This window comes from Eleutherodactylus coqui, chromosome 3, assembly GCF_035609145.1.
Source record: "Eleutherodactylus coqui strain aEleCoq1 chromosome 3, aEleCoq1.hap1, whole genome shotgun sequence".
Classification (NCBI taxonomy): Eukaryota; Metazoa; Chordata; class Amphibia; order Anura; family Eleutherodactylidae; genus Eleutherodactylus; species Eleutherodactylus coqui.
The window spans coordinates 152,023,993-152,096,081 of NC_089839.1; the positions used below are offsets into that span (position 1 = coordinate 152,023,993).

The following is a 72,089-nucleotide window of genomic DNA, read 5'->3' on the forward strand; positions in this document are numbered from 1 at the left end:
TATGGCCATACAGAAGTGTATAGACCCACTTGCTGCCGCGGGTCAACCACTTTAATACTAGACATGCAAATGTTCTGTATACATGAAGGGTGAACCGTCAGAATTAGAGATGAGCGAGCACCAAAATGCTCGGGTGCTCGTTACTCGGGACGAAAATTTCGCGATGCTCGAGGGTTCGTTTCGAACAATGAACCCCATTGAAGTCAATGGGTGACCCGAGCATTTTTGTATATCGCCAATGCTCGCTAAGGTTTCCATTTGTGAAAATCTGGGCAATTCAAGAAAGTGATGGGAACGACACAGCAACGGATAGGGCAGGCGAGGGGCTACATGTTGGGCTGCATCTCAAGTTCCCAGGTCCCACTATTAAGCCACAATAGCGGCAAGAGTGCCCCCCCCCTCCCAACAATTTTTACTTCTGAAAAGCCCTCATTAGCAAGGCATACCTTAGCTAAGCACCACACTACCTCCAACAAAGCACAATCACTTCCTGCATGACACTCCGCTGCCACTTCTCCTGGGTTACATGCTGCCCAACCCTCCCCCCCCCCCCCCGCACGACCCAGTGTCCACAGCCCACACCAAAGTGTCCCTGCGCAGCCTTCAGCTGCCCTCATGCCACGCCACCCTCATGTCTATTTATAAGTGCATCTGCCATGAGGAGGAACCGCAGGCACACACTGCAGAGGGTTGGCACGGCTAGGCAGCGACCCTCTTTAAAAGGTGCAGGACGATAGCCCACAATGCTGTACAGAAGCAATGAGAAATATAATCCTGTGCCACCGCCATCAGGAGCTGCACACGTGGGCATAGCAATGGGGAACCTATGTGCCACACACTATTCATTCTGTCAAGGTGTCTGCATGCCCCAGTCAGACCGGGGTTTTTTATAAATAGTCACAGGCAGGTACAACTCCGCAATGGGAATTCCGTGTGCACCCACAGCATGGGTGGCTCCCTGGAACCCACCGGCTGTACATAAATGTATCCCATTGCAGTGCCCTGGACAGCAGAGCTAACGTCAGATTAAATGCAGGTGGGCTTCGGCCCACACTGCATGCCCCAGTCAGACTGGGTTTTTTTATAAGTAGACACAGGCAGGTACAACTCCCTATTGTGAAGTCTGTGTGGACGAACAGCATGGGTGGCTCCCTGGAACCCACCGGCGGTACATAAATATATCCCATTGCATTGCCCATCACAGCTGAGGTAATGTCATGTTTAATGCAGGTGGGCTTGGGCCCACACTGCATGCCCCAGTCAGACTGGGGTTCTTTAGAAGTGGACACATGCAGTTACAACTCCGTGTGGACCGACAGCATGGGTGGGTGCCAGGAAGCCACCGGCGGTACATAAATATATCCCATTGCAGTGCCCAGCACAACTGAGGTAATGTCATGTTTAATGCAGGTGGGCTTGGGCCCACACTGCATGCCCCAGTCAGACTGGGGTTCTTTAGAAATGGACACATGCAGTTACAACTCCGTGTGGACCGACAGCATGGGTGGGTGCCAGGAAGCCACCGGCGGTACATAAATATATCCCATTGCATTGCCCATCACAGCTGAGGTAATGTCATGTTTAATGCAGGTGGGCTTGGGCCCACACTGCATGCCCCAGTCAGACTGGGGTTCTTTAGAAGTGGACACATGCAGTTACAACTCCGTGTGGACCGACAACATGGGTGGCTCCCTGGAACCCACCGGCGGTACATAAATATATCCCATTGCAGTGCCCAGCACAGCTGATGTAACGTCAGCTTTAATGCAGGTGGGCAAAAAATTAATTGGATTACACTGTAGGCGAGGGCCCAAAAAAATTGGTGTACCAACAGTACTAATGTACCTCAGAAAAATTGCCCATGCCCAACCAAGAGGGCAGGTGAAACCCATTAATCGCTTTGGTTAATGTGGCTTAATTTGTAACTAGGCCTGGAGGCAGCCCAGTTAAAATAAAAATTGGTTCAGGTGCAAGTTTCAACGCTTTAATGAGCATTGAAACGTATAAAAATTGTTTACAAAAATTATATGACTGAGCCTTGTGGGCCTAAGAAAAATTGCCCGTTCGGCGTGATTACGTCAGGTTTCAGGAGGAGGAGCAGGAGGAGGAGGATGAATAGAATACACAGATTGATGAAGCTAAAAGGTCCCCGTTTTTGATGGTGATAGAGAACGATGCTTCCATCTGCGGGTGCAGCCTACGTATTGCTTAGGTATCGCTGCTGTCCGCTGGTGGAGAAGAGAAGTCTGGGGAAATCCAGGCTTTGTTTATACGCTTATCCGTGATAATTCCCCCAGCCACACTAAACACCCTCTCTGACAAGACGCTAGCCGCAGGACAAGCAAGCACCTCCAGGGCATACAGCGCGAGTTCAGGCCACGTGTCCAGCATCGACACCCAGTAGTTGTAGGGGGCAGAGGCGTCACGGAGGACGGTCGTGCGATCGGCTACGTACTCCCTCACCATCCTTTTACAGTGCTCCCGCCGACTCAGCCTTGACTGGGGAGCGGTGACACAGTCTTGCTGGGGAGCCAGAAAGCTGTCAAAGGCCTTAGAGAGTGTTCCCCTGCCTGTGCTGTACATGCTGCCTGATCTCCGCGCCTCCCCTGCTACCTGGCCCTCGGAACTGCGCCTTCGGCCACTAGCGCTGTCGGATGGGAATTTTACCTTCAGCTTGTCCGCCAGGGTCCTGTGGTATAGCATCACTCTCGAACCCCTTTCCTCTTCGGGTATGAGAGTGCAAAGGTTCTCCTTATACTGTGGGTCGAGCAGTGTGTACACCCAGTAATCCGTAGTGGCCAGAATGCGTGTAACGCGAGGGTTACGAGAAAGGCATCCTAACATGAAGTCAGCCATGTGTGCCAGGGTACCAGTACGCAACACATGGCTGTCCTCACTAGGAAGATCACTTTCAGGATCCTCCTCCTCCTCCTCCTCCTCAGGCCATACATGCTGAAAGGATGACAGGCAAGCAGCATGGGTACCCTCAGCAGTGGGCCAAGCTGTCTCTTCCCCCTCCTCCTCATGCTCCTCCACCTCCTCCTCCTCCTCAACGCGCTGAGATATAGACAGGAGGGTGCTCTGACTATCCAGCAACATACTGTCTTCCCCTGCCTCCGTTTCCGAGCGCAAAGCGTCTGCCTTTATGCTTTGCAGGGAACTTCTCAAGAGGCATAGCAGAGGAATGGTGACGCTAATGATTGCAGCATCGCCGCTCACCATCTGGGTAGACTCCTCAAAGTTTCCAAGGACCTGGCAGATGTCTGCCAACTAGGCCCACTCTTCTGTAAAGAATTGAGGAGGCTGACTCCCACTGCGCCGCCCATGTTGGAGTTGGTATTCCACTATAGCTCTACGCTGCTCATAGAGCCTGGCCAACATGTGGAGCGTAGAGTTCCACTGTGTGGGCACGTCGCACAGCAGACGGTGCACTGGCAGATTAAACCGATGTTGCAGGGTCCGCAGGGTGGCAGCGTCCGTGTGGGACTTGCGGAAATGTGCGCAGAGCCGGCGCACCTTTCCGAGCAGGTCTGACAAGCATGGGTAGCTTTTCAGAAAGCGCTGAACCACCAAATTAAAGATGTGGGCCAGGCATGGCACGTGCGTGAGGCTGCCGAGCTGCAGAGCCGCCACCAGGTTACGGCCGTTGTCACACACGACCATGCCCGGTTGGAGGCTCAGCGGCGCAAGCCAGCGGTCGGTCTGCTCTGTCAGACCCTGCAGCAGTTCGTGGGCCGTGTGCCTCTTCTCTCCTAAGCTGAGTTGTTTCAGCACGGCCTGCTGACGCTTGCCCACCGCTGTGCTGCCACGCCGCACGATACCGACTGCTGGCGACGTGCTGCTGCTGACACATCTTGATTGCGAGACAAAGGTTGCGTAGGAGGAGGAGGAGGAGGGTGGTTTAGTGGAGGAAGCATACACCGCCGCAGATACCACCACCGAGCTGGGGCCCGCAATTCTGGGGGTGGGTAGGATGTGAGCGGTCCCAGGCTCTGACTCTGTCCCAGCCGCCACTAAATTCACCCAATGTGCCGTCAGGGAGATATAGTGGCCCTGCCCGCCTGTGCTTGTCCACGTGTCCGTTGTTAAGTGGACCTTGGCAGTAACCACGTTGGTGAGGGCACGTACAATGTTGCGTGAGACGTGGTCGTGCAGGGCTGGGACGGCACATCGGGAAAAGTAGTGGCGACTGGGAACTGAGTAGCGCGGGGCCGCCGCCCCCATCATACCTTTGAAAGCCTCCGTTTCAACAACCCTATACGGCAGCATCTCCAGGCTGATAAATTTGGCTATGTGCATGTTTAACGCTTGAGCGTGCGGGTGCGTGGCGGCGTACTTGCGCTTGCGCTCCAACACATGCGCTAGCGACGGCTGGACGGTGCGCTGAGAGACATTGGTGGATGGGGCCGAGGACAGCGGAGGTGAGGGTGTGGGTGCAGGCCAGGAGACGGTAGTGCCTGTGTCCTAAGAGGGGGGTTGGATCTCAGTGGCAGGTTGGGGCACAGGGGGAGAGGCAGCGGTGCAAACCGGAGGCGGTGAACGTCCTTCATCCCACCTTGTGGGGTGCTTGGCCATCATATGTCTGCGCATGCTGGTAGTGGTGAGGCTGGTGGTGGTGGCTCCCCGGCTGATCTTGGCGCGACAAAGGTTGCACACCACTGTTCGTCGGTCGTCTGCACTCTCAGTGAAAAACTGCCAGACCTTTGAGCACCTCGGCCTCTGCAGGGTGGCATGGCGCGAGGGGGCGCTTTGGGAAACAGTTGGTGGATTATTCAGTCTGGCCCTGCCTCTACCCCTGGCCACCGCACTGCCTCTTCCAACCTGCCCTGCTGCTGCACTTGCCTCCCCCTCTGAAGACCTGTCCTCAGTAGGCGTAGCAAACCAGGTGGGGTCAGTCACCTCATCGTCCTGCTGCTCTTCCTCCGAATCCTCTGTGCGCTCCTCCCTCGGACTTACTCCAATTACTACTACCTGAGTGATAGACAACTGTGTCTCATCGTCATCGTCCTCCTCACCCACTGAAAGCTCTTGAGACAGTTGCCAGAAGTCCCCAGCCTCATCCCCCGGACCCCGGGAACTTTCCAAAGGTTGGGCATCGGTCACGACAAACTCCTCCAGTGGGAGAGGATTCGGAACCATTGCTGCCCATTCTGGGCAGGGGCCCGAGAACAGTTCCTGGGAGTCTGCCTGCTCCTCAGAATGTGTCATTGTAATGGAGTGAGGAGGCTGGGAGGAAGGAGGAGCAGTAGCCAGAGGATTCAGAGTTGCAGCAGTGGACGGCGCAGAATTCTGGGTGGTCGATAGATTGCTGGATGCACTTTCTGCCATCCACGACAGGACCTGCTCACACTGCCCATTTTCTAATAAAGGTCTACCGCGTGGACCCATTATTTGTGAGATGAATGTGGGGACGCCAGAAACGTGCCTCTCTCCTAATCCCGCAGCAGTCGGCTGCGATACACCTGGATCAGGAGCTCGGCCTGTGCCCACACCCTGACTTGGGCCTCCGCGTCCTCGCCCGCGTCCACGTCCTCTAGGCCTACCCCTACCCCTCAGTATGGTGTAGTACCAGTAGTGCAGAAACAGAACGCTGTAATTAAATGTGCCGCTTATTGGCCTGACTTCGCTTACGGAACGCACAGCAGAGCCAGGAAAGAATTTTGCGCAAGCCTGCTGTAGCACTTAGCTGGCTGTGTATTAATTAGAACTACTACCCCCAGCAGAGACGCAGTACACTCAGGACGGTCACAGGCAGCCCAAATAGAATGTTATTTCCCAAATTTTTTGGGAAAAGCCCACTGCCTATATACACAGTATATCTCTTTCACTGTCCCTGGCTCACCAGTACTGGCCCTGGACTATGTAAAATTACTGCAGACTGTTTCCCTCTGGACAGGATGACAGCGGTGATGTGTAACGCACAGCAGAGCCAGGAAAGAATTTTGCGCAAGCCTGCTGTAACACTTAGCTGGCTGCGTATTAATTAGGACTACTACCCCCAGCAGAGACGCAGTACACTCAGGACGGTCACAGGCAGCCCAAATAGAATGTTTTTTCCCAAATTTTTTTGGAAAAGCCCACTGCCTATATACACAGTATATCTCTTTCACTGTCCCTGGCTCACCACTACTGGCCCTGGACTATGTAAAATTACTGCAGACTGTTTCCCTCTGGACAGGATGACAGCGGTGATGTGTAACGCACAGCAGAGCCAGGAAAGAATTTTGCGCAAGCCTGCTGTAACACTTAGCTGGCTGCGTATTAATTAGGACTACTACCCCCAGCAGAGACGCAGTACACTCAGGACGGTCATAGGCAGCCCAAATAGAATGTTTTTTCACAAACGTTTTTGGAAAAGCCCACTGTCTATATACACAGTATATCTCTTTCACTGTCCCTGCCTCACCACTACTGGCCCTGGACTATGTAAAATTACTGCAGACTGAGGACGCAATGCTCTGCACGGCCGATATACAAAAAAAAAAAAAAGTGCAACACTGCAAAAAGCAGCCTCAACAGTACTGCACACAGTCAGATGTGGCCCTAAGAAGGACCGTTGGGGTTCTTGAAGCCTAAAATCACTCCTAACACTCTCCCTATAGCAGCTCCACCATCAGCAGCACTTTCCCTGAGCTATGTCAGAATGCATCTGTGGCGAGCCGCGGGAGGGGCCGATTTATATACTCGGGTGACACCTGATCTCGCCAGCCACTCACTGCAGGGGGGTGGTATAGGGCTTGAACGTCGCAGGGGGAAGTTGTAATGCCTTCCCTGTCTTTCTATTGGCCAGAAAAGTGCGCTAACGTCTCAGAGATGAAAGTGAAAGTAACTCGAACATTGCGTGGTGCTCGCCTCTAGTAACAAGCATCTCGAACACGCTAATACTCGAACGAGTATCAAGCTCGGATGAGTACGTTCGCTCATCTCTAGTCAGAATCCTTTCCTCTAGTAAACGCAAAGAATCCCAGTCTGACGCTGGATGCAAGAGACAAAAGTGAGAAGATGAAATGTCAATTGCTTAATGGCATCAATTAAAAAAGACCTAAGAAAAGCTCATTTACATGCTAGAAACATGATTGTGGATTGTACTGTATAAGTGGTCTATGCCAAATACATTGGAGCACATGTAAAACAAATACAGCCATACAACTGAGACACAAAGATTAAATGAGACAGTCTGAATGTGACATGGGAAAAAGAAAAGAGGGGGAAAGAGACTGTGAAAGAGGGAGGGATAGAATGAATGTGAGAGGAGGAGGGAGCAGAAGAGAGCTCAATAGGGAAAGAGGGAGATGAAACAAGTACAGCAGCTTACACAGACGGTAAGGGAAAAATGTTTTATATACACATTATAGGCAATTCAACACTTGGTAGCCACAACAGATGTACACATGTCCATATGCCCACCAGAGAGTCATAAATTCTTCCACACTGGCTCATTTACATGTACATTGTGTCTGCATGCAGGTGCCTATGCACAAATCTAATTATCTAGGAGGGTACACATCTGTGCATGAGACGGAGGCATATTGTATTGATATACACATATATTAGCACTCAATCAGGAAGAGTGATACATTGACTAGGAGGTAAAAGAAAAATATGAATATATGATATTATTGTATATTTGTATGTTTCTCTTAAGTATTCATTCCTGTAATGTTATAGAGACTGCTCCTACAGGGAATGCATGTAAGCATATAAGTGACCTTTAAAAACAGTTCGTTTACTCTGATTACTTCTTTGTATAGCTGTAAAATCATGTGATAATCACTGTAGTTTATATGCTATGAAATGGTAACATTTACAGTGACATCTAGCATCCATTTATATAATAGGTTACACTAAGTAGTTGCCTTATTTATTTCTGCAGGATGGCACTTTGATAATATGACAAATTAAATTGTACACTTGTGTGTAAAAATAGTTACTTGTGTTATTGGAGAGAGTAATGCATTAATAAAGCTAAAGTAACCTTTCAACCTGTAGATAGCCATGCACAGTATGGAATTAGTAAGTGCAGCAGAGCTGAGTTTAACTTGATAGCACCATGTTTTATCTGTGGTCTTACTGTACAGAGGGATGTAGGTGAACCTAGAGAGTTATAAGCACAATGTATCATATATAGGAAACTGTTAGCTCTGCTACATCTGTGTGTGTTATAAAGTTGAATCTATGGTAACTGCTGGGATGACAGTGACTGCAGTCAAAGGGAAACAAAAATATATAAGGCTGCTTTCACACCTGCGTTAGGGTCAGTTCGGGGGTTTTGTCTCTCTGCTCTGTTTTTGGAGGAAAGAAACTGAAATAAAAAGCAAAAAGACTGATCCATTTATTTTCCCCATTGATTGCAATGGAGTTTCAAAGAACGGAGAGCAAATGGAGAGATTTCTGTTTGCTTTCATTCTGGCAGGTTTCTGGTTTTTGGGATGGAAAAATAATGCTGCAGACTGCAGTATTTTTCCATCCCAAAAAAACCCAAAAACCTAATAGAATGGAAGCAAACGCTGAAGGCTTTCGGTTTGCTTTCCGTTTTATTTCTCAATTGAGTAAAAAACAGATGAGGTTTTTTCAGATTTGTTTTCCCTTTGCTCTCCTCCTAAAATGAAACAAAATGAGGGGAACCTTTAACTGACCCTAATATCTTCATTTGTGGGCCTAAATATTTAGATTTCATGTTATTTAGTTTGTAGAATTGTTGTTTCACAAAAATGACACGTTTTGCAACAAGTGCTACATTTTATTCATAGTTGCTTAATGCATCAGGCTTGCCAACCTCTGCTCTTCGAAAGCATAACCAGGTGATATGTGTGAGTTTATGTGACACAGATGTCTTATCTCAGTAGGTTTTTCACAAAAATTAATTTCTATCCAGTGTATGATACATAGATAGATAATTTTATTTTTAAATGAGTGAATTAGGTAAATGACTAATACTCTATATTAGTTATTAAACTTTAATTTTTTTCATTCCTGTGTTCTCCATAGGGTGGTGAATGATTCAGAGCAATGTCTCAGGCATGGAATGGATCAGTCTCAACAGAACTGCCTCCTGGAGGAATCATTGTTCCCATAGTCTTTTCCTTGATATTCGCCCTGGGCACAGTAGGGAATGGTTTAGTTTTGGTTGTACTGCTGAGAAATGGCCAAACCAAGTACAACACCACAAACCTCTTCATTCTAAATCTGGGGGTTGCTGACTTATGCTTCATACTACTATGTGTCCCATTTCAAGCAACTATATATACCTTGGATGGATGGCTATTTGGGGCATTCCTCTGCAAAGCTGTTCACTTCTCCATATACTTGTCCATGTACGCCAGTAGTTTTACATTGGCTGCCGTCTCAGTTGACAGGTAAAGAAAAAGTCCAGTCTAATTATTGCCTAGAAAGTTTCTTTCAGCAACTCTAACTGATCAATCTCCAAACACCATCTCCTTTGTTCCTTTCATCTGTCTTACCGTATCCTTGCTCTCAGAACTTGCCCCTCTCTTCCACCTCTTGACCTTCCTTGGCCATTGCTTCCCCAGTTATGTCTATGTATAGTTGTCATGGTGTTTTCAGCAATCAATAGATTGTCCCTCTCAACTAAAAGAGCTCGGCAAGACCCTGTCTATTCCATACTCCCTGATTCACATATTCTTTTTTTTTGGTTACTCTGTTGTTTCATTTTCTTCCTTGTATTTCTTTTCCTCCTCCGCTTTTTCCCAGAAGTAATATATTACTAGAGAGTACATTTAGTGATGAAGTACCTTTGATTTCCTATAGAAAGTCTCTCTGGAATATATTGTGTCATAAACTCACTTTCCTAATCACATCCTTTAAATTTCCATAACCTTATTCTATTCCTGTTTTCTGTGTAAATTCACTGTCTATCAATGTCAGTAATTGAATCTTAGTAAAGGTCATGTTATTTTAAATTATACAGAAACATGAATAATTGCAGCACAAAAACATTAAATACTGTAATAAAATGCTTATAGCCATGTTATCATTATACTGTAGGAGCGAATGACTTTATTTCATAATTGATCTTCAGCCAAACAGACCAATACTTGTTCATTAGACTTAAAGAGGGAATCTGTCACATTGAACCTACAGTCCAATCTATGGGTAGCATTTTAAAGAGCAGGAGGCGCTGAGTAGATTAATAAATCAATTTGTTGGAAAAGATTTAATAGAACTTGTATTGAATTTATTTTTATCCCTGCACTTTTTATGCTTAGGAGTCCAGTGGCTGGCCTAAATAGTGTGTGATAGCCTTCCCCATATGACTGTGCATATAGAAATTGCTGTCAATTACTGATAGGTCCACCCACTGGACTCTTAAGCATAAGAAGTCCAAGGATAAAAATAAATGAAATACAAGTTATACTGAATCTTTTCCCACAAATCTATATATCAATCTACTCTGCGCCTCCTGCTCTATAACATGCTACCCACAGATTGGACTGTAATTTCAATGTGACAGGTTCCCTTTAAAGGTATTTGAAGTTTGAAGGGGGAATAATCACAGATGCATTTATTTTTTTTATTATGAATCCTGCTAAAAAACAATGTGTGTGAACTTTCACTAGTAATTTTGCTCTATCTGTGCAGGTCATGCATTATAGTTTACAGCATCAGCCACATGTGTAGACACAGGAATTTATCATGTCTGTGTCCCAGCATGCACAGTGTCAGACGCTTCCTTGGGTGCAATAGGTTGTGTGGGCACAGCTGTAAGATACAGGTGGGATGGTATGTGATGGCGTGGTGCAGGGGCGTAGCTAGAGGCTCATGGGCCCAGGTGCAAAAGTTTAGCTTGGGGGCCCCCTTCCAGAATTCTCCAACCCCCACTCCACTTTACGGCTACTCCTTGTACATCACTTTTAGCTACATTACTGTTTTTTTTTTAATGGATCATTAGTAGAGATGAGCGAGCACCCAAATGCTCGGGTCCTCGTTATTCGAGTTGAGCTTTTCGTAAAATTCGAGAGCTCTACTCGAGTAACGCACCCCATTGACTACAATGGGAGACTCGAGCATTTTTGTATGGGTTCGCCGGGTGCCAAGCTTTTTTTTTTTGGTGCGCGTCTGTTCTCTCTCCTTCTCCCTCCTTCTCCCTCTCGCTCCCAGCCAGCCAAAAAAATTGCCGTTGACGTGCGCAGCGTCGCAGCGGGGAGGGGCCAAAACTGACATCACAGTGGGGAGGGGCAAAAAACTGGGGCGGGGTCGAACACAGCGTGATGCTCGCTCAAGTAGTGAGCATCATCGAGTATACTAATACTCGAACGAGCATCAAGCTCGAAAGAGTACGTTCGCTCAACTCTAATCATTAGGGTTGAGCTAACCTCGTTCTCCTTCCCCCCCACACCCCATCACATAGGGTCCCCCTAGTTCTCTCCCTCCCATCACACAGGGTCCCCCTTGTTCTCCCCCCCATCACACAGGATCCCCCTTGTTCTCTCCCCCCATCACACAGGGTCCCCCTCGTTCTCCTCCCCCATCACACAGGGTCCCCCCTCATTCTCCTCCCCCATCACACAGGGTCCCCCTCGTTCTCCTCCCCCATCACACAGGGTCCCCCTCGTTCTCCTCCCCCATCACACAAGGTCCCCCTCATTCTCCTCCCCCATCACACAGGGTCCCCCTCATTCTCCTCCCCCATCACACAGGGTCCCCCTCCCCCCCATCACACAGGGTCCCCCTCGTTCTCCTCCCCGATCACACAGGGTCCCCTTCATTCTCCTCCCCCATCACACAGGGTCCCCCTCATTCTCCTCCCCCATCACACAGGGTCCCCCTCCTTTCCCCCCCATCACACAGGGTCCCCCTCTTCCCTCCCCCTCATCATACAGGGTCCCCCTCTTCCCTCCCCCTCATCATACAGGGTCCCCCTCTTCCCCCCCATCACACAGGGCCCCCCTCTTCCCCCCCATCACACAGGATCCCCCTCGTCCCCCCCATCACACAGGATCCCCCTCGTTCTCCCCCCTCCATCACACAGGATCCCCCCCTTCCCTCCCCCATCACACAGGGTCCCCCTCGTTCTCTCCCCCCTCCCCCCACCATCACACAGGGTCCCTCTCATTCTCTCCGCCCTCCCCCTCATCACACAGGTCCCGCTCACTGACCGCTGTTACTTTCACTAAGGTCTCTGCGCGGGCCGGCAGCTTCTCCTGCACCCTGGCCCTTTCTCCTGGACCTCCGCTCAGACTCCTCCCCTACCTGGTTCTGCACTGAGATCATCAGAGGGGAGGAGTCTGAGCGGAGGTCCGGAAGGAAGCGCCGGAGTGCAGAAGAAGCTGCCGGCCTGCGCAGAGACCTTAGTGAAAGTAATGCGGTCAGTGTGTGGAAAGGAGGCCTCCTGGGCCCCCGGGGGTTCAGGGGCCGGGTCGCAATCGCAACCCCAGCAACTCCTATATATATGTCTATGGCGTGGAGGTAACCAGCCAAAGGAAGTTTCTTACAGTAAAAAAAAACTTTTAATAAAACGAGATTAATAACATTTCATCACTCCACAGGAAAGCTCAGTTCTTAAACGTTGCATGACATTCTATGATAGAGTCTAATGTGGCTCTTCATAGAAGAGCACAATATTTAAATGTTACATTTCACTACTTGATTTTTAACACAGAACAAATGGTAAATTAAGCAAATTGTTCTTCTAGCAATAAATTCTACTTAACTGTATAACTGTAATTGTCCTTCAAGTAAATAACTTTTTCTCATCTATTTACCAGTACCCAGGGTACTGTTGGATGAACAGTCCAAAGTAGTGTCAACAACACAGCCTGTGGCCCTAAAGGATATATCTTTCATCAGTTTGATGACCAGAGCATTTCCAAGTCAACAGTCTTCATGACTTCTTCTCTTTTGGGTACTTTGCCCTTAATATCACAGTCATAGTTGCAGAGTCCTGCCATCACACTCTCTGCAGGCAAAGTCTCACAGTGTTTCTTTTGTTGGTTTATGACCAGAGTAATCTCAACTCAACAGTCTCTCCGTTGTTGGCCATTCTGTCTGTGTCTCAAGATGCCTTTTGACTGTTCAGCAGTGGGAATTCATGATTTTTCTCAATTTTTACAGTTGTCTCTCTGGTTCAACTCAGTCAACTTTCTTTTCCACTGCATTTCTTTTTTTTGCCTGTCAGATCTCCTTTGCTTGTACACACAGATGCTGACTTGCATCCAGTCTTCCATACAGGATCACTTATCATTTGAGTACTGGCTCTCCGCATTTGTCTTCAGTTTCACTTCACTTGACAGCAGCTTGTCTCTCGTTATCTCTCCTAGTGCCTACGTAGGCATGCACACACCAACTACCAGCTACAACAACCCTTTTTCTTGCATTAGAGAATTCGCCAACTTGCACCTGCTGGCCCACGGCAAATCTTTTCCTATCGTGCAAGATTTCTATCTTCTCTCTGCTCACTCTCAATCTACAATGCATGGGAACATGCAACGTCTGTTACTTCCTGTAACTCACTTCTCTTGTGGGTTTTCTGCATAGTGCCCACTGTCTCGTAGTGTCCAGGCATTGGTGGGAGGGAGTCTTTCTCTCCTCCCAATTGCACATGCTATCTTTTACCCTGGTCTGCTGGCCCACATCGTTGAAGTCTTGTGCTATATCACACAATGTCTTCATAAAATGGTGGCATCTGCTTATATAGTCCCCCTCTGTCTCACTCTGTGTGTCATAGTGGGCAAAGCTTATCCCACGTCACTATTTCCTAATGCAGGGATGAATTTTCAGGGCGGTGATGCACTAGCCATATCACAACCTGCGACATCAAGGACGTGGGGCTTCCATCAGGGACTCGATGCACATCTTCCTTACTGATGCATGCTTCCTCTTCCTCTACCATATCAGTGACAGAGAGTAGGGCTGGTTGCCTGAAGTGGTTTGATAGAGCAGCTTGTCCAATTAAACTTCAGCGGAAGAAGACAAAAAGGGGTTGTTCTGTTGAGAGAACCCGTTTAAGTGCATCTTAAACTTTGTTTTGCAGAACATATCATCAGTAAGGTCAGGACAGAGAAGCAGACTGAGGATGGAGTAGTCATATGTACAGTATGTCACATGGCTGCTTCCCTGCTCAGCTGTACATGCATGTATTTTCCCTTGAGAGAGGGGAATAAGTTGCTACCATTTGAGAATGAAGGAGCAGTGCTGTATGTACCCCCATACAAATTTTACTACAGCGATCTGGTCCCACAAATTTTGGCAGGACCAGATGACTCTTGAATGTGCATGGAGACCTATTGACCTTTCCCCTGAGAGATGATGGGGGAAAGAAGAATCGGTGCATTGAATTTCAATGCCTGATCTCTTTGTTCCGCCTGGAGAAAACATAGTAACATAGTATGTAAGGCCAAATAAAGACAATGTCCATCTAGTCCAGCCTGTTTATCCTCCTATGTTGTTGATCCAGAGGAAGGCAAAAAACCACAAGAGGCAGGAGCCAATTAGCTCATTGGGGGGGGGGGGGGGGGGGGAATTCCTTCCTGACCCCCTAATGGCAATCAGACTAATCCCTGGATCAACCTCTAATAGTTCCTACCTGCCTATATACCTGGATTAACAATTAACCTAAGATTTATATCCTGTAGTATCCTTTACCTCTAGAAAGACATCAAGTCCCCTTTTAAACTCCTCTATGGATTTTACCATCACCACATCCTCAGGCAGAGAGTTCCACAGTGTAACTGCTCTTACAGTAAAGAACTCTTTTCTGTGTTGGCGATGAAACCTGCTTTCTTCTAGACGTAGCTAGAACTTGTTGCGTCGGGGGGACTGAAACTAGAATTTTTCGCGAGGGAGGGCTGTCATTATAACTTGTCGTGTCAGGGGGTGGGGGACTGTCACGAGAACTTGTTGCATGGGGGGGCTGTCATTATAACTTGTCGTACGGGGATGTGGGATGGGTTGGATCTGTCACTATAATTTGTCGTGTAGGGGGGTTGTCACTATAACTTGTCGTATGTGGGGTGAGGGTGAGGGGCTGTCGCTTGGGGGTCTGTCACTATAACTTGTCGCAGGGTGAGGGTTGAGAGGGGCTGTCACTAGCACTTATCGTGCCAGGGGGGTGTAGGAGGGGGGCTGTCACTAGAACTTGACACGCTAAGGGGTGGGCTGTCACTAGAACTTGTCATGCCGGGAGGGGGGAGGGGGGCTGTCACTAAAACTTGTTGTGCTGGGGGTGGGGGGCTGTCACTAAAACTTGTTTGCTGGAGGGGATGGGGAAGAGGGGTCTGTCACTATAACTTGTCGCACAGGGGGGTGGGGGGCTGTCACTATAACTTGTCATACGGTGGTCGGGGGCTATCACTATAACTTGTCACACGGAGGGTGGGGTGAGGGGGGCTGTCACTAAAACTTGTTATGCCGGGGGCTTGGGGGAAGAGAGGTGGGCTGTCACTAGAACTTGTCGCGATGGGGGGAGGGGGGCTGTCACTAGAACTTGTCCCACTGGTGGTGGTGTGGAAGGAGGGCTGTCACTAGAACTTGTCGCTCCGGGTGGGTGGGAGTAGAGGTGGCTGTCACTAGAACTCATTGCATCGGGGGGTTGGATGGGGGGGCTATCACTAGAACTTTTCACACTGGGGGGTTGGGTAAAGGGGGGCTGTCACTATAATTTGTGGTGGTGGGGGTGGAGTGGGCTGTCACTATAACTTGTCGCATGGGGGGGCTGTTACTATAACTTGTGGTGGCAGGGGTGGGCTGTCACTATAACTTGTTGCACGGGAGGGAGTGGGGGGGGTTGTTACTAGAGATTGTCACACGGCGGGGGGGGGGGGGTTGGGGGAGGGGACTGTCACTAGAACTTGTCATGTTGGGGGAAGGGTTGTCACTATAACTTGTCGGGACGGGGGCTGTCACTAGAACTTATCGCACCAGGGGTAAAGGTTATGGGGGGGCTGTCACTATAACTTGTCGCAGCGGGGATGGGGGGGGCTGTTACTAGAACTTGTCGTGCTGGGGTGGTGGGAGGAGGGGGGCTATCACTAGAACTTGTCGTGATGAGGGTGGGGGGGGGAGGGGGGCTGTCACCAGAACTTGCTGCGCTGGGGGATGAGGGGGAGCTTTCGCTAGAACTTGTCGTGCTGTGCGGGGTAAGGGGGGTGGCTGCCACTAGAACTTGTCGCATAAAGGGATTGGGGGGAGCTGTCACTATAACTTGTCGCAGTGGGGGTGGGCTGTCACTATAACTTGTCGCAGTGGGGGTGGGCTGTCACTATAACTTGTCGCACAGGTTGGTGTGAAGGGAGGGGCTGCCACTAGAACTTGTCACACCAGGGATGGGGAGGGGGGCTGTCAATAGCACTTGTCGCATTGGGGCGGTGGGTGGCAGGAGTGGGGGACTGTCACTAGAACTTGTCGCGCTGAGTGAAGGGCTGTCACTAGAACTTGTCGCACGGGTGGTGGGGGGAGGGAGGGCTGTCACAAGAACTTTTCACACGAGGGGGAGGCTGTCACTATAACGTGTCGCGTCGGGCTGTCACTGTTTGATTTTGGGTGCAGTTTTGGGGTGTGGTTTGGGTGTGGTTTTGTGTGCGGTTCTGGGTACAGTTTGGGTGCGGACAAATGGATAGATGGATGGATAGATGGACAGACACAGAGACAAATGCATGAATGGATGAATGGATGGATTGAGGGAAGGATTGATGAACGGACGAATAAACAACTGGATGGAAGGATGGATGAACAACGGACAAATGGATGGATTGACGGAGAAATGGATGCATGGTTTTTACTTTTTTTTTCTTTACTGCTGCTAATGCTGCCCATTCATTGCAATGGTTGAGGAGTTCAATGGAGGTGGGCGGGGCAAGGACACTGCCAATGAGTGCAATGGAGGCAGGCGCTGAGCGGGGATCGGAGAGATTGTTTTTTTTTGTTCTCCTGTCATCGGGAGCGCGCACACCTAGGGGAGAGGTGCAGGGCATTGTGGGAAGGCAGGACAACGGTGCCATCTTTGAAAGCTGCTTACAGCATCAGATTACAAAGCGAGAAAAAGACATTATAGCTCATCTGTATGCCGTGTTGAGCCCATATATGCTGTGTGTTACAATGCTTCATGAAAGGAAAGCATTACTGTTATAGAAAAATGTCACCTTGCGTGGCCCGACAACCCTTTCAAATTAGCTGTCCAGTCCTGCTGAAATCTGCAGGCTGCATCTAATGTGTATGGGCAGCTTTGGATACTAGAAGAATCTGAAAGTAGAACAAAGAAATTTGAGATACGTGACATTGCTAACAGTGCTGTTACTTCAAAATACTATAGACTGTTTTATGACTTTAGTCTATAGTGTACATGCCATGTGTGTCCCATAGTACACTGCTGTGTTCTGTAGAAGCATCAGGAAATTTGCAGCTCCCCTGGCTGTTGCTGCTCTACTTTTGGATAATATTTCACTGTGAATACAAATTTTCATTCACAACGCAATTGACAAACCACTTGAAACCACTTGTGAACTTTTAGTCATTGTTTGCGCATTACCTTTTGCAGGAACATTTGAAATACTCTGATGAACGTATACTCCAGATATACAAAATTGCATACCTTCACAATTCATATGCCCACCACTGACTCCCATTAAAAAAACTATATTCTGCATTCTGTCTATTTCTTTTTACATATTTTCAGTAGACTAATAGACTATATAACAACATATACCGGCCAAATGATAGTCTATGGCTATGTTAGATGAATATGTCAGGAGAATTTCCTTGCTTTATATGCTGATTATAATGTTTAAATAAAATGTGAAACATGCCATATAAATTAATGGACATTTTTTCCATTAGCAATCTTTAGTTATTTCCAAATACAGCAGAGACATAACTACTGTATATTAAGCACAGAAGAAATATATGTAACAGGCAACCCAGAACCCTTCCCTCCTAACTGTACTTGGAAGAGAAGCTTAGAATAATCAGTGGGATAGTGTATTTTCTCTGAAATGAGCAATTTATTCACAAAGTGGATCCAGTTTTCACAGAAGGCGAATTACAGGATTTCCACTATAGAGTAATAGCCCTCCTAGCAAACCCTTGACGACTATTTTTTTTTTCTCAACCTGTACTTCGTTTGCTATATTACCTGTTAGTCAGGAATCATAGCTGGTCTTTACATGCTACTTTCATGACTGAAGTATGATATTCAGGAGTACATTGGTAATGCACCAATGACCCATTCAACACTTCTGAGGCCTCAGTTCATAACTAACATTAGAATGGAGTCTGATCTACATGGGAGGAAAGGGGAACATCTTAAGACTTGATTTGTACTTGAACAATCCAGTCATTTATAAAACTGGTATACCAGCACTGGCCCCCATGGATGTTTACGTGTCCTGGGGGAAGTGCTTGTGTGCTCTCATTAGGTTGAAAGCCATGTTGATGGTAATGTATTCTGCCGGTAAGGCCACCCAGACTGGTTTAATCCAAGGAGCCAGACTAAGTGTATTCACCCAGATGATGGGCATGCTGGGCTAGCCCATCCTGGTTGACAACCAGCCTAAGAGAAGGACAACACTGATATAAAAATCTATAACCCGGGGACCCCACTGTCATTGTCCTAGGCCATGACAGATGAACCTCAGGTGTAAAGAATGTGGTCTATACTTTATCTAAAATTCCTACTGTGCAGGCTTGCAAGGCATGTACATGTCTGCAATTAACATTAAAGTCCTATAGCAATGGGAAAGGGCCAGAAATGGCAGATGGAAGATGCAGTTCCAGTTCTCCATAAAGACTGTTCAGGCGTTGACAACATCACTCAGCAGCAGCCCTGTTCAGGGTTCACCTCTGCTTGCTCCATATGGAGTGGGGCCTAGAAAAGGTGGCTTAACCAAAACTTGTTTTCAATCCCCCAATTGGCTGTCCACCGTCAATGGGCATCTTTAAAATGTGGTTAAATGACAAAAGGAAAATCAGTATGCATACCTACCCTCAACAGGTGAATCAGGACTGACACTTGAACATTAGAACCATTCTCGACTCAAGACCGTTTAAAAAAAAAATGCAATTGTATTAGATGCAGCCAGTCACCTAATCACTTACAGTAAGCACATGACACAACATTAATAAAAGCAAACTTATACAATAAAATCCATCAATTAGTACACAAAAAGCAACAAACAAGCAGATAAAGGAATTGTTAAGAATTTCAAAACCTATTTGCAAATGCAAATTCTATTGGCTCCTTTCTTAAGACAATTGCAGAAAGGAGTGCAACAGAATAAAAAACAATAAACAGCACACATTATAATAACTAAAGTATGTATTAAAATCAGATTTCAACATGCTTAGAAGAATGACTTAATAAATCCAATTTTAAATAATGGTTAAAAAACAGTATAGACTATGATTACTAATAAGCTTAGTAATGATAAAAATATTAATAGTGATGAAGTAAAAACAATAAACAAATGAATTAATATTAAGCAATTAGTTTCAAAGCATTCATTCAGTTCTTTTAGAACTAGAGGACTCAATCTAAAGATCCAATATGCCTCACGCTGTTTCAATTGTTGAAACCTGTTGGAAAAACTAGAATAAATCTGCTCTATAGGGGTAATAGACAATCAACTGGAGTCAGAGTTATGTAGAAGTGAAAAGTGTCGGGAAACACTGCGAAAAGCAAATTGGTTAGCTATATCAGCTCTGGGCTTCTTTAATTGACTACACTGGGACTGTATAGTCCTCCTACATATTGAACAGTGCAAGGACATTCTGTCAAATATATTACCTACTCTGAGCTACAGTACAGAGACGAGGAAATCCTGAAAGTTTCTGAAGAGACAATTGACCTAAAGGAATCACATTTATGGGAAATATTCAGGCAACGCAAGCAGAGGGGTTTCCCACATTTGAATGACCCAACCAAAGAGGGCAACAGACTAATGATATTTTTGTTTATATAAACGACTTGGTATGAGGATATTCTTCAACATAGTGGCCCTCCTGCATGTAATTTGTGGTGATTTAGTTAGACTTCCCATAAGCCAAGGGTCACTCCATAGAAGGTGCCAGTGTCTAGCTAGAATATTTTATACACTTTTAGGCTTTATTCACACAAGCGTTTTATCGGGGCAATTTTGCCGCGATAAAACGCTGCCTGAAAATTGCAACTATTTGATGTATTGGATTCCAATGCATTTGTTCAGATGGGCGATTTTACAGTGCGTAAAAATGGCTGGCCAGAAAAGATAGCACATACAGTGTGCATTGGGGCCGGCCATTCTTACACCCAGTCGGAAAAGATAGGTCTGAACTAGAGATGAGCGAACGTACTCGCTTCGAGTACTTACGCGCCCGAGTACCGCCATTTTCGAGTACTTCAGTACTCGGGTGAAAAGATTCGGGGGGCACCGGGGGGCGGGGAGAGGCATGGCGGTGCGGGGGGGGGGGGGGGTAGCAGCGGGGAGCCCTCTCTCTCTCCCTCTCCCCCCCACTCCCCACTGCAACCCCCCGTGCCGCCACGGCGCCCCCGAATTTTTTCGCCCGAGTACGGAAGTACTCGGAAATCGCGGTATTCGGGCGAAAAAGGGGCGTGGCCGAGCACGTTCGCTCATCTCTAGTCTGAACCTATCTTTGGCCGGAATATGGTGGCCGGTCCCATAGACTCCTATGGGAGCTGCCATAAAAGGGAGGTGGGGGGGAGTTTAGCAGTGGCTCTGCTAAACTCCCTCCCCCTCTCCGCCCCTTGCCAGCTGCCAGGAAACGGAGGGGGAAGGAGGGGGTGGGAGTTTAGCACACTAGCTCCTGCCCCCCCCTCCTAAACTTTCTACCCCGTCTGATGGTATCCCACCCTGAGTGCTGTGTATTTGCAGAATGAACAATGCTTTTTTGCACGCAGTTTGGCGTATCCTACTGTGCTTTTTGTGCCTGCAAACAATGTTCATTTGTGCAGCAAACAAAGACGCACCAATTGAAATGGCTAAGTAGTCTAATGATTTCTAGATGTGTTCATTTTCCTATACAATTACACAGTGTTTTACGCATCCAGTATATTTTGCGTGCATTTGCGCATCCCCATTAATGTCTATCAGGACTTTGGATGTGCAAATGCGCAGAAAAATACAGCATGCTGCGTTTTTTTTATGCAACTGAAATGTGCCAAAAAATCTGCACATGTGAACGAAGCCATTAAAATCAATGGGTTCTATTTTCTGCGTATTGCATATGCAGATATGCCCGTGTGAAGGTGGTTTTAGAAATTATTTTGCATTCTAAGGGTGCCTATCCACTAGTGTTTTTTTAACGCAGCAATATCGATGCACGAACACGAACGTCAATGGGACTTTCTAATGTTAAAAAACGCATCGCACAAAAATTGCAAGCACAAACTTGCAATATATTTTTAACATTAGAGAGTCCCATTGGCATCCGCGTTAAAAAAACGCAATGATATCGCAGCGTTAAATCCTTTTGTTCTGTTGATTATTGGGGCTGATTATCACCCCCACATATGGGGAGAAAAAGACGTTCATGTGTTTTCACCCTTAGAAATTATTTTTCTTGCGTTTTCTTTGCAGTTTGTAAAATCATTATCACGTTAGTCATTACTATGTAATAAAATGGTAAATATTCTTATTTAGTATGAGCTAAGCATGACTATAGTGATAACACTTGCTAAGCCCATATTCGTCACGCTGGAATGCAGCAAGTGATTATTAGCATGGCACCTCCAGGACCTCATACTGGAACCTACTCTGCCGTTGGAGATCATGAGTCAGTAATACAGCTAAGGCCAGAAAGTTGGCATGTCTGCAAATGCTTCTTATGGGGTTTATGCATCTTTTATAGTTTTACGGAATGGATTAAACGTCTCGGACTGGATGCTTTAGGAGATTGGAAGCATGGTACATCCAGGATTGAGGACACAGAACTGCTAACAATGAATAGTTCAAGGGATTGGAGGAGAATGTGTGCAGCTGCTTTGGGATTAGCGATTCTGATATTATTGTATTCCTTGTGAAGCACGTTGGCATATAATAGAATTATGGGTAATGCTCTCAGACTTTATGACTGACAGTTGTATATTGTGTCTTTTCATGGCTGTGCAGCCACAGGCTCCCAATACAATGAGGAGCAAAGGCATGGTAGAACAAATATTAATTATACTCCTGTTGACTGTAACTGAACAATAAACCGCTGGAAGGGTCCGTCGCAGATCACGCACAAAGTACCCGAAGAAATGGCACTGCATGCAGGACTTTTTCTTCTGGTAAATGCCAGGCAACTGAGCGGGAACCAAATGGACTCCTTAATAGTCAATGGGGTTCATTCAGCGCTGTTCAGTTCCATTGTGAGATGGATCCAATCAGCCAGGGGATTCCCCTGCCATGCTTTCCTGAACAGAGCAGGAAAACGAAACCCCTGAGCGCAGATGTGAAAGCAGCCTAAGGCTAGGTTCACACAAGTGTAAGTTCACCGCGTATTACACATGCGCTGTACACGCATGTGATACGAGGAAAAACTAGAAGCAATGAGATGAAACTGGAAGGGAGGAGACACAGATTAGATATTAGACAGTAAGAGGGCAATGTAGGAGTGGAACAAGTTGCCATGGGAGGTGGTGAGCTCTCCTTCATTGCAGCTCTTCAGCGGCCGGACAGACATTTCGAAGGGGGGTTGACCCGATAACCCTGGAGGTCCCTTCCAACTCTACCATTCTAGGATTCTATGATACGTGGTAATTTGAAGCCAATCAAATACATTGACTTACGCAGTTCCGCTCACATGTGCATGTAGGATTTGCGTAATATGGCAGCTCAAAAAAGAACGCAGCATGCGCAGAAAATCCCACAGCCACAGTCCCGTACCTTGAAATGGCTACTTAGCGTAATTAGTTTTATATGTTCTATTTCTCTCTCCAACCTGCAGGAAAATAGAGCATGCTCCATATTGCATCTTGAATGACAGAATTACGTATGCAAAATACACGCTTGTGAACAAATGTAATGGGTTCTATTCACTATGTATTGCACACACAAATTTTGCCTGTGCAAACATGCAAATATGGTCAAGTGAATCCAAACTTAGTGGTTCTTCACATGGGCGGGCTTTAGTCCTGTTAGGCGGCTGGGATACTCATGGCTGCATAACGAGATAAAACGAAACCACTGATTTTACTAGTCGTATTCTCGCCAGTTAATCTTTTCAATATGTAGTTAACTCGGTAATCAACTCTGTAGCGGCGAGCATAGTTGCGCGTACGGCTGTGTGTTTTTGCCCTTACAGTTCAGTAAAATAGGGCTATCCATTGTAACAAGTTAAGCACCCCATTGTAACGCCTGTGTGATCATCACATGACCAAAACAGATTTTTTTTCCATTAAAGGCTTCCATTGAATGAGTGCAAGCAAGAATCTGAAAGACCATTAGAAATCAATGGAGAAAGCATATTGAAATATTGTGTATTTTTTAGATTTTTTTGCAGTTATTACATTTTGATTACATTTCATATAGTTCTGTGATATATGCACAAAACTGTCTCATAAGACTATTTTGTATATAAAGCTACTTATAACAGTTATTTACTATAGTTTCATGCACATTAAAATGTCAGAAACACTTTGACTTTGCCATAATATTTACAACAAACCTTTACAAAATGTCATTCTTGTGAGAACTTAAAGCTGCCAGCGCTGCATGTGGAGGGGATTTAAAAACTTTCTGCTATGACAATTTGATTGTACGTGGCCACAAAATGTTTTGCTAGAACACAAAGATGCTTGCAGGGCTCTCCTGGGATCTTGTAGTTTAATGCATCATTGGTGGAATGTACTGTGAGGGCTTAAACAGATGGGCGTGAATTTGTCCCATTTTGCACCGTGAAAATCATGAGTGCACGGATGAAACGGAACCATTGATTTCAATGGTTTCATTTTCACTATCTTTTCTCCACTTGCAAGAAAGATAGAGCAGGACCTATCTTCCCGCCTTTCTAAAAAAACTCGCGCGCAATAGCATGGAGTTTGGATAGTCAAACCCCCTACCTGGGTAATGCGCTAATACGTTCTGTAGTAGCGAGTGTATTAGCGCATGAGCCCATCTGTTTAAGCCCTCAAAGTGAAATCTGTAACAAACCACCAACTATCACACATAATCTACAGTATTGGTCACTTTATATAGGGTAAAGGGACATGTGGGCCTCCCTAAGGCCACACTCACACAAGCGTTTTTTCCACGTTTAACGCTGTCTTTTTAGCGCAGTGCTAAACATTATCAATCTCTACCATTGAGTGCAATGGGGCTTCTCAGACAAGCGTTAAAACGTTTTTCAAGCGCTGTCTGTTCTATTTTCATGCGTTTCTGCGTTTTAAAAAGGCGATGCTTTGCCCATTGAAATGAATACAGGGCGCTGCTGAAACCCCAGTAGAATGTAGCTACTGAGTTTTTGACTACGTTTTTTCAGTTCTGGCATTATCAGCTTGCTTGGCTGCGTTTATAACCGTGCTAAAAACGCAGTCAAACACTGTGAAAAATGCATGTTGATGCAGCTGAAAATGCAGTAAGCGCAGCGTTAAAAAAACAACCCATAAATGCAGCTTTTTTTCAAGTGCCTGTGTGAGAGTAGCCTAAGGCCACTCTGTCACAGGCCACTTTTTTTTACAGTATTTAGCACGGTGTTTAAAATGAATGCGTTTGAAAATGCAGTTTGAAAACGCTGTAAAACGCCGCATTTATAAGAAATGTTGCACAAAAATTGAGCGCAAAAACGCGGAATGTGAGGGAACCAATTTAACTTAATTTGATTCTCTAAATTTTGTTCAAGCAATGTTGCGTGAGCAAAAACGCATGCAAAATCGCCCGTTACAAAAGCCCATAAAGTCCTTATATACCAATTGGCCTGATGTAACTGTCAGCAAGCGACAAAGCATGTCAATCATCACTCATTTACATTTCTTTTACTTGGGCTGAGAATTTCTGTGTATGACCGCGTAATGTACTACATATGACTGTGTACTCACGCACAGCGCAGGGTTTTTCTGTTTCTTTATAATTACCACCACGTCGCTTAGTGATGACGCGGATACATTGCGTATGGGCTTCAGGTATATCCACAACCATAAAGAACAATGGGATCTATATCCACGGTAAAATAGAACATGCTGCATTCTATTTTCCAATGAGCGAATTACGCAATTTCAACTCCCTAATGTGAGCGGAATTGTGTAATCCAATGCATTTGATTGATCTGCGTATTTACCTGACTTGCAAAATACACAACTCCTATCCGGTCGTGTGAGACTGGCCTAAAAGAGTACTAAGAACAGAAGAAACAAAATAAGCAGCTAAATAGTTCTCTGCTAGAGTGTGATCACAGTGCGGAATCCTGATGATAAGTACACTAAAAGTACATTTACATTGGGCAATGAGATTGCATGTTCCTTTGATCAAGCAGTTGGACAAAGAAATACTGAATGCATATAAAATTACAGATGATGTGTAATAAATGGATTGCGGAAAAAACAATCTTGATCCTTCTCTCTTTACATTCTGCTTTTTGTTCGAAGGATCATTCAGATGTGACCATGTAATTACATGATTAGTCCTTCAGTGTATAATCCCCCTAAATGTATCTAATAGGTATTAAATGCTTTCCATTACGTCTCTGGAAGTGAATGTGTCAGAGAGAGAAAGATCACTAAATGTTATTTTTAATATTTAGAAATAACACATTTTGTTGTCATAGGCTCAAATTTATTAAAACCTGTGTTTTTTTAACACTTCTCTTAGTATAAAGTGAACTAGAGTAAGAAATTCCAAACTTCCTATAATCCTAAGGCTGCATTCACACGAACGTATATCGGCTCGGTTTTCACGCCGAGCCGATATACGTCGTCCTCATATGCAGGGGGGGGAGGGGGGAGGATGGAAGAGCCAGGAGCAGCAACTGAGCTCCCGCCCCATCTCTGCCTCCTCTCCGCCCCTCTGCACTATTTGCAATGGGGAGAGGCGGGGTGGGGCTAATTCTCGGAACTTAGCTGTTGTTATCTAAGTAAGGCCCCCTGCACATGGTCAGAAATTCCGGGGCGGGTTTTCCCGCAGAATTTCCGCCCGTGGCCGCTGCCATAGGATTGCATTAGAAAACACAATCCTAGGCAGACGGCTGCGATTTGTCCACGTGAAATCACACGCGGAAAACAAATCGCGGCATGCTCTGTTTCTGTGTGGGTCTCGCAGAGGCCCACACACAAATGTCGGTGGTGAGGGGCTGGCTCCTCTCCGCACATGTGCCGGCTGGGTGGCAGCCAGCGCATAGCAGGAAACGGAAGATGCTGGGAGCGGGTAAGCTGCAGGCCTCTGCAGGGGCACGGGTCTGCATCCTGCTGCTGCGAGAATTCTCGCAGCGAGATCCGACCCGGCCGTCAGCAGGCGACCTAACGCTATGTATGCTACTCTGCTCAACTGCTTTTTTTATGAAAAAAGGAGCATGATGCTGGGTGTCTTGCTATGGCTGTTATTACATTATATCCTCACACACACTGCATCTCCTAGGCGTCTACCTCTCAAGAGAGTAGCAAAAGAGAAGCAGGAAATCCAGACACAAGTTTGTAAAGAATGTCAGTAGCCATCGTCTGACAACTTTCCATTAGGTCGGTACAGACTGTGCATCCTCTGAGTCTGGTTGAGCGACCAAACAAGGGATTTAGGAGATAGAGTACATAGGGATGATATCCTGCAGATGATACCATTATTAAAATCGTCATCGAAATTTCTCCCTGGATGGCATCAAATTCTCTTTCAGGTTCATGGTCCTAAGCAATGATAGCTAGGAGATATTCCCTAAATGAACCACTTTTGTATTCCCCCACTTCACCCAGTTCTCTGTTTGTTACTTTGTTTGAGAAGATTCTAGAATCTATGACAGAGTCAAAAGGAAAATTTCCTGAGATGCCACCCAAGACCTTTCAAGGATAAAAGGAAAAGATCTCCAAGATTCTGTCATGTTCCATAAAGGTGGTTACAGCCTGAACATCTCCTGTGTGGGAGGTTTTTGGGTCCCCAGTCACAGAGACAACTCAGTATAGATACCTCCTCCTTGGGGTCCAAAGGAGGTAGAAGAAGAACAAGGACTTATCTTCTAACAAGAAACAACTGAGAGTGGTTAGACTAGCCCTGTCCCACTTTCAAGCTTATCTCCACAATTATCATCTTCTGGTACAATCAGACAATTTACTGTTTTTCTATCAAAAAGCAGTGAGGTGGTCAGTGAATGCAGGCTACTGAGGTAGAAAAATATATACTGAGGATCTCAGCTATTCATATCCGGAGATTCCAAAATATCAAAGCAGACTATCTCAACCACTAGGGACTGCATCTTGAAAAATGGATCCTCAATCCAGAAGCACTTACACAGATAGTGAGGAAGATGAGGATGCCACGATGACAAAGTAGAACGCCAAAGTCCAACTTTTGCTCCCGGTACCATGCCTAGCAAGTTTAGTCAGTAGACGGTCTGACTGCTAGCTAGAGAAAAAAAACCTAGCATACAGCCCCATGCACACGGGCGGAAATTCTGCTGCGATATTTCCCACAGAATTTCCAGCAGTGCCCGCCTGCATAGGATTGCATTACAAAACGCAATCCTATGCAGACAGCCACAATTTGTCCACGTGAAAACACATACGAAAGCAAGTCGCAGCATGCTCTATTTCTGTGTGGGTCTCACAGAGGCACGCACAAAAATGTCACTCCTGCCACGCCGGCTCTGCTGGGTGGCAGCCGGCACATCACAGAGCAGAGCAGACGCGGAAGATGGTGAGCTGCACTAGCCACTGCAGGGGCGTGGGTCGTATCCTGCTGCGAGAATTCTCGCAGCGGGATCCAACCCGGCCATCTGCAGGTACCCTCCCTCTCATACCGAAAATATTGATGAACAAGCCAAAGTGATCGGCATTTTTCCATCTTTGCCCTTTGAGATATGGTTATTTCTGATATGGGTGCTATCAAGGGCAACTATTGGACATTTCCACCCACAGTTATTCTGATTTCACAGAGGAGCATTTTGCATCCACTTCCTCAGAAACTGCATCTTACAGCCTGGAAGCTGAATGAAAAAAATCTAAGGGAATTCGGTTTCCCAAACTAAGTAATCACTATTATAATGGCTGCCCACAGACCTTCTACCAACAAGTTATATCAGAACATGGTGTGGTCATAACAGACTCTCTCTGGATCCTCTGACCACTATCCTGCAAGTCTTAAAAAATGGCATTAAAAAAGAAATAAATGCATGAAGTTAAATTGACTCAAAGTGCAATTTACAGTCACCAATGTGTGGTTCAGGGGAGGTTCTCTAACACTCACATGGTTAGAACTTTCTTAAGAGCCCTGAAAAAAGTAGTTCCTACCATTCCAAACTCCTGCATGGGATCTGGTTTTCTGTTTTTACCAAACAGCCCTTTGAGCCAATGGACAGCCTCCCTGGGATTCTTGACCTTCAGAGAAAAACATCAAGCAAGAAATTTACTTACCTGTACTCTTTCCAGATCTGAAGTCCTGAGAACAAGAAAAGTGGCATACTCTTGATGTCAAAGGAGCAGTTTTAATGTATATCCATAAGACTCCATAAAGGCACTGTTACTACAATACCAATGTCCTAATAAAGAACAAAAGGCCAGTAAAGTTATACTCATAAGCTGGATTTGAGGGCCAATCGAAAAGTGTTATGAATAGAGATGAGCGAACGTACTCGTCCGAGCTTGATACTCGTTCGAGTATTAGCGTGTTCGAGATGCTCGTTACTAGAGGCAAGCACCACGCGATGTTCGAGTTACTTTCACTTTCATCTCTGAGACGTTAGCGCGCTTTTCTGGCCAATAGAAAGACAGGGAAGGCATTACAACTTCCCCCTGCGACGTTCAAGCCCTATCCCACCCCCCTGCAGTGAGTGGCTGACGAGATTAGGTGTCACCCGAGTATATAAATCGGCCCCTCCCGCGGCTCGCCACAGATGCATTCTGACATAGTTCAGGGAAAGTGCTGTCTTGCTGTAGCTGCTATAGGGAGAGTGTTAGGAGTTATTTTAGGCTTCAAGAACCCCAACGGTCCTTCTTAGGGCCACATCTGACTGTGCAGTACTGTTGAGGCTGCTTTTTGCAGTGTTGCACTTTTTTTTTTGTATATCGGCCGTGCAGAGCATTGCGTCCTCAGTCTGCAGTAATTTTACATAGTATAGGGCCAGTAGTGCTGAGGCAGGGACAGTGTAAAAGGTGAAAGACATATACTGTCTATATAGGCAGTGGGCTTTTCCAAAAAAATTTGGGAAAAAACATTCTATTTGGGCTGCCTGTGGCCGTCCTGAGTGTACTGCATCTCTGCTGGGGGTAGTAGTCCTAATTAATACGCAGCCAGCTAAGTGTTACAGCAGGCTTGCGCAAAATTCTTTCCTGGCTCTGCGTTGGCCGTTACATCACCGCTGTCATCCTGTCCAGAGGGAAACAGTCTGCAGTCATTTTACATAGTATAGGGCCAGTAGTGCTGAGGCAGGGACAGTGAAAAAGGTGAAAGACGTATACTGTCTATATAGGCAGTGGGCTTTTCCAAAAAAATTTGGGAAAAAACATTCTATTTGGGCTGCCTGTGACCGTCCTGAGTGTACTGCGTCTCTGCTGGGGGTAGTAGTCCTAATTAATACGCAGCCAGCTAAGTGTTACAGCAGGCTTGCGCAAAATTCTTTCCTGGCTCTGCGTTGGCCATTACATCACCGCTGTCATCCTGTCCAGAGGGAAACATTCTGCAGTAATTTTACATATAGTAACATAGTAACATAGTATGTAAGGCCGAATGAAGACATTGTCCATCTAGTCCAGCCTGTCTATCCTACTGTGTTGATCCAGGGGAAGGCAAAAAACCCCAAGGCCAGAAGTCAATTAGCCCTTTTGGGGAAAAAATTCCTTCCCGACTCCCTAATGGCAATCAGACTGTTCCCTGGATCAACCCCTAATAGTTCCTACCTGCCTATATACCAGGATTGACACTTAACCTAAAATTTATATCCTGTAATATCCTTCTTCAGAAAGACATCAAGTCCCCTTTTAAACTCCTCTATGGATTTTGCCATCACCACTTCCTCCGGTAGAGAGTTCCACAGTCTAACTGCTCTTACAGTAAAGAACCCCTTTCTGTGTTGGTGATGAAACCTACTTTCCTCTAATCGTAGCGGATGTCCTCTTGTTACCGTCGCAGTCCTGGGTGTAAACAGATCACGGGAGAGATCCTTGTGTTGTCCCCTCATGTACTTATACATAGTTATTTGGTCGCCTCTTAACCTTCTTTTTTCTAGAGTAAATAGTCCCAATTTGGACAGCCTCTCTGGGTATTCCAGTCCCGTCATTCCATGTATTAGTTTAGTCGCTCTTCTTTGAACCCCCTCAAGCACTGTGACATCTTTCCTGAGCACCGGTGTCCAGAATTGTACGCAGTATTCCATGTGAGGTCTGACAAGTGCCTTATATAATGGAAGGATAATGTTCTCGTCCTTCGCCCCTATACCTCTTTTGATGCACCCCAAGACTTTATTTGCCTTTGCAGCGGCTGACTGGCATTGGTTACTCCAGTTTAGTCTATTATCCACTAATACCCCCAGATCCTTTTCCATATCACTTTTCCCTAGTGGTACCCCATTAAGTGAATATTTGTGACATCCGTTCCTCTTGCCCATGTGCATAGTCTTACATTTTTCAACATTGAACTTCATTTGCCATTTTTCTGCCCAAGCCCCCAGCTTATCCAGGTCCGTTTGTAGCTGCACATTGTCCTCCGTTGCATTAATTATATTGTATAATTTTGTGTCATCTGCAAATATTGATATTTTGCTGTGCAGCCCCTCTATCAGGTCATTGATAAATATGTTGAACAGAGTGGGGCCTAATACTGAACCCTGTGGCACCCCGCTAGCGACTGTGGTCCAATCAGAGTACGAACCATTTATTACCACCCTCTGCTTTCTATCGTTGAGCCAATTTTTTACCCACTTACACACGTTTTCGCCCAGTCCGAGCTGCCTCATTTTGTATATTAGCCTATTATGTGGCACGGTGTCAAAGGCTTTAGAGAAGTCCAGATATACAAGATCAATAGATTCTCCCTGGTCCAGCTTAGAGCTTACTTCATCGTAGAAACTGATCAGATTTGTCTGACATGAGCGACCCTTCATGAATCCATGCTGGTGAGGAGTTATTCCCTTAATCTCCTTGAGGTAGTCCAGGGCCAGTAGTGGTCAGGCAGGGACAGTGAAAGAGATATACTGTCTATATAGGCAGTGGGCTTTTCCAAAAAAACTTGGGAAAAAACTTTCTATTTGGGCTGCCTGTGACCGTCCTCAGTGTACTGTGTCTGTGCTGGGGGTAGTAGTCCTAATTAATATGCAGCCAGCTAAGTGTTACAGCAGGCTTGCGCAAAATTCTTTCCTGGCTCTGCAAGCGAAGTCAGCCTCCAACCACAGGCCAATAAGCGGCACATTTAATTACAGCGTTCTGTTTCTGCACTACTGGTAATACACCATGCTGAGGGGTAGGGGTAGGCCTAGAGGACGTGGACGTGGACGCAGGCGAGGACGCGGAGGCCCAAATCAGGGTGTGGGCACAGGCTGAGCTCCTGATCCAGGTGTATCGCAGCCGACTGCTGCGGGATTAGGAGAGAGGCACGTTTCTGGCGTCCCCACATTCATCTCACAATTAATGGGTCCACGCGGTAGACCTTTATTAGAAAATGAGCAGTGTGAGCAGGTCCTGTTGTGGATGGCAGAAAGTGCATCCAGCAATCTATCAACCACCCAGAGTTCTGCGCCATCCACTGCTGCAACTCTGAATCCTCCGGCTGCTGCTCCCGCTTCCTCCCAGCCTCCTCACTCCATTACAATGACACATTCTGAGGAGCAGGCAGACTCCCAGGAACTGTTCTCGGGCCCCTGCCCAGAATGGGCAGCAATGGTTCCGAATCCTCTCCCACTGGAGGAGTTTGTCGTGACCGATGCCCAACCTTTGGAAAGTTCCCGGGGTCCGGGGGATGAGGCTGGGGACTTCCGGCAACTGTCTCAAGAGCTTTCAGTGGGTGAGGAGGACGATGACGATGAGACACAGTTGTCTATCAGTGAGGTAGTAGTAATTGGAGTAAGTCCGAGGGAGGAGCGCACAGAGGATTCGGAGGAAGAGCAGCAGGACGATGAGGTGACTGACCCCACCTGGTTTGCTACGCCTACTGGGGACAGGTCTTCAGACGGGGAGGCAAGTGCAGCAGCAGGGCAGGTTGGAAGAGGCAGTGCGGTGGCCAGGGGTAGAGGCAGGGCCAGACCGAATAATCCACCAACTGTTTCCCAAAGCGCCCCCTCGCGCCATGCCACCCTGCAGAGGCCGAGGTGCTCAAAGGTCTGGCAGTTTTTCACTGAGAGTGCAGACGACCGACGAACAGTGGTGTGCAACCTTTGTCGCGCCAAGATCAGCCGGGGAGCCACCACCACCAGCCTCACCACCACCAGCATGCGCAGACATATGATGGCCAAGCACCCCACAAGGTGGGACGAAGACCAATCACCGCCTCCGGTTTGCACCGCTGCCTCTCCCCCTGTGCCCCAACCTGCCACTGAGATCCAACCCCCCTCTCAGGACACAGGCACTACCGTCTCCTGGCCTGCACCCACATCCTCACCTCCGCTGTCCTCGGCCCCATCCACCAATGTCTCTCAGCGCACCGTCCAGCCGTCGCTAGCGCAAGTGTTGGAGCGCAAGAGCAAGTACGCCGCCACGCACCCGCACGCTCAAGCGTAAAACGTGCACATAGCCAAATTTATCAGCCTGGAGATGCTGCCATTAGGGTTGTGGAAACGGAGGCTTTCAAAGGTATGATGGCGGCGGCTGCCCCGCACTACTCAGTTCCCAGTCGCCACTACTTTTCCCAATGTGCCGTCCCAGCCCTGCACGACCACGTCTCCCGCAACATTGTACGCGCCCTAACCAACGCGGTTACTGCCAAGGTCCACTTAACAATGGACACGTGGACAAGCACAGGCGGGCAGGGTCACTATATCTCCCTGACGGCACATTGGGTGAATTTAGTGGAGGCTGGGACAGAGTCAGAGCCTGGGACCGCTCACGTCCTACCCACCCCCAGAATTGCGGGCCCCAGCTCGGTGGTGGTATCTGCGGCGGTGTATGCTTCCTCCACTAAACCACCCTACTCCTCCTCCTCCTCCTAGGCAACCTCAGTCTCGCAATCATGATGTGTCAGCAGCAGCACGTCGCCAGCAGTCGGTGTCGCGCGGGACGGCAGCACAGCGGTGGGCAAGCGCCAGCAGGCCGTGCTGAAACTACTCAGCTTAGGAGAGAAGAGGCACACGGCCCACGAACTGCTGCAGGGTCTGACAGAGCAGACCGACCGCTGGCTTGCACCGCTGAGCCTCCAACCAAGCACTCGCATGTGTGACAACGGCCGTAACCTGGTGGCGGCTCTGCAGCTCGGCAACCTCACGCACGTGCCATGCTTGGCCCACGTCTTTAATTTGGTGGTTCAGCGCTTTCTGAAAAGCTACCCACGCTTGTCAGACCTGCTCGGAAAGGTGCGCCGGCTCTGCGCACATTTCCGCAAGTCCCACACGGACGCTGCCACCCTGCGCACCCTGCAATATCGCTTTAAGCTGCCAGTGCCCCGACTGCTGTGCGACGTGCCCACACGGTGAAACTCTACGCTCTACATATTGGCCAGGCTCTATGAGCAGCGTAAAGCTATAGTGGAATACCAACTCCAACATGGGCGGCGCAGTGGGAGTCAGACTCCTCAATTCTTTACAGAAGAGTGGGCCTGGTTGGCAGACATCTGCCAGGTCCTTGGAAACTTTGAGGAGTCTACCCAGATGGTGAGCGGCGATGCTGCAATCATTAGCGTCACCATTCCTCTGCTATGCCTCTTGAGAAGTTTCCTGCAAAGCATAAAGGCAGACGCTTTGCGCTCGGAAACGGAGGCGGGGGAAGACAGTATGTCGCTGGATAGTCAGAGCACCCTCCTGTCTATATCTCAGCGCGTTGAGGAGGAGGGGGAGGAGCATGAGGAGGATGAGGAGGAGGGGGAAGAGACAGCTTGGCCCACTGCTGAGGGTACCCATGCTGCTTGCCTGTCATCCTTTCAGCGTGTATGGCCGGAGGAGGAGGATCCTGAAAGTGATCTTCCTAGTGAGGACAGCCATGTGTTGCGTACAGGTACCCTGGCACATATGGCTGACTTCATGTTAGGATGCCTTTCTCGTGACCCTCGCGTTACACGCATTCTGGCCACTACGGATTACTGGGTGTACACACTGCTCGACCCACGGTATAAGGAGAACCTTTCCACTCTCATACCCGAAGAGGAAAGGGGTCCGAGAGTGATGCTATACCACAGGACCCTGGCGGACAAACTGATGGTAAAATTCCCATCCGACAGCGCTAGTGGCCGAAGGCGCAGTTCCGAGGGCCAGGTAGCAAGGGAGGCGCGGAGATCAGGCAGCATGTACAGCACAGGAAAGGAACACTCTCTAAGGCCTTTGACAGCTTTCTGGCTCCCCAGCAAGACTGTGTCACCGCTCCCCAGTCAAGGCTGAGTCGGCGGGAGCACTGTAAAAGGATGGTGAGGGAGTACGTAGCCGATCGCACGACCGTCCTCTGTGACGCCTCTGCCCCCTACAACTACTGGGTGTCGAAGCTGGACACGTGGCCTGAACTCGCGCTGTATGCCCTGGAGGTGCTTGCTTGTCCTGCGGCTAGCGTCTTGTCAGAGAGGGTGTTTAGTGCGGCTGGGGGAATCATCACGGATAAGCGTACCCGCCTGTCAACCGACAGTGCCGACAGGCTTACACTCATCAAGATGAACAAAGCCTGGATTTCCCCAGACTTCTCTTCTCCACCAGCGGACAGCAGCGATACATAAACAATACGTAGGCTGCACCCGCGGATGGAAGCATCGTTCTCTATCACCATCAAAAACGGGGACCTTTTAGCTTCATCAATCTGTGTATTCTATTCATCCTCCTTCTCCTGCTCCTCCTCCTGAAACCTGACGTAATCACGTCGAATGGGCAATTTTTCTTAGGCCCACAAGGCTCAGTCATATAATTTTTGTAAACAATTTTTATACGTTTCAATGCTCATTAAAGCGTTGAAACTTGCACCTGAACCAATTTTTATTTTAACTGGGCTGCCTCCAGGCCTAGTTACAAATGAAGCCACATTAACCAAAGCGATTAATGGGTTTCACCTGCCCTCTTGGTTGGGCATGGGCAATTTTTCTGAGATACATTAGTACTGTTGGTACACCAATTTTTTTGGGCCCTCGCCTACAGTGTAATCCAATTAATTTTTTGCCCACCTGCATTAAAGCTGACGTTACATCAGCTGTGCTAGGCACTGCAATGGGATATATTTATGTACCGCCGGTGGCTTCCTGGGACCCACCCATGCTGTCGGTCCACATGGACTTCCCATTAGGGAGATGTACGTGCCTGTGTATACTTATAAAAAACTCGAGCCTGACTGGGGCATGCAGTTTGGGCCGAAACCCACCTGTATTTAATCAGACGTTAGTTCTGCTGTCCAGGGCACTGTAATGGGATATATTTTTGTACCGCCGGTGGGTGCCAGGGAGCCACCCATGCTGTCGGTCCACACGGACCTCACATTAGGAAGTTGTACCTGCCTGTGTCTATGTATTAAAAACCCCGGTCTGACTGGGGCATGCAGTGTGGGCCGAAGCCCACCTGTATTTTATCTGACGTTACCTCAGCTGTGCAGGGCTATGCAATGGGATATATTTATGTTCCGCCGGTGGCTTCCTGGCACCCACCCATGCTGTCGGTCCACACGGAGTTGTAACTGCATGTGTCCACTTCTAAAGAACCCCAGTCTGACTGGGGCATGCAGTGTGGGCCGAAGCCCACCTGTATTTTATCTGACGTTACCTCAGCTGTGCAGGGCAATGCAATGGGATAGATTTATGTACCGCCGGTGGCTTCCTGGCACCCACCCATGCTGTCGGTCCACACAGAGTTGTAACTGCATGTGTCCACTTCTAAAGAACCCCAGTCTGACTGGGGCATGCAGTGTGGGCCGAAGCCCACCTGCATTTAACATGACATTACCTCAGCTGTGATGGGCAATGCAATGGGATATATTTATGTACCGCCGGTAGCTTCCTGGCACCCACCCATGCTGTCGGTCCACACAGAGTTGTAACTGCATGTCTCCACTTCTAAAGATCCCCAGTCTGACTGGGGCATGCAGTGTGGGCCGAAGCCCACCTGCATTTAACATGACATTACCTCAGCTGTGATGGGCAATGCAATGGGATATATTTATGTACCGCCGGTGGCTTCCTGGCACCCACCCATGCTGTCGGTCCACACGGAGTTGTAACTGCATGTGTCCACTTCTAAAGAACCCCAGTCTGACTGGGGCATGCAGTGTGGGCCGAAGCCAACCTGTATTTTATCTGACGTTACCTCAGCTGTGCAGGGCAATGCAATGGGATATATTTATGTACCGCCGGTGGCTTCCTGGCACCCACCCATGCTGTCGGTCCACACAGAGTTGTAACTGCATGTGTCCACTTCTAAAGAACCCCAGTCTGACTGGGGCATGCAGTGTGGGCCGAAGCCCACCTGCATTTAACATGACATTACCTCAGCTGTGATGGGCAATGCAATGGGATATATTTATGTACCGCCGGTAGCTTCCTGGCACCCACCCATGCTGTCGGTCCACACGGAGTTGTAACTGCATGTCTCCACTTCTAAAGATCCCCAGTCTGACTGGGGCATGCAGTGTGGGCCGAAGCCCACCTGCATTTAACATGACATTACCTCAGCTGTGATGGGCAATGCAATGGGATATATTTATGTACCGCCGGTGGGTTCCAGGGAGCCACCCATGCTGTGGGTCCACAGGGAGTTGTAGCTGCATGTGTCTACTTCTAAAGAACCCCAGTCTGACTGGGGCATGCAGTGTGGGCCGAAGCCCACCTGCATTTAACATGACATTACATCAGCTGTGCTGGGCACTGCAATGGGATATATTTATGTACCGCCGGTGGGTTCCAGGGAGCCACCCATGCTGTGGGTCCACAGGGAGTTGTAACTGCATGTGTCTACTTCTAAAGAACCCCAGTCTGACTGGGGCATGCAGTGTGGGCCGAAGCCCATCTGCATTTAACATGACATTACCTCAGCTGTGATGGGCAATGCAATGGGATATATTTATGTACCGCCGGTAGCTTCCTGGCACCCACCCATGCTGTCGGTCCACACGGAGTTGTAACTGCATGTGTCCACTTCTAAAGAACCCCAGTCTGACTGGGGCATGCAGTGTGGGCTGAAGCCCACCTGCATTTAACATGACATTACCTCAGCTGTGATGGGCAATGCAATGGGATATATTTATGTACCGCCGGTGGTTTCCAGGGAGCCACCTATGCTGTGGGTCCACAGGGAGTTGTAACTGCATGTGTCTACTTCTAAAGAACCCCAGTCTGACTGGGGCATGCAGTGTGGGCCGAAACCCACCTGCATTTAACATGACATTACATCAGCTGTGCTGGGCACTGCAATGGGAAATATTTATGTACCGCCGGTGGGTTCCAGGGAGCCACCCATGCTGTGGGTCCACAGGGAGTTGTAACTGCATGTGCCTACTTCTAAAGAACCCCAGTCTGACTGGGGCATGCAGTGTGGCCTGAAACCCACCTGCATTTAACATGACATTACATCAGCTGTGCTGGGCACTGCAATGGGATATATTTATGTACCGCCGGTGGGTTCCAGGGAGCCACCCATGCTGTGGGTGCACACGGAATTCCCATTGTGGAGTTGTACCTGCCTGTGACTATTTATAAAAAAACGCAGTCTGACTGGGGCATGCAGACACCTTGACAGAATGAATAGTGTGTGGCACATAGGTTCCCCATTGCTATGCCCACGTGTGCAGCTCCTGATGGAGGTGGCACAGGATTGGATTTCTCATTGCTTCTGTACAGCATTGTGGGCTATCGACCCGCCCCTTTTAAAGAGGGTCGCTGCTTAGCCGTGCCAACCCTCTGCAGTGTGTGCCTGCGGTTCCTCCTCATGGCGGACGCACTTATAAATAGACATGAGGGTGGTGTGGCATGAGGGCAGCTGAAGGCTGCGCAGGGACACTTTGGTGTGTGCTGTGGACACTGGGTCGTGCGGGGGGGGGGGGGGGGTTGGGTAGCATGTAACCCAGGAGAAGTGGCAGCGGAGTGTCATGCAGGCAGTGATTGTGCTTTGTTGGAGGTAGTGTGGTGCTTAGCTAAGGTATGCATTGCTAATGAGGGCTTTTCAGAAGTAAAAATTGTTGGGAGGGGGTGGCCCACTCTTGCCGCTATTGTGGCTTAATAGTGGGACCTGGGAACTTGAGATGCAGTCCAACATGTAGCCCCTCGCCTGCCCTATCCGTTGCTGTGTCGTTCCCATCACTTTCTTGAATTACCCAGATTTTCACAAATGGAAACCTTAGCGAGCATCGGCGATATACAAAAATGCTCGGGTCGCCCATTGACTTCAATGGAGTTCGTTATTCGAAACGAACCCTCGAGCATCGCAAAATTTTCGTCCCGAGTAACGAGCACCCGAGCATTTCGGTGCTCGCTCATCTCTAGTTATGAAGTCTCGGGTGGTCCCTTCCCTCATGTATATCAGAACACATTCTACAGCTACATGCTGGGCTAAAGTTGGACATGTACCGTTAGACCAAACCTGCCAAGATACCACATAGTCATCTCTACCCTTATTAGAAGCTAGACAAACTCTCAACAGAGGACTCAAATTTTGGCAACAGAGTGGGAGAATTTCCATTTTCTGGAGTCCATTGGCAGTACAAGTCTCTCACCATAAGTTGTAATTTAATATTGATTTATTATGACACACTGACTCCAAGTCCCCTGCCTTGCTTTATAGGGTAGGCTAATTGATTAGTTAATTATTGCTTATTAAGCTGTCTCTGTTTGGTTGTACCTAGGGGACCTAACTCATTTGTGTATGTGCTGCCTACAGACTCCAGAAAAAAGAAATTTTGATAAGCAAATTTACACTTTATTAAAGAGGTACTTGCCATATGGTGCGCCCCGTGTATGCAACAAAAAATAACCCTGAACCAGTAAAAGAAAACAGCAAGAGGACAAGCAACAAAAAGGGGGGGAAACCAAAGTTATGTAAGAAATGTTTTAATAATATGTAAAAGGTGAAAAAAGTTTAATAAAAAACACTTTAATTAAAAAAAAGAGGTACTTGCCTCTTAAAGGTAATCTGTCAGCTACTTTGAGTCCTAGAAGCTAAGTTTATGGGTTCAAAGCAACTGACCTGCAGATTTAAGTTTTACGCTTACCTTCCCTGTCATTCTTTAAGCTCAAACCAGCACTAAATGCATTGAGTGGCTACAGGGTGTGTGCTATGTAGTCTTCCCATTCTGTACATAGAATGGGAGGACTACTTAGCATGTGCCTGAATGCATTCAGCAAGAAGTTTAAATACTAACAATGGCTCAGAGTAGCTGCCAGAGGCTCTTTAATAAACTTGGTGCACTTTATAAAAGTCTGTGTGCCACAAGGGCAAATCCATGCCAGCTATAATGGCAAAGATTTTCCCCATAATTTACACCAGTATCTGGCATAAATTATAGTAAATCTTTTGGGTTAATAAGATAAGTCTGAAAACTACAACAAATGCATTGATACATTCCAGTCTTAGAACTGTAGAACAACTATGGGCTATGTTGGAAGGATGCTTTTGTATTGGAAAAATGTATATTGGCACATATTCATGATTCTTATGACTTTTTCCAAAAGAGGGTCCTTTACACTTGCATTTGACAGGTAAACATATTGCTATTTTTGTTTTCTATATAGAATAGGGGAGACTTCTATGCTATGCAATACCACAACAAATGTATATGGTATTGTTTCATACAATATGCCTCAACTAAAAGCCCATAAACTTGTGAGGGAGGCTGTAATAATGAAATATGTGGAATGGGTCCGCAATCCACTATGACGCTCTTCAGAAGCAAGTTCAGGGCATTAAAATATTACTCATATTTTGCTCTCCTCTTCCCCTTTTCTTCTCTTCCTTTGATTGGCTCACACCATCTGCATTGCACTTTTTGCTGATCCCTTCACTTTTTTTTCTATTTCACTATAATCACTAATTGAGTGGGGTTTGGCCTTATAGCAGATGCTAACCGTTCTCTTAAAGGCATACATACCATAGATGCAGCCCATGCGGCTGTTATGGGGCATCTGGAAAGAGGGGGATCAAGTGGTAAAAAACATAAAGGGATCACTTATCTACAGGCCTTACCATTCTGATGAAACTGATGCACTTTGCTATGAATTTAAAGGGGTTGTCCCGCGGCAGCAAGTGGGTCTATACACTTCTGTATGGCCATATTAATGCACTTTGTAATGTACATTGTGCATTAATTATGAGCCATACAGAAGTTATAAAAAGTTTTTTACTTACCTGCTCCGTTGCTAGCGTCCTCGTTCCCATGGAGCCGACTAATTTTCGCCCTCCGATGGCCAAATTAGCCGCGCTTGCGCAGTCCGGGTCTTCTGCTCTCTTCAATGGAGCCGCTTGTGCAGAATGCCGTCTCCGTGTAGCTCCGCCCCGTCACGTGCCGATTCCAGCCAATCAGGAGGCTGGAATCGGCAATGGACCGCACAGAAGAGCTGCGGTCCACGGAGGGAGCAGACCCCGGCGGCCATCTTCAGCAGGTAAGTATGAAGACGCCGGACCGCCGGGATTCAGGTAAGCACTCTCCGTTTGTTTTTTTTAACCCCTGCATCGGGGTTGTCTCGCGCCGAACGGGGGGGGGGGTTAAAAAAAAACAAAAAACAGTTTCGGCGCAGGACAACCCCTTTAAGTTAAATAAAAATGAGTAACTAAACATAATTATTTTTAGTGAAAGTCTGATCGTATTCTACTCATGTGGTTCAACCTTGTCCACCTTTACATTTCTACTGACTTTCTAAATGAAAACTTCTCTTTGGGAAGGTTGAACATAGCTGCACTATATTTGTCCAATTAAGTGATTTCAAGAACGTAAAGATAATCCTTTAGACCAAATTGCATTTAAGATCACAAGAAATATTCTGCACTTTGAATGTTTTGACTGTCCCATCAAAAAAGTTAAATAGTCATTGTCATTTACGGAAGTGGATTTTATGAGCTAAATGAATTTTATGATTTCATACAGTATACTTAGCTGAGTCAAAGATATTAAATTAACATTTCTTACATTTCATTGATTTATTTGCTAACTCACTATTATGTAGTACTGCTCAACCTGTGTTAATGGTTCAGTGAACGTCTGACATAAAGTAATAGAGGTTAATGCATGCATTCATTTGTCCTGTTTTAATGTTATTGCTAGTGATAAATCTGCTTGACATTTATTTTATGAATTTTCTGACTTAATTTTCCTCTGACTACAGATATCTGGCCATCCGCTACCCACTGAAATCGCGAGACCTTCGTACAGCTAGAAATGCTCTGGCAGCCATTGCAGTTATTTGGGCCCTTTCTATTCTGTTTGCAGGCCCTTACCTGAGCTACTATCACATCATCCTCTATAATCAAGTGCCCATCTGCATACCCAACTGGGAAGATCGTAGGAGGAAGATCATGGATGTGTCAACCTTTGTCTTTGGGTACCTTCTACCAGTACTTATACTTGGATTATCCTATGCTAGAACCATCTGTTTTCTGTGGACTTCAGTGGATCCAGTGAAAACTGTATCTGAATCTCGAAAAGCAAAACACAAAGTGACCAAAATGATAGTGATAGTAGCTGTGCTCTTTTGTATCTGTTGGCTTCCTCATCACTTGGTGATCTTGTGCTTCTGGTTTGGACACTTTCCCTTCAATAGGGCTACGTATGCCTTCCGCCTTGTGTCTCATTGTATGTCTTATGCTAACTCGTGTCTCAATCCTATTGTTTATGCTCTTATTTCCAAACACTTTCGGAAAAGGTTCAAGCAAGTTTTCACGTGTATGCTCACTCAAAAGCGGGCACGCAACAAAGTACATGCAGTGCAGGCTGCAAACACAGTAGCTGGCTTTTATGCTGGACATACAGAGGTTACTCAAGTTCAGGAGGAAACTGCCCGTGGTGGAAGAGCAGCAAGAGAAGAAGGTATTGAGATTGGCAGTCCCGAAGAATCATCCAGCCGAAGAATGGTTGGAGGAAGTTGGGGGACACGATTGCCCAAGGCTGTTGGTTTTACAACACAGACAACATAAAAAGTAATGATAAGTAGTTGCACCTAATGGTAATATCAAATGTAGCATCAACGGGCAATGCAATGGTAGAGGAGCATTACACTTCTCCACTAGTAGGCTCTACGGGTGCCGTTGCAATTTGTAACTTCATCATGACGCATCTCAGGCAACATAAATAAGATACAATGTTATTTGAATGAAGGAATTACCAAGTCGGCAAGTAGAAGGTGCCATGCTGCTCAACAAATGATCTTAGTAAAAGATGGAAAGTTCCATTTGAATGAAGATGAAGCAGTTACAGTAACTTTTCTTGAGCTTTAAATTGTAACGTCTACACTAGGACTTTCATGGGATGAAGATATAATTGCTATATTAGTCCTGCACTGTATAATGCTGCTCATTTTATTCAATACCCACAAGTACTTTAAAACTTCTTTTCTTACAACAACTGTAAAAACTGTATCTCCTGACACTGGAAGCAGATCATAAATGCATTTTGTGTATTGTGCACACAAGGATGTCCATTGTGTATTGAAGCATGACTTTTAACAAGCCGAGGAGGAGGATTATATTATTGTGCTGTGTCCATAACTACGGTCGATCCACATAAATGTAGCCGCCAGTCATACTGTTACTATTGACGATACTCTCAATAACAAGGTGCTGGTATTGCAATTAATTGTACTCCTGATCAATGAGGTCCACTGCCTGATTCTCACAAATACAATGATATAATGTACTGCGGGTAACAAATAATTTCCACACACTGATACCATCTAAAGTCTTGTTGTTTGTTCAATGTGTTAAAATAAGCAAATCAAATGTATTTTCTCAATTAAAATGTAACCATTTAATAGATTCTAAATGAAATCTTACCAATATTTATTTACAAATGTGGTATTATTGACTTACAAGTAAACTAAACCATTCCAATGCTATTACATATAGAACATGGTTACTAAAGGCTTAAACGCACGACCACAAAACCTGACGGAAAAAAAAAATGTCAATGGCTTAGTTTTGAGTAGTGGGATTCTTGCTCATTAATTCTACATGCAAGAAAAATAGGGCAGGACTTTTCTGCTTTTTTTCACCATTCGCAATAGTGCAGAATTTAATTGTTAAAAAAATTTCTTGGGACTTGTTCATGAGCAAATACACTCCATAGTGGCGAGCGTATTTGCTCATGCGCTTGTCTGCTTAAGCCCTAAGGTTGTTACTACAGATGTCCTTCACAGACTTAGGGCTCATTCACATGGGTGTGGAATTCACACAGCCGTAGGTTGCGCAACAAAATCGTAACTCTAGCTGCGAAAAAAATCATCTAAACAGACAATTTTTCTGTGCTGAAGTCCCGAGCTTCAGTCGCGATCTTTTCACACCGAACAGAAGGGATTAAAAATATGCATTGCTGGAGAGAGAGAGATGAGGGAACTCCCCAGGGCTTCCCTTCATCTCCCCAGGGGTCCCTACATCGCCAGGGACTCCATTCATCTCAGTATGACTGGAGGGGTTCCCCCGCAGGAGAGATGAAGGGATTCCCCAGTGCTGCTGACCTATATTTTCACGCAGCAGGGAATTTCAGTCGCCCATGTATTATCTTTTTAGGTGCGATTTTTTTTTTTTGCTTGCGGCTAAACTCCTTTGTCTGAATGTTTCCATAGGAAATCATTGCTTCTAATAGTCGCGTTTTTTTAAACATGTAAGTTAGCTGTGCAAATTCCTTTGTGTGAATGAGCCGTAAGGAGGTGAAACACATTGACTGGTCAACTGTTGCCAGATATGCCACACAACATTTGTACAATTTTTCTAAATCAATTCATTGCTAAATAAATTGTAACCCACAATGCAATTTGTTCTTAGATAATAATCAAGCCCCTTCTCTTATGCTGTCTTTACATCTGCCAGTTTGACTACTCTAACTATAAGGAATGCTTTCCTCTCTTGATGCTCTCTGGTCCTTTGTACATGGTAGTTTTTGGAATGAATAAATCATGTGCCAGTTCTTTATATTGGCCATACATATATGTTTATGTTAATAAGATCATTTTAAGAAAGACCTCCCATCCCAGTTGTTAATCTAGTCACCTGCCTTTGAACCCCTTCTATATATACCAAAACTGAATTCCATCTTTTGTTAAATACTAGGTGATATACCCTGCGTTGCACAGCGATTTTACGAGTAGCATTCCTGCAATATAAAACGTCGGCCACAAAAATTACCCGAGCACCCCACTGTTATGGAAGCTGTCCAAAAGAAAATCTATGTTGCCCATAGCAACCAATCACAGCACAGCTTTCATTTTACCTCAGCAGTATAAGAAACGAAAGCTGCACTGTGATTGGTTGCTACTGGCAACAGAAATTACAGGGGAAGTTGGTGAGTTTTCAATTTTTAGACCAGTGTTCGTCACTGGGTGCTGAAGAACGCTCACATAAATTTCACTCAAATCGGACCAGAACTGTGGATTTGTATACAACACAAACAAACAGTTTTTGTGTTTTATGTATAAGATGGAGCTTGCCTTCAGCTACTGTATCCATCTACAAAACAATATGCCGATGGCAATGTACTGGAAGTGTTCCAGTAAAGTTCTAAGGCCAGCAAAACTTGTCAAAGAAGAATTGTGAACCCAGAAAGCTGCGGGGCTTCGTTTGAAATGGTTTTCTTCCTCAGGAATGTGTTTTTATGGAGTAAGTACAGTTTGAGCTGATTGCAGTGATGTTAGCTCCATCCCTTTTTGTAATATTAGTAGGTGTGAAATAAGGTATATCTTCAGGATATGCAGATTTATGACTGCAGTGTAAATATTTACCAAGTAATATCTGTCACGCATTTCACTGATCTCTATAGGAATTTTCACAGTCTGTTCACAGCCATCACCGCTACACAGTAACCTCAGCTTCCGTTATAATATTACATGTAGATTCTTCTATTTTCACCTCCCCTTAATATAATTTGTACATTGGGCCAATGTTTTGTCATTTTACACTTCTTATCTAGAGAACATCTTGCTGTTCTTATGTAGAATAAATTGAATTGAAATATAATCTCATTACCATGGGATGGCAGATCGGAGCAAGGCCAACCTCAGCAAACATGGACAGATCCCAGTGCTCACAGAGCTTGAATGGTCCATGGAATCTGGTAAAACATGTTCTATGCTTATCAAACTGTGGGTGCATACACAGGGGCAGGGGCGTAACTATAGGGGATGCCGTTGCATCCAGGCCCAGGAGCCTTAGGGGGCCCATAAGGCCTCTTTTCTCTATATAGGGAGCCCAGTACTATGAATAAAGCATTATAGTTGGGGGCCCTGTTACCGATATTGCATTGGGGCTCAGCAGCTTCAAGTTACACCTCTGCACAGGGGCACACTGTATCTCTGTTGCCAAAGGGCCCACACATGCCTGGAGCCAGTCCTGTAGGAAAGGCTGTGTCGGAGTTTATGTTTGGAACTTCCATTGCTAATTTCCATGAAAATCCCAAACAAAATAGTGCTGCACTATTTCATCTGGGAAAGTGATGAACATCCAGACGGAAACCGAGTGGACTTCATTATGGTCAATGGGGTCCACTCACCACAGTTGGTTTCTAAAACGCATCCATTTGGCCCAGGGAATCTTCTTTCCTGCTTCCATAATGGACAAACGTATAAGGTGCAGAGTCCAGCAGCACACATCTATGTTTCCAGTCCCAGTCAGAGTGGGGTGGGAAAATGCAGAGCCATATCCAAGACCATGAACCACCAGAAGTCCAAAGATTTATCAATTAACGGCAGCATACACAATAATTAAAAGAATGAAAAAATCTTTATTGTTCCATATTGATAGATGCAGATAGGCTCCCATAATGGAACAGGAAAATGAAATCCATAGTGCAAATGTGAATGAGCCTTTACTGTGTGATAAAGATAAGCGAAACTGTTTAGCAGATATATTAGGCAATAGCCCTCAACAAAGAATATGGACAACAGTACATTAAGCAGAGGACAGCTGCAACAGTTTATAGAAAGAAATAAGCAACTTCAGGTAGAAGCGGTTCGGAATACAAGTCAGGGGAACCTTAAGCAAGATGAATGCTTGTCAGAAGAAATTTTTTATAGTCCATTTGAAGGGTTATAGAGCATTGGCTGGAATGAAAGGGACTTGTTATTTGTATAGAGCCAACCTATTCTGCAGCATATTTCATATTCATTTTACTGACCTCAGAAGGATGAGCTGGCTACCTGAATATGGGGATTGAACTCACAGCCTTCAGGTCATGAGCAAGAGTTCAGGACTGCATACTGCTGCCTTAACACTCTGTGCCACACAAGGTCCAATAATAACTATAAGATGGAGTTTCAGAACTACTTTTAAAAAATAAAATCTCTGTGGAAAAAAAATACATTATTTTCTACCACCATCTTGTGAGCGCCATAAGTTTTTTATTTTTCCATCAACATAGTTGTGCGATTGCTCATTTTTTAGTTTCTATTGATACCATTTTGATGTACATATGACTTTTTAAGTTATTTTGATTACATTTTCTCAGGGAGACAAGGTGACCGAAAAAGCGCAATTCTGACATTGTGTAACTTTTTTCTCTGACGACGTTCATCATGTGGGGTAAATAATGCGTTACTTTGATAGATCAGACTTTTATGGACGTAACAATACCAAATATATTTTTGGGTTTTCTTTTTTTTTAAAACTTTCATTACCTAATAATTAATAAACTGATTTTTTACATTTTTTTCTTAGTCCCCACAGAGGACAAGAACTTGTGATGATTTGATCACTCCTGCAGTTTGATGTAATATGATAGTGTTACATTATATTGTGATCTGACAGGCACTCTATCAAGCCACGGCATGGCCTGATAGGTAATCTGTAATGGCAGCACTGGGGAATTTCAGAAGGTTTCCAGCTACCATGGCAACTGAACAGCGCCTCGCAATCTAAGGACCCCTGAACTCTGATTAAGGCATTTAAATACCACTGTCAGAATTGACTGCGACATTTAAAGGGTTTAGGCTTCCCTCACACAGATGTTTGCAGAAACGCAGCGCTGCAGTTTCAGCAGCGCTGGCATGCATTTTGCCAGCGTTTCGGCTGCGTTTTCAGCACAGGTGAAAACATAGCCAAGGAAGCTGGGAAAAAAAATCACCTAGCAGGCACCGACCAGGTCCTTGCTGCTGTTCTGCAGGCAGGCTGTCAGTGCTGATGGAGCATCTTTTGCTAGTGATGGGGTTTGAAGACCCCGCCTCCGGCAAGAGATTGCTCTGATTGGCTGAGCACTACAAGCTTAGCCAATCAGAGCCAGTGCTAGATGCACCAATCACAGCTATTCATTGAATGGCTGTGATTAGTTCATCAAGCGCTGGCTCTGATTGGCTCAGCCAGCGCTTGAGGAATTAATCAGAGCAATCTCTTGCTGGATGCGAGATCTTCAAACCCCGTCATTAGTGAGAAGTGTCCGTCAGCCTGCCCGGAGCTCCGGAGACCAGCGGCGGGTACCCGGACAGCGCCTGCTGGGTGAGTGTTGATTTTTTTTTTTAAGTAGTATAGCTAGGGCTGCTTTAAGCACTGTCAAAAACGTGGTACAGCTGAAAATGGCCAAAGATAGAACATGCATTTGTACGGTGGCCGTTGGTGCTGTGGCTGAACATATTTGTCCCAGCAATGTGATGTTGCAATGGTCAGGTGAATTAGTGGGAATGCAACTATGGATAGGATACGATGTATAGCGATGGTAACAGTATATACACAATAGTGAAGTCTCTGCACATTGAGTCTCGCGATACTGTTGAGTGTTGACGCATGCGCTGTGGCTCATGGTACATCTATGGACAAGAGGCACTGTAGCGCTATGATAACAGCGCATGCGTAGTGGTGAAGTTGCTGTGAATGAGGTCTCGCGATACTGCTAACTGCTCATGCATGCACCGTGGTTTCTGGTGTTGTGGGCCGATGACGCATTGGTGCAGGATGTTCTGCGGGAGCGCATGCGCTTTCGATCCGACATGACACCGGCAGGCCTTGTATTCTATTTTTATTCTATGTATTGGTTTAATCAAGCCCAAGTTAATGCACCTGCCAGGGGACTCGTTACGCCAATGAGATAGGTAAGATCACTAAGGGGTGTGCTGTGTTGTGATTGGTCTGTGGATATTCTGCTTGTACATTTATATGTGATGCTATGTACATACATGTATGCTTGACAAAGGCCGCCTTTTCGGTCGAAATGTTGCATGTTTTTTATGGAGTAAATAAAGTCTATAACTTTTTATCTACAAAAATCTGATTGAGTTCCTGTGTGCTGCACCTACCTATACAATTGGATTGGTTGTTGATGGCTGAAGGGTCTAAGGCCTTTTCTACAGGAACATGCACCTTTGCTGATTACTTCCCCACGGTGTGGAAATATTTGGAGTGCCGCTGACAATACTTCTTTATTTGCTGTAAGAACATGCATCACTGTCAAAACGCAGTTTTAAAGACGCTGCGTTTTGACGTTTGTGTGAACAGCCCCATTGAAATGAATGGGAGCGTTGTACAGCGTTTCGCGCAGCGCTGAAAAAGCAGCGCTAAACGCTGTACAAAAATGCCTGTGTGAGGGAGGCCTAACAGCTTAGATCTGAATGCTAAGCAAAGCAGTTGCTCGTAGGTGTCAGTTGTTAGAAATAGCCAGCATCTGCATTGTATGGGGCAGGATTGGCTCCCGCTCTCCCTCTATACAAACCCCAAAGCTCCTTGACACAATTGTACGTTGTAGAGCATTAAGAGGTTTCATTGTAAAACGCAGCGTCTATTGTGTTATCATAAAAAAAGGTTATAGACGGCAATGTTTCAGCCTTGCATGTCCTTTGTCAAACTTCACAGAATGCAAATCGAAGGCTGTGGGAGGCCAGAATGTTGCTATCTGTAACCTTTTTTATGATTAATGAATAAATGCTATTTTACATGGACATTCTGCTACCTTGGAGTGCATGTGCGGTCCATATCAACATGGACTGGACGCCTACATACTTGCTTCTGGAAGACGGTTTATGTTCCATAGCAAGAGATAGTGATTAGAGATGAGCGAGCGTACTCGGAAAAGCACTACTCGCTCGAGTAATTTGCTTTATCCGAGTATCGCTGTGCTCGTCCCTGAAGATTCGGGTGCCGGCACGGAGCGGGGAGCTGCAGGGGAGAGCGGGGAGGAACGGAGGGGAGATCTTTCTCTCCCTCTCTCCCGCCCGCTCTCCCCTGCTCCCCGCTGCGACTCACCTGTCAGCCGCAGCGGCACCCGAATCTTCAGGGACGAGCACAGCGATACTCAGATAAAGCAAATTACTCGAGCGAGTAGTGCTTTTCCGAGTACGCTCGCTCATCTCTAATAGTGATGTATTATAGCAATATATAGATGGAAACATTATATAGCCTATCCCCAATAACTCCAATAGAATTAGTATGGTGTAACGGCGCCCAACTTTACACACCACTGTGTTATTATTTAAAAAACATGAATCCATATGTATATTAATACATAAATACTATAAATTCATTTAGAGAAATACAAATTGCCTACAAATAATATATAAAATGTTCATGTGCTCCATGGACTTGGAAAACACGAGACCAAGTCAACACGCTCTGATGATGTCAGAGCGACGCTGACAAGTGTACTGCATCAGAGAAATGGACACCTGTTCTACATATCCAGTGAAGGTATACTTTTATATATAAAGGTACTATTTTATCTATTTATTATGCTTAAGAAGGGCGTCAGATAGACGCCGAAACGCATTGCACCCACTTGCCACCTTTTATTTGTTCCTGTCAAACTGGACTCTGTTTAATAAATGAATAGTTGGAATTTAGCTTGGTGCTCCATGAAAACTACTCTCTGATAACCACTGCAAAAGGACCACTACATGAGCGCAGGAGTTTTTTTCTTCTAATATTCTGTGGGTGGACTTGATAGACTGCCTCTCAGATTGCAGGAGAGATGAAAGCATCGCTAGTTGTGGTCCCCTAGGGGGGCTAAAAAAAAAGAAGTTAAAATCAGATCAATGAAGTTTTACTAATCGTAAAAAAAAAAAAAGTTATGAAAGTTTAAATCACCCCCTTTTGCCATATCTCTAATAAAAAAAATCTAAATCATAAAGCAAAAAACATATTTAGTGTTGCCGCATTCGTACAAGTCCGATCTATCAAAGTAGTGCATTATTTACCTCGCATGCTGAATCTCATCCGAAAAAAATAAAATAAAGAATGCCAGAAATGCACTTTTTCAGTCATTCTGTCTCCCAGAAAAAATGGTATAAAAACCGATCAAAAGGTCGTATGTATTCCAAAATGGTACCAACGTAAACTACAGGATGTCTCAAAAAAAAGGAGCCCTCGCACAACTACATTGATGGAAAAATAAAAAGGTATTGTGCGCAGAAAATGGCGGCAGAAAATAATTTTTAAAAATTAAATGTCTATAAAAAAAAATAAAAGTAGTACAGCAAAGAAAAAAACTATACAGGTTTGGTATCGTAGTAATCATACTGACCCATAGAATAAAGTTGTCATGTCATTTTGTTGCAGTTTGTGCACCTTAGAAGCAAGATGTACTGAAAGATGGCGGAATGTCGTTTTTTTTTTCATTTTAGTCCACTTAAATTTTTTTAAAAGTTTTTCAGTACATTATTTGGTACATTAAATAGTACCATTAAAGAATACAACTCGTCCCACAAAAAAACAAGCTCTCATACAGTGGCGTTGATGGATAAATAAAGGGGGGAGGAAAAAAAGAAAATGGAAACAAAAAAGGGCTGCGTCATTAAGGGGTTAACATGACAAAAATATGGCATTTTAACAAGGGTGTGTAGAATTTTTATATCCACTGAGTATACTGTATATGCACTGTCTGTCAAAATAAATCAAGCACCTAGAAGGAGTTTCTGCAAAACTCAGCATGCAGTTACATCTCGGGCAGGTATGCAAATGATTAGAGTTGTGGCATCATTAGTTGACTGGTCTTGTCACTTGAGACTCTAAAAGTGGTTTGACCTTTGGCCAGTAAAAAGGCTCTCAGAGGCTGCTTGTTTGCAGTGGACCTCTTATTCCCCTTCTGTAGAACTGGTTGACCACTAGGCACGCCTGTGTTATGCAATCAAAGAGATTCTGCCCAGTTAACAGAGAAGAGTGGCATTATTGGAATGTGAGAAACTGGATATGTTCTGGACATCCTACAGCCATAAGTGTTGCCTCTTATGAGAGGGGTTCCAAGAGGCATTTTCCATGATTTTCCCGCCCCACTTCTGTGACTTGTTTGGTCATCAGATTTATTGCCAATAGAAAATGTATGGGACCATCCGGGATGCCAACTTTGACTGCCTACGGGTATTTTCCAATCAAGAAGCTCAGTCACAGCAAATGTGGACCGATATACGGCAGGATACCATAGCAAACCTGTATGCCTCCATGTCCCTCCGTATCACGTCTTGTATGCCCAACAGGGTACTAGAGTTTCTCTTCAAGTGTTCAGCTTTCCGTTGCCCTTTTGCTCTGATATTATAATTACTTATATCAACGTTACATTTGCACATAGAAAATTTTATTCCATTATAACAACTTCTTCCAGGCACTTGATTTTTTTTGACAATGAGTGTATGTGTGTGTGTATATATATATATATATATATATATATTGAATGATCAGTGCATAATCTGCTCAGCTCTCCTCTGTACAGCAGAAGGCAACATTTGGCAGTCATAAGTAAACGTGGTGACTTGAGTGACTTTGATCGTGGGCAGATCATTGGTGCAAGTATTTCTGAAACAGTCACACTTGTTGGCTGTTCCCAAACCACTGTATAAAGAGAGTAACAAGACTAATTGGAAAATAAACAGATATCAAACAGACGATCACACAGTGTCAGGCCATGTGTGGGTGATCCTAGAGGTGAGCATCAGGTGGCATGTCTGATATCTCAGCAATGACTTGCCACAGTGGACCAAAGTACTTAGCGATGCAATAGTTTGTAAATTAGACAAATTTCCACAATGACCATGCAGCATAACTTACATTGACTTGGGTTTAATAACTGAAGACCAAGAAGGGTGCCATGTATGACCCTACCTCATCACCAACAAAACATTGCATTGACCCAGGAAAGATGTCAGGGAACCTTGGACACATGTCACAGAGTCGTCTGGAGTATCAAGTCTCATTTTCTGCTGAACCATCTAGATGGTCAGGTCTGACCGCACCTGGCATAAACAGAATTAAGTCATATCCGATGGGTATATTGTTGGGGTTCAACAGGTTGATAGTGGAGATGTCATGATCTGGGGAACATTTTTCTGGCATGGCCTAGGACTATTGGTCATCATTAGAGATGAGCGAACGTGTTCGTCCGAGCTTGATATTCGTGCGAATATTAGGGTGTTCGGGATGTTCGTTATTCGTAACGAACACCATGCGGTGTTCTGGTTACTTTCACTTCCTTCCCTGAGACGTTTGCGCGCTTTTCTGGCCAATTGAAAGACAGGGAAGGCATTACAACTTCCCCCTGCGTCGTTCAAGCCCTATACCACCCCCCTGCAGTGAGTGGCTGGGGAGATCAGGTGTCCGCCTAATATAAGTCGGCTCGCCTCAGATGCCTGGTGAGTTAGATGAGGGACAGTGCTGTTTGTACCGGAGCTGCTGTAGGGAAAGAATTGGTAGTTAGTGTAGGCTTCAAGACCCCCAAAGGTCCTTATTAGGGCCACTGATAGCTGTGTGTTGGCTGCTGTTAGCAGTGGCAATTTTTTTTCTTTCTCAAAATCGTCTCTGCAGAGCGTTGCACCCGGCATTAGGGACAGAAGTGTTGCATAGGCAGGGAGAGTGTTAGGAGTGAGTGTAGCCTTCAAGAACCTCAACGGTCCTTTCTAGGGCCATATTTAACCGTGTGCAGTACTGTGCTGGCTGCTGTTAGCTGTGCTGCATTTGTTTTTTCTTCTCAAAATCGCCTCTGCAGAGCATTGCACCCTCCATTGATACTGCAGGGAAAGAATTGTGTAGGCAGGGCCACAACACAGTTATTATTCATTGAATATACGCAGTGCTGCCTTTTGGTTGAAAAAAACTGAAAATAATTGTATTTGTCCTGCCTCTGTCCGTCCTAAGGGCGGTGGACACGTGTCGGCTGCGTGTGCAACGTTTAAAAATCAGACGCACCCAGCTACGTTTTACTCCTGGCTTCGCCATTTGCTTTCCTTAATTGGGAAAAAAAATACCTGCTCTGCCAGAGTTAATAACTCTGCTACCCTCACGTTCTGTGACACATTAGCAGGGACTCAGCACAGTTATTAAACTTCTCATGTTCATTGAATATACGCAGTGCTGCCTTTTGGTGGAAAAAAACTGAAAAAAAAACTATTTGTCCTGCCTCTGTCCGTCCTAAGGGCTGTGGACACGTGTCGGCTGCGTGTGCAACGTTTAAAAATCAGACGCACCCAGCTACGTTTTACTCCTGGCTTCGCCATTTGCTTTCCTTAATTGGGAAAAAAAATACCTGCTCTGCCAGAGTTAATAACTCTGCTACCCTCACGTTCTGTGACACATTAGCAGGGACACAGCACAGTTATTAAACTTAGATTATTCATTCACTAGAGGCAGTGGGGCCTTTCGTTTTCAAAAAAGGGAAAAAATTATATTTGGCTGCAGTCTTGCGCCAATTTATTTCCTGCCTGTGAAATCAAATCACTGGTAATACAGCATGCTGAGGGGTAGGGGTAGGCCTAGACGACGTGGACGCGGCCGAGGACGCGGAGGGCCAAGTCAGGGTGTGGGCACAGGCCGAGCTCCTGATCCCGGTGTGTCGCAGCCGACTGCTGCGCGATTAGGAGAGAGGCACATTTCTGGCGTCCCCACATTCATCGCCCAATTATTGGGTCCACGCGGGAGACGGTTATTAGAAAATGAGCAGTGTGAGCAGGTCCTGTCCTGGATGGCAGAAAGTGCTTCGAGCAACCTATCGTCAACACGCAGTTCTGCGCCGTCCACTGCTGCAAATCCGAATCCTCTGTCTGCTGCTCCTCCTTCCTCCCAGCCTCCTCACTCCACTACAATGACACCTGCTCAGGAGCGGGAACACTCCCAGGAACTGTTCTCGGGCCCCTGCTTAGATTGGGCAGCAGCGGTTCCTCTCCCACCAGAGGAGTTTATCGTCACTGATGCCCAACCATTCGAAAGTTCCCAGGGTCCGGGGGAAGAGGCTGGGGACTTACGCCAACTGTCTCAACAACTTTCTGTGGGTGAGGAGGACGATGACGATCAGACACAGTTGTCTTGCAGAGAGGTAGTAGTAAGGGCAGTAAGTCCGAGGGAGCAGCGCACAGAGGATTTGGAGGAAGAGCAGCAGGACGATGAGGTGACTGACCCCACCTGGTGTGCAACGCTTACTCAGGAGGACAGGTCTTCAGAGGGGGAGTCAAGGGCATCAGCAGGGCAGGTTGCAAGAGGCAGTGCGGTGGCCAGGGGTAGAGGCAGGGCCAGACCGAATAATCCACCAAGTGTTTCCCAAAGCGCCCCCTCGCGCCATGCCACCCTGCAGAGGCCGAGGTGCTCTAAGGTCTGGCAGTTTTTCACAGAGACGCCTGACGACCGCCGAACAGTGGTGTGCAACCTTTGTTGCGCAAAGCTCAGCCGGGGAGCCAACACCAACAGCCTCACCACCACCACCATGCGCAGACATATGATGGCCAAGCACCCCACAAGGTGGGACGAAGGCCGTTCAGCGCCTCCGGTTTGCACCCCTGCCTCTCCCCCTGTGCCCCAACCTGCCACTGAGATGCAACCCCCCTCTCAGGACACAGGCACTACCGCCTCATGGCCTGCACCCACACCCTCATCTCCGCTGTCCTCGGCCCCATCCAGCAGTGTAGTTCAGCGCACCGTCCAGCCGTCGCTTGCGCAAGTGTTCGAGCGCAAGCGCAAGTACGCCGCCACGCACCCGCACGCTCAAACGTTAACCGTCCGCATAGCAAAATTCATCAGCCTTGAGATGCTGCCGTATAGGGTTGTGGAAACTGAGTCCTTCAAAAGTATCATGGAGGCGGCAGCCCCGCGCTACTCAGTTCCCAGTCGCCACTACTTTTCCCGATATGCCGTCCCAGCCCTGCACGACCACGTCTCCCGCAACATTGTACGCGCCCTCACCAACGCGGTTACTGCCACGGTCCACTTAACAACGGACACGTGGACAAGCACAGGCGGGCAGGGCCACTACATCTCCCTGATGGCACATTGGGTGAATTTAGTGGAGGCTGGGACAGAGTCAGAGCCTGGGACCGCTCACGTCCTACCCACCCCCAGAATTGCGGGCCCCAGCTCGGTGCTGGTATCTGCGGAGGTGTATGCTTCCTCCACTAAAGCACCCTCCTCCTCCTCCTCCTCCTCTGTCTCGCAATCAAGATGTGTTAGCAGCAGCATGTCGCCAGCAGTCGGTGTCGCGCGGTGTGGTAGCACAGCGGTGGGCAAGCGTCAGCAGGCCGTGCTGAAACTACTCAGCTTAGGCGATAAGAGGCACACGGCCCACGAACTGCTGCAGGGTCTGACACAGCAGACCGACCGCTGGCTTGCGCCGCTGAGCCTCCAACCGGGCATGGTCGTGTGTGACAACGGCCGTAACCTGGTGGCGGCTCTGCAGCTCGGCAGCCTCACGCACGTGCCATGCCTGGCCCACGTCTTTAATTTGGTGGTTCGGCGCTTTCTGAAAAGCTACCCACGCTTGTCAGACCTGCTCGTAAAGGCGCGCCGGCTCTGCGCACATTTCCGCAAGTCCCACACGGACGCTGCCACCCTGCGCACCCTGCAACATCACTTTAAGCTGCCAGTGCACCGACTGCTGTGTGACGTGCCCACACGGTGGAACTCTACGCTCCACATGTTGGCCAGGCTCTATGAACAACGTAGAGCTATAGTCAAATACCAACTCCAACATGGGCGGCGCAGTGGGAGTCAGCCTCCTCAATTCCTTTCAGAAGAGTGGGCCTGGTTGGCAGACATCTGCCATGTCCTTGGTAATTTTGAGGAGTCTACCCAGGTGGTGAGCGGCGATGCTGCAATCATTAGCGTCACCATTCCTCTGCTATGCATCTTAAGAAATTCCCTGCAAACCATAAAGGCAGATGCTTTGCGCTCGGAAACGGGGGCGGGGGAAGACAGTATGCCGCTGGATAGTCAGGGCACCCTCCTGTCTATTTCTCAGCGCGTACAGGAGGAGGAGGAGGAGCATGAGGAGGATGAGGAGGAGGGGGAAGAGACAGCTTGGCCCGCTGCTGACGGTACACCGGCTGATTGCCTGTCATCCTTTCAGCGTGTATGGCCTGAGGAGGAGGAGGAGGAGGATCCTGAAAGTGATCTTCCAAGTGAAGACAGCCATGTGTTGCGTACTGGTACCCTGGCACACATGGCTGACTTCATGTTAGGATGCCTTTCTCGTGACCCTCGCGTTGCACGCATTCTGGCCACAACGGATTACTGGGTGTACACACTGCTCGACCCACGCTATAAGGAGAACCTGCCCACTCTCATTCCCGAAGAGGAAAGGGGTCCGAGAGTGTTGCTATACCACAGGACCCTTGCGGACAAGCTGATGGTAAAATTCCCAGCCGACAGCGCTAGTGGCAGAAGGCGCAGTACCGAGGGCAAGGTAGCAGGGGAGGTGCGGAGATCGAGCAGCATGTACATCCCAGGCAGTGCAACAGTCTTTAAGGGCCTGGCCAGCTTTATGGCTCCCCACCAAGACTGTGTCACCGCTCCCCAGTCAAGGCTGAGTCGGCGGGAGCACTGTAAAAGGATGGTGAGGGAGTACGTAGCCGATCGCACGACCATCCTCGGTGACGCCTCTGCCCCCTACAACTACTGGGTGTCGAAGCTGGACACGTGGCCTGAACTAGCGCTGTATGCCCTGGAGGTGCTTGCTTGTCCTGCGGCTAGCGTCTTGTCGGAGAGGGTGTTTACTGCGGCTGGGGGAATCATCACAGATAAGCGTAGCCGCTTGTCAACCGACAGTGCCGACAGGCTAACACTCATCAAGATGAACAAAGGCTGGATTTCCCCAGACTTCTGTTCTCCACCAGCGGACAGCAGCGATACGTAAGCAATACGTAGGCTGCACCCGCGGATGGAAGCTACGTTCTCTCTCACCATCCAAAACGGGGACATTTCTGCTTCATCAATCTGTGTCTAATATTCCTCCTCCTCCTCCTCCTGCTCCTCCTCCTGAAACCTCACGTAATCACGCTGAACGGGCAATTTTTCTTAGGGCCACAAGGCTCACTCAAATAATTTTTCTGAACAATTTTTATAAGTTTCAATGCGCTTAAAAGCGTTGGAACTTTAACTTGAACCAATTTTTCGTTACACTGGGCTGCCTCCAGGCCTAGTTACCACTTAAGCCACATTAACCAAAGCGATTCACCTGCCATCTTGGTTGGGCATGGCCAATTTTTACTGAGGTACATTAGTACTGTTGGTACACCAATTTTTTGGGGCCCTCACCTACAGTGTAATCATAGTAATTTCTATGTTCTTCGCCTGCACTCATGGTACAGAAAGGTGTGTGGGGTTGGCCTACACTTTAGCTGCATAAATGTAACTTGTGCCTTGGCTATACTAAGGCTACTGAAATGGAACTAAGACTGCGCTCCCACTATACTGCTGCTTCAGAATTGTTACTGGGGCCTGTCTTGAGTGCTACTATTGCTGACATGGAACGAAGACTGCGCTCCCGCTATACTGCTGCTTCGGAATTGTTACTGGGGCCTGTCTTGAGTGCTACTATTGCTGACATGGAACGAAGACTGCGCTCCCGCTATACTGCTGCTTCGGAATTGTTACTGGGGCCTGTCTTGAGTGCTACTATTGCTGACATGGAACGAAGACTGCGCTCCTCCTATAATGCTGCTACTGATATGTTAGTGGGGCCTGTCCTAATGCTACGGCTGAAATGTTACGAATTCTGGGCTCTGCCTATACCGCTGCTAATGGTATGTCTCTGGGGTGTGGAAACAGAGGCTTCCCAAAGACATGATGGCGGCGAGGCCATTTTCCACCGACGCGGTTACTGTTAAGGTGCATATTACCACGGACACGTGGAGAGGACACATAGTGCCTCAAAAACATCCCCCTCCTCCTCCAACAGGGAAAACATTCTTGGCAAATGCCTTTGCATTGGTTCGTCTGGTGGCAGTCCAAGAATTTCACCTTTACCGACACTACAAGAGAGCCCCCACACCATCCCCCCGCCACGGCCCACTTAATCCTGGCCGCATTCCGAAAACCAACAAAATACAACCGTGCTACTAGGTCCGCAGTCACCACCACATTACCACCAACGCGGTTACTGTTAAGGTGCATATTACCAGTCTGACTGGGGCATGCAGACACCTTGACAGAATGAATAGTGTGTGGCACATAGGTTCCCCATTGCTATGCCCACGTGTGCAGCTCCTGATGGCGGTGGCACAGGATTCTATTTCTCATTGCTTCTGTACAGCATTGTGGGCTATCGCCCCGCCCCTTTTAAAGAGGGTCGCTGCCTAGCCGTGCCAACCCTCTGCAGTGTGTGCCTGCGGTTCCTCCTCATGGCAGACGCACTTCTAAATAGACATGAGTGTGGCGTGGCATGAGGGCAGCTGAAGGCTGCGCAGGGACACTTTGGTGTACGCTGCGGGGGGGAGGGGGGGCGGTTGGGCAGCATGTAACCCAGGAGAAGTGGCAGCGGAGTGTCATCCAGGCAGTGATTGTGCTTTGTTGTAGCTAGTGTGGTGCTTAGCAAAGGTATGCCATGCTAATGAGGGCTTTTCAGAAGTAAAAGTTGTTGGGAGGGGGGGGGGGCCCACTCTTGCCGGTATTTTGGGAGGGGGGGGGGGGCCCACTCTTGCCGGTATTGTGGCTTAATAGTGGGACCTGTGAACTTGAGATGCAGCCCAACATGTAGCCCCTCGCCTGCCCTATCCGTTTATGTGTCATTCCCATCACTTTCTTGAATTGCCCAGATTTTCACACATGAAAACCTTAGCGAGCATCGGCGAAATACAAAAATGTTCTGGTCGCCCATTGACTTCAATGGGGTTCGTTGTTCGAAACGAACCCTCGAACATCGCGGGAAGTTCGTTCCGAATAACGAACACCCGAACATTTTGGTGTTCGCTCATCTCTAGTCATCATACCACTGTCTTTAGTGACCAATGGCCCTAGGCTAGCTGACCAACTATACCCACATCTTCAGGTAGAGTGATCATAAATGGCTGTACATCCAATTGGAAGAATATGGTGTACCACAAGGCTCTGTCCCAGGCTCAGGGTTGTTCAACATTTTTATAAATGATCTAGATGAGGGAATTGAGGGGGGGCTAATTAAATGACACAGCTAGGAGGTATAGCTAACACTAGAGAAAGCAGAAAATATTCAAAAAGATCTAGACAAGCTTGTACAGTGGGCTATGACTACCAGAATAATATTGATTTGTAAATGATGTATTTATGCAAAGTCCTACATGTGGGCAAGAAAAAGGAGAAAGGCATATACAGAATTGGGGCAATTGGACTAACCAATAGCACTTGTAAAAAGGCTTGGGTATATCAATAGATCACTGACTGAACACGAGTCAACAGAGTGATGCAGCAGCAACAAAAGCCAAACACAATTCAAGGACGTATTATAAGAAGCATAGAGTTAAGATCATGGGCAGAAATTATCCTATTCTTCCTTGGTCAGACCTCATCTGAAGTACTGTGTCCAATTTTGGGCACCCCAATTTAATAAAGACATTGACAAACTGGCACAAGTTCTGAGAAAAGCTACCAGGATGGTGAGTGGTTGCAAAGCATGTCCTATAAGGAACGGTTAAGGGATATGGAATAGTTAGCTTGCAAAAAAAAGGTCGAAGCAGACTTAAAAGCTGTCTACAAATATCTGAAGGGCTGTCACAGTACAGAGGGATCAGCCCTATTCTCATTTGTACAAGGAAAGACTATAAGCAATGGGATGAAACTGAAAGGGAGTAGACAGATTACATATTGTAAAAAAACTTTTTGACAGTAAGGGTGATCAATGAGTGGAATAGTTGCCACAGAAGGTGGTGAGTTCTCCTTCAAAGGAAGTCTTCAAACAGAGGCTGGACATGACAGTGAATTTTCCACATTGCTTTGGCCTCAAACTCACTGGACTGTAACCCCATTGAACATGTTTGGGATATGCTGGAAAGGGCTTTGAGATCTGCTCCCACTGATCCACAGAATGTGCACCAACTGATAGAGCTGCTACAGTAGACATTTGCCAAGTTGCCTATGGATGGTATTCACCACCTTATGGAATGAGTTGTCTGTTGTCTGAAAGCCATGATCTCCAAAAAATGTGGACCAACCCATTATTGATTAGGTGTTCCTAATGCAGTGGTCGTTCAGTGTATATACACACCTTTAGTAAACCTAGTAGAATATATAGCGGAATTGCTTATATTCCTTGCAGGAAAATTCAAGTTGCTCACAGATCTCACTCTAGGACATTAGTAGTCTATTGTAGCATACATGGGATAGAGATGCTCATATGCCTTCAGTAGCTGCTGCCAGCTATTTCCTATGACTCCCCTGAACACTTGAATGCTCGGTTCAGCCGAACATTTGTGTTTTTCATAGGCAGACTGAGATAAGTTGCAGCGAGATAGTTCTGACAGTCGCTTACCTCCAGGAACAACAAAAGGCTTGAGCTTTGAAATTCAGCCTTGACCTTCTTTCATGATGATGCGTAAAAATCAAGAGGCCACCATACACATGTGGGAGTTCTTAGGCCCTGTTGAAATTGGCGGGCTTAGACAACAAAAATCTAACGTGTATGAGGGCCTTAATAGTAGGATAAACAACAAAGGAGTTCCAACCTTTGACTCTCTAGCTGTTGTGAAACTGCATCTCTGAGTTTGGCTATCTTAGGCTGCTGGGAATTACTATGTTACAACAGGTATGAAACCGTAGGTTGAAGACGACTGCCTTAAAGTATTCTTAAAAATTCACTATAGCCAGGGGTGTGAGCTATATTTTCTAGAATAGAAGATGTAAATAGAGAGCCCTTAACCAACCAAAACTGATTTTATGGGAGCCACATTTTTCACTTAGCAAAAATAACTTGTGAAAAATTAAATATTTAACAGATTTTCTCTTCTTTAGTCAGATAAGAGCATCATCTGTTACATAAAAAGTTACACATAGTTCTAGGCGGTGCCTTAAGGGACGCCGATATATGAATTGGAGCACACCTGTACTAGAATTAATAAAATATGTGTATCCTAGTTATTATTTTATTTATGAAGCCACAATGAGTTACTGTCTGCTTCCGCTAAGACATGATATATGTACATCTATATGACAATTAAAGTTGTAAAGGGATGAATGTACATGCAGAGCTGCAGGGGCCATCAGTGATAAATAATGTAATGAGATTGCTCTCAGACAGCAGACCTTAGGTAGAAACAGATAATAAACACAAGCAGGTATTCAAGCCCATGCAATGAGCTTTGAAGGAAACATGATGACAAGATAAAGTAGAGTGGCAAAGGAGCAGAACACAAACCCATAATGAGCAGGACATGCAGATGAGAAGCTGACAGTGTTTGTAAAATGGAGGTGATTCCCTAAGCAATTGCCTGTGACTAATTGGAAGTCATGATGTATGATAATTACATATGCACAGGACCTTGTAGCCTTTAAGGTGATGGGGAGGCCCTAATAAATCATTTGAAGGGCTGAGAGTTGGCCTCATCGCCTGGCAGCAGACAGATTTTGCTCTTATAATTTATAGCCACAGCAATTACATGAACACATTAAATATTACAACTAGGTGGGCACAGTATATTAACCTATATCAGGCCCAAACTGACAACGTGACAAAATCCTTGCATTTGCCAGAGAAGTAAGTAGGAGAAGCAGTAGTTGGCTAGCCTAAGCACTATCATTTTTGTCAATATAGCTATCACAGTCTTCCCTTCATGGTACTTAAAGCAACAGAAAGCATAGAAATGTCAAAAAATTATAAGAAAAAATTCCAGCAATTCACATCTATATATTCTACTAGATTAGCCATTTCCCTATATAAACTCATCCACCAGTAATTCCACCTCTCCGAGGAGAATGAAACAGAGTCAAATGGACACAATGCTCTGCTGAATGCTTCTGCTCCTTTATTACAGGATAAGTAGGGGTCTCAGCACTCAGACCCTCACTGATCAAAACTTTTGACATGCCACTATGACAGATGTTGTTTTTTTCAAAAACACTGTCATGCAAACAAAGAGGAGGGTGATGCCATTTTCTTTAATACAATTGATGGGCAGTGGTGGTAGCAAGTGTTAGATCTTCTTACAGATGGATGGGTATTGTACAGTAGTGGCATAAAACAGCACTAGCATGTTTTTGCACAGGGGTCTCCTCTTTGTATGTTCCTGGCTGCATTTCATCATAAATTGGACGGATACATGGTGTACCTTCAAGACAAGGGCTCTTCAGTTTCTAACCCACGTTTAGCTCAGTACTGACATCCCTTTGACCAAGGATGTATGCACCATAGGGGTAGACCATCTGGGCTATGAAAATAGGAAGCCCAGCCTTGATTGTTCCATCAAGTGGCAGGAACCTGTGAAGGACTTCGTATTCTAGAGGTTAGCAAAAAGAGGGTATGGGAATTGACCAGAGGCTCATGGAAAGGGTGTGTAGGGGAGGAGGAGAGTGCTGTCCTATAAGAAGAATAGAGCAGTGCTGCCACTCCTACAAGCACCAGATGGAGACTTTGATCCCTTACTAAATGAAGGAGGGCTGAATAATGCCGGTGAGCACCATCTTGCATGAAGTATGGCATGAGCCACTGCATTCCCTCTTCTTGGGATGCTAATCAGACCCCTTATACCTGTGCTGAACAGAAGCACCCAAGAGACCCAATCAGATCCACCCTTGAGAGAGAGAGAGCATACAGTAAAGAATCAGCGCAGGTCAAAAAAGCCCAATAAAAAGCAGGGCCCCAAAGACCCTGGGAGGGCCAGGTAGGCCTGAAGACCAAGCTAATGTATAGGAGCGAGGAAGTTTCCCTGCTGCTGATGTGCATAAGGGACCTGTGTGGAGGAAACATGGCATAGGAGAGCATTACCAAAGCTGTGGTGAGTGTTGATGGCCACAGATGACATCCATGTGGCCCATAGAGCTAGTGCCTGCAGAGCTTGCAATGACAGGGGTTACAGTGATGATCAGGCAAGACTAACCAGATGACAATGATGTAGACCAAACCCAGGTGCCAGGTAAGAGCCAATAGAAGAGGAAAAGCAGCAGAGAGCAGGGTTAGTGCCGCCAGGCCAGAAGAAGCTCCATTCATCAGCCCCTGGAAGTAGCAGCAGTTGGAAGAGAGTATGTCTCAAGCTGTGAGTAGATCTGCAGGAGGCTCAAGCTAAAGGCATTTTAGGCCTAAACAAGACTTCGTACCGCAAAGATTCGGGTGCCGGCGGGGGGCAGGGAGCGGCAGGGGAGAGTGTGGGGGGGGGGGGAACGGGAGGGAGATCTCTCTCTCGTTCGACCCCTCAGTCCCTCCTGCTCACTCCCGTAACACAGTGCTCACCCCCGCCAGCACCCGAATCTTTGCGGGCGAGCAGGCAGGTACTCGGTAAGGACGATACTCGCTCGAGTATCTGTCCTTACCGAGTACGCTCGCTCATCTCTAATCATAACCTTATCAATCAGGTATGTTTTACTAATTGTATATATGATGCATCGGAGAAGAATACACATGAAACAGGCAAGGTGGTGTTTCATGCTTCTCTTCTTTGCAAGCACATTTATTAAGTACATCTTATATAGTAAGTTCCGTATTGTCAGGAGCTGATCACGAGCTCGCTTCACCCCCTCAGCATCTAATCATAATAAGCATTTCATAGCGAATCATAGTAAGGCCATGGCTTGTACATTTTAATAAGCATTTTATAGAAAATTTCTTATCAGTGATGTAACATCAAATAATTAAAGTGAGAAAATGAAGCCTTGAAAAAAGTACATTTAGGACTTAAGCTAGGAATAATGCCAGTACATCTGGAGTACATGATTACAAATACAAGGACATTTGTCTAGTTCAAAGAACAGTTCATTATAAGCTTTTAATTTGTTGCTTTGTGAACAGAAATAAGAAGGAATTATGTAATACAACATTATTCTGGATTACTTTCACACCATCCGCCTGCACAACACAGACCTGAAGAAAAAATTTACACACTAGGTGATCCATGACCACCATGTCAGATCTCCAAGTCACTTCTCTCAGCTGGCCCAAATCTAACTATGAAGCCTCCTTACTGCTCACTACCGCAGGACAGGTGCGCACCAACTCTGTAGCACTCCGCACAATATACTCTCTGTCTTGCTAACGGCAGACTCACATGGGTGTAAGCACATATATGCTTGCTATCCTAAAACATATATGTGCTATGCAGTATGCATGATTGTGAGCTATTGTGCCCAGATCAACGCATTTTACTGCACTTTATTGCGCTGTCGAGACCGCTTACTTTAGCTCGGTCCTGGCAGCGCCATATTTCAGTGGGCAGGGAAGCCTACTTAGTAGATGAGTCAGCTGACTCGGTAAGCTGACGTGCATCCCAATAACAGTACAACATAGCTTAAAGGTACAGCACTTGTCATAAAATGCATGCTAAACAACACACACAATAACATGGCAAAGCATTATATGGCATTAAAAAACATAGCATTGTCTAGCAGTCAATGCCCCTTTCACACTTGTGCTAGCATTTTCATTGAAAAATGGTGGAACAACCGAATTAGGTACATGCCAGACCCAAGCTGTGCCAAACAGACCCCATTGATTATAACAGGGCCAGTCCAACTTTAGGCATGCTGGACTAAATTTTTCCAGACAAAATAGTGCAGTATGCTGTGCTACTGTTGCGGCTTGTCGTTCACGACGGCATTGTGGCATGGTGGCCACGATACAGGGACAGACCTGTCACCCTGCTACTATGCAGGACATGGGGTAACGCACGTTGTGCAGAGGTTGCTCGTTGCTATCTCTCAGTATGCTGTTTACTTATATGCTACCTATGATTCATACCTTGAGAGAGGGTTTGGGGGTGGGGTTCCCTAACTGTTTTAACTATAAGCAGGTGTGGAGGGCTTTATATTCTCCTCTCCCTTTCCCCCTTGCTGTTTATTTCAGTTCTATAGAGGATTGGTTGACATTGGTTGGAAAATCTAACCTTAGCGAAAAGCTTCCTATATTCGGTTAATTACTGTGATCTCTTCTGTTGTTTTCGTTAACCTTTATTATTTGAATTTTGCTGTTTTAGTGCATCTCTACAAGGGTCCTATCAGGATAAGTTAGGACCCAGGTGAATACAGTGGGCTGTCCTTATTGGGACAATTACTCTGCTTTTAGGCAGGGACTCTGATTTCCCAGTTAGGTGAGGGACATGTCTTTTTCCATCCTATTATGCCTGGAGTGGTACTTGCTGTCCAGCATTGTATTGTGAATGCTTTTTGTGTTCCATGTGAGCACCAACCTGCATTCAAGCTAGGCGTGGCACTCTTGTGCCCCACAGATGTGACAGCTACTTTGTCCACGATTTTGTGCCAGATCTATTCTGAAGGCAGCCTCAGGTGCACTTGTGAACATGGCCTAAAATACAACAAATTTATTAAGAGGTGCGCAGTTCTTACTAAATTAGCTCTAGGATTTCTATCAGTTTCTGATGTAATTAATAGTAAATCTGATGGCTGCTGCAGACTAGTTCCTCCCGGTTAAGTTTCCCAAAAATGTCAAGGGTGGTGAAAAAAAAAAATATCGCACATGTATGTGCTGCTTAACATAGAGATCACTTAAAGGGGTTGTCTCGCGAAAGCAAGTGGGGTTAAGCACTTCTGTATGGCCATATTAATGCACTTTGTAATATACATCGTGCATTAAATATGAGCCATACAGAAGTTATTCACTTACCTTCCCTGCGCTAGCGTCCCTGTCTCCATGGCTCCGTCTAACTTCAGCGTCTAATCGCCCAATTAGACACGCTTGCGCAGAAGGGTCTTCTGCCTTCGGGTCTGTCCGGCAACAGCGGCGTTTTGGCTCCGCCCCCTTCTACGCATCATCGCGTAGCTCCGCTCCGTCCCATGTGCCGATTCCAGCCAATCAGGAGGCTGGAGTCGGCACACGTGACGGGGCGGAGCTACGCGATGATGCGTAGAAGGGGGCGGAGCCAAAACGCCGCTGTTGCCGGACAGACCCGAAGGCAGAAGACCCTTCTGCGCAAGCGTGTCTAATTGGGCGATTAGACGCTGAAGTTAGACGGAGCCATGGAGACAGGGACGCTAGCGCAGGGAAGGTAAGTGAATAACTTCTGTATGGCTCATATTTAATACACGATGTATATTACAAAGTGCATTAATATGGCCATACAGAAGTGCTGAACCCCACTTGCTTTCGCGAGACAACCCCTTTAATAATTTTTCTTCCCTTGCTAGGCTTGATAATTATAGTTAGAAATCCACTCAATATAAGCCATCGAGGTGACTGATTTACATTCTCTTTGGTTATGCTGTTCAATCCTATTGCAAACACAGGATTTGGATAGCCAGTAGAGATAGCTGAACTAGCTGAGTAAATTACATTGGATGTCTCTGCAGTGAAGGCTGAAATGATACTGAATGTGTGGGTGGCAGTTTGAAAGCAAAACCTTTCACAGTATCTATATTCTACAGGATTGCATACTGTCATAGAAGCAGAAGACAATTTGCAGCACTACAATTGTTGGTGAACTTGCATCATCTGTTGCAAATAGGAGTCATTTCAAAATTAGCCCTTTGAGTTTCTGGCCATTGTTCCGTCGCAGGCGATGGTATGTGACCCAGGTTCCAGGATATGATACAGACGACAGAGTTACAAAATAGGACATTTTTATTGTAAACAAATAATAACTGTAGAAGAAGACAACTTTCACAGTAACATTGTTGAACCTTAACTACTACTAACGAAGGCTTACAAATATCAATATAGCCACACTAGGAATGAGCAATATCTCACAATTGGAATGGGGTGATTATAATGCAGCAATCCGGAAAAACAATAAGGCAACGGAATCAATAATTCACACTCGAGTTTGCACAAGTCTGTTAAAGCTTAAGCACATGGGCGCGTTTTAGTCTCGTTTTGTGGCCTTGAAGATCACAGCTGCAAAATGGGATGAAGCAGAACCATTGATTTCAACGGCTTTGTTTTCACTATTGGGATTCTCTCGCATTAACATTACATGCGAGAAAAGATAGGACTTGCCCTATCTTTCTTGCATGTAGTGTTTCTACATGTGAAAAAAATAGAGCAGGACATATCTTCCTATTTTTTTTACTTGTGCGCTATAGGGCAGTGTTTGAATAATGAAAAACAAAACCCCCCATGGATGCGCTAATACGCTCTGTAGTGGCGAGCACATTAGCGCATGTGCCCATCTGTTTAAGCCGTTAATAAAGGGAAAGTCTTCCACGTCTCGTGGTATTCGGAAACAGTGCACTGAAATGATACTGGTATATGGGTTAAAGCCTGGACCCGGTCAAAGGCCCAGCAATAGCCCACTACTAGCCAATCGAGTACTGGGTAAATCCAAACTGTCTGTACAACTAGTACGCAAGTCCTCTAGCCTGCTGGCTACCTAACACATCCTTACTGGTGTGCACACTGATTAGTTTTTAGCTAAGCTGGCCTAACCTACACAAGTTGTATAGCGGTAATGGCTTTAACCAGTACCGGCTAATCCGGGAATCAGAAGTGTTCCCCTCCCATGATTTCCAGCAATCCGGCTGGTAGTCCAGAAATTCTCTTGTACTTGAAGTCTCAGGGCAAACTCTCTCTCTTTCTCTTGCAGGCTGTTGCATCCGAGATGGGTGCGTCTCTGTAACCTGTGGTTCCCCTGGAGCAGCTCCAATCAGTCCCTGGTCCTCCATTCTTGTGCAGCGTCCACGGCAGCTGCTCAACTGTAATCACAGGTCCCTGTAGTTTGCGCTAAAGGCTATCATGTCCTCACACAAAGCCTCACTGCTCTGCCCTGGCAACTCATATTAGCACCTGAGTTCACTCGATCTCTGCTCCCTCTTCAGCAGCAGCTGTCCTCTCTTTAACAGTCCCTTGCGCTCATCTTCCTCTGTGGTGCACCAGAAATTACTTTTATTGGCCAGGCCCAACTCACTCACATAATGACCATGGAAAGAATAGAAGTAGAGAGGCACAGGGATAGGGGTACAAAAAAACTGTTCAAAAAATGGAAGGGATTTCTCACCTCCCACTTTTCGGAGGTGGAAATATCCGCTATAGTAACCCCCTTTAGATATACAAAATGGTATTTAATTGAGGAACTGAGGGGAACGCTGGGCCGGATAGTGGTGAGTGGAGAGCAAACAAGGGACAGGTAACCCCAACCATAGAGCAAAACAACCTCTGGTCCATCTCTTGTAGCAGACGTATTCACTTCACTTACCCTCCCCCCAACCCTCCCTTATTCATACCCCTCCCCCCGTCTCACCTGACCCCCAGGAAGCGATTAAGGGCGATTTCTATTCGATTGTAATGCGATTATATTGCGGTTATAGTGTGATAAGCATAAAATCAGCAGAAAATAAGTGTCTACTTTATGAACTAAGATATGGAGATGGTTTTAGAGAAGATTCTGAGAATTTTCACTTTCATGCGATTTCTATGCGATTGTAATGCGATTATATTGCGGCAAGCAGCAAATTCAATAAAAAACAAATGTCTATTGATAAGTTGCGACATGGAGATTGTTGCAAGGAAAATTCTGAGGATTTCTATTACATATGCGTTTTCTATGCGATTACAATGTGATTATATTGCGATAAGCAGAAATCCAAAAAATCTAATAATTAATGGATTTTTCAGATAAAAGTTGGTTGTAAGAATATCATAACATACAATGTGAGTGTAAGAACCACACTTATGTATTATGAAAGTTTTAATATGGAAAATACAGTGAAATCTTGTGAGATGGTTTTAGGTATAAACTATTGATGAATATATACTATATCATATAGGATTTTTGGTGCAAAATAATAATATATTAATGGAAGATTTATAAGTGCCGCAAGGGTCTTATGATTAATATATAATGATCTATATAGATCAATTATCTAGTAAGGGTTAAGTAACATGTTCTGAGGGAAGATAACTAGTAACGAACCAAATGTGATGAAGGAGTTAATGAATCAGGTAGTTTGTAATTAGAGATAATTGTTTTTAACCTATAAATGAGGAAGTTATACAACATAGATTGAGGTGAACAAGGCATTGCGCCAAAACGCGTTCTTGTTTGTATCATGTACCTGATTGTACGAGCATAATGAAAGAATAAAGCAAAGAAAAACCATCTGATGTGTCCGTATTCCTATGTATCCACTATCATTATGAGCTAAGTCTGTTCTGAAACAACCTCGTGATTAAGAGGACAAGAGGCTACGTACGATCCCAGTTTCCAAAAAAGAACATAGAAACTTAGTAGAAAAGTAAATAAACAAAAAGTTGATGGCAGGAAGATACTGTAAGAGTTACTATTATTGACGTTTGCTCAAGTTAGATCATATTTTCTGTGCGAATGATCCTGCGTGATCAATATGCAAAATGATGCAATTCGTTATTACTATGCAAATGTTCTTGTTTCTCACTGATTGATTGAAAGACAAATAAAACACTTGAAAACAAAAGTGATGAACAATGTTTCTTTATAGACATATAATTCTCATCATTCTTTTGTCTGCCAAAATGATACAAGGTCTACCGTGGCATCAGACTTTTTACATCTGCTGCTCTACTTGACCCTTTTCAACTTTTAAAAGAGTTCTAGGATGTAATATTAAATGAGTTCAAATAATACAGCCCTTGAGTTCTGACACAGAAGAATTTTTAATTGAAAGTGAAGAGTCACTTTTTCAGAACCCTCATCTATTATTCGGATAAGAATGGCAACGAAGAGTACCTCACGCTTAAGGATTTCATATGCCCATGGATTATACAGGCAGGCCAATTTTAACGGGAACTGTATAATGCTTCCTTTCTCTAATGTTGGTGCTGCAAAAAAGTTGCAGTTTTTTTTTTGTGAAAGCAAAACACGTGAAAAAGACTAAGTGAAAATTAATCCATTGGAAATAATGGGCCTAATTCTCCGAGCATTTCGAAAATGCGCACGCAAACACACTCATGTAAAGAAGCCCTTAATATTGGGTTCTCCATCTGTGATCAGCAGATCACTTTGTGATCTGCATGCTGTCAGGGGATTGTTAAAAGTGAATAACCATTTTAAGGCAGTATTGTTTAACCCCTTTGCCCCAGCGTGACGTACATATATATCACAAAGTGCCAGATGGATATGAAGTAGGCTCAGTACCCAAAACCGCTACATACCCATTGAGCGCTGGCTGTTTGACACAGCCGACTCCGACCGCAAACAGCCACAATTGGAGCTAGCGATTGTTGCTGTTTGACGGTTCTTACATGCACTGTCAATCTTGACCTTGACATGCAATCTGGTGGTCATATTAGCTCTGGACTTAGTAAAGACTCGCAGGGCTGTTTGTGGCAGGGCTTAATATGTGAATGTTAAAGGGGTTATACTACAATTGCACGTTATCCTCTATCCATAGGATAGGGAATAACTTGCAAATCGATAGGGTCTCAACACTAAGGCCCCTCCCTACCTCGAGAATGTTGGTCCCTTGTCTCCATCCTCCTCAATGGAGGTATACTGCATACCCCACAGTGAGGAGCGCTGGTCAAGCCAGTGCATGCCGGCAGACATACCCAAGTGGATACCGCTTGGCTATTTCCACATTTAAATGAATGGAGTGCTGACCGCACATGCTCAATCAGTGCTCCTTTCAAAGTGATGTCATGGTGGGGGAGAAGCAACCCCTGCAGTGGCAGGCAGAGCAAAACACTAAAGTCTTGTTCTCGAGATCGGTGGGGTTTCAGCTATGAGACCCCACTGATCAGCAAGTTATCCCCTATCCTGAGGATAGGTGATAACTTGCAATTGTGGTACAACCCTTTAAAAATGCAATATACTTCAATACTGAAGTATTACAGTATATTGTAAAAGTAATCAAATGATCACAAGTTCAAGTTCCCTTAGTCGACTAAAAAATGTAAGAAAAGAAAAAACTTTTTAAATAAAAAAAATGTTAAGATATATAAAAACAAAATTCCCACTCTAAGGCTGCATTCACATGAACGTACACTTCCGTTCAAAAGTTTGGGGTCACCCAAACAATTTTGTGTTTTCCATGAAAAGTCATAGTTATTCACCACCATGCGTTGTGAAATGAATAGAAAATAGAGTCAAGACATTGACAAGGTTAGAAATAATGATTTGTATTTGAAATAACATTGTTTTTACATCAAACTTTGCTTTCGTCAAAGAATCCTCCTTTTGCAGCAATTACAGCATTGCACACCTTTGACATTCTAGCTGTTAATTTGTTGAGGTAAGCTTGTGAAATTGCACCCCACGCTTCTAGAAGCATCTCCCACAAGTTGGATTGGTTGGATGGGCACTTCTGGCATACCATACAGTCAAGCTGCTCCCACAACAGCTCAATGGGGTTCAGATCTGGTGACTGCGCTGGCCACTCCATTACCGATAGAATACCAGCTGCCTGCTTCTGCTGTAAATAGTTCTTGCACAATTTGGAGGTGTGTTTAGGGTCATTGTCCTGTTGTAGGATGAAATTGGTTCCAATCAAGCGCTGTCCACTGGGTATGGCATGGCGTTGCAAAATGGAGTGATAGCCTT

At 46.0% G+C, this 72,089-nt stretch overlaps 1 protein-coding gene across 1 annotated transcript; it reads left to right on the plus strand.

The window, feature by feature from the left end:
• The first annotated feature begins 9,009 nt into the window (after nucleotides 1-9,009).
• Nucleotides 9,010-42,276, plus strand: LOC136620189 (galanin receptor 2b-like). The gene is made up of 2 exons (XM_066594896.1): nucleotides 9,010-9,356; nucleotides 41,469-42,276. The coding sequence occupies exons 1-2, from the start codon at nucleotides 9,010-9,012 to the stop codon at nucleotides 42,274-42,276; spliced, it is 1,155 nt and encodes a 384-aa protein (XP_066450993.1).
• Nucleotides 42,277-72,089: the final 29,813 nt, after the last annotated feature.

Bases quoted from the DNA above. Each gene is read 5' to 3' on its own strand.
- LOC136620189 (XM_066594896.1), top strand. From the start codon at position 9,010: ATGTCTCAGGCATGGAATGGATCAGTCTCAACAGAACTGCCTCCTGGA. The intron at 9,357-41,468 runs GTAAAGAAAAAG...CTCTGACTACAG, and splicing joins GCTGCCGTCTCAGTTGACAG to ATATCTGGCCATCCGCTACC.